The sequence below is a fragment of the Bidens hawaiensis genome, unplaced genomic scaffold (assembly GCF_021521415.1).
Source record: "Bidens hawaiensis isolate Kalapana, Puna unplaced genomic scaffold, B.hawaiensis_p1.1 tig00005808_1, whole genome shotgun sequence".
In the NCBI taxonomy this organism is placed as follows: Eukaryota; Viridiplantae; Streptophyta; class Magnoliopsida; order Asterales; family Asteraceae; genus Bidens; species Bidens hawaiensis.
The window spans coordinates 1066944-1139032 of NW_027491383.1; the positions used below are offsets into that span (position 1 = coordinate 1066944).

At 36.6% G+C, this 72089-nt stretch overlaps 1 protein-coding gene across 1 annotated transcript; it reads left to right on the forward strand.

Annotated features, from left to right (window-relative positions):
- Positions 1 to 19055: 19055 nt before the first annotated feature.
- Positions 19056 to 20290, forward strand: LOC143630766 (BAG family molecular chaperone regulator 8, chloroplastic-like). Its single transcript, XM_077099688.1, has 2 exons — positions 19056 to 19589; positions 19655 to 20290. Exons 1-2 carry the CDS (start codon positions 19056 to 19058, stop codon positions 20234 to 20236), a joined length of 1116 nt encoding a protein of 371 aa, XP_076955803.1. The 3' UTR covers positions 20237 to 20290.
- Positions 20291 to 72089: the final 51799 nt, after the last annotated feature.

Below are 72089 nucleotides of genomic sequence, written 5' to 3' on the forward strand. Positions count from 1 at the left end.
TTCCATAGCCGTACATTATGACTATGAGATATGGCAAATGGATGTCAAAACCGCTTTTCTAAATGGGGATCTTGAGGAAGATGTCTATATGGTTCAACCTAAAGGTTTTGTCGATCCACATCATCCTAATAAAGTATGCAAGTTAAAGAAATCAATCTATGAATTGAAACAAGCATCTAGAAGTTGGAATCACCGTTTTAATGAAGAAGTTAAGAAATTTGGATTCATCAACAATGGTGATGAAGCTTGTGTGTATAAGAAAGCTAGTGGGAGCATCATCACTTTCTTAGTATTGTATGTTGATGACATACTACTATTTGGAAATGACATTCCAACCATGTAAGGTGTAAAAGCATGGCTTGGAAGTTGTTTTTCCATCAAAGATCTTGGTGAAGCCGCCTACATTTTGGGAATAAAGGTCTATAGGGATAGATCAAGGCGGTTGATAGGTTTAAACCAAAGTGCATACATTGACAAAATCTTGAAAAGGTTCAAGATGGAGAACTCTTAAAGAGGTTTGGTACCTATTCAAAGAGGAACGATATTGAGTTCATCTCAATGTCCAAGCTCAAAGGAAGAGCAAGATAAAATGAATGGAATCCCATACGCATCGGCTATTGGATCCATCATGTATGCAATGATATGCATTAGACCGGATGTGTCATGCGCTTTAAGCATGACAAGTAGATACCAACAAAATCTGGGAAGTAGCCATTGGATGGCGGTTAAGAGTATATTGAAATACCTTAGAAGGACTAAGGACATGTTTCTAATATACGGTTCGGGTGAGGAGGAACTCGTTGTAAAGGGTTACACGGATGCTAGTTTCCAAACCGATCGAGATGATTCTCGATCACAATTGGGATATGTTTTCATCATGAATGGTGGGGCAGTCTCTTGGAAGAGCTCAAAACAAGACGTGGTAGCCTTATCCACCACGGAATCGGAATACATTGCCGCCTCATTGGCAGCTCAAGAAGCTATGTGGATAAGGAAATTTATTGCCGACCTAGGGGTAGTCCATACCATTCAGGACCCTCTAGAGATCTTTTGTGACAACGAGGGTGCGATTGCTCAAACCAAGGAACCTCGTGCACATCAAAAGAGAAGGCACATTGAGCGGAGATTCAACTACATAAGGGATGAAGTTGAAAAGGGAAAGATATGTATTCGCAAAGTTCACACCGATCAAAACATTGCGGATCCACTCACGAAGCTCCTTGAAAGGGCAAAGCATGAAGGTCACACTTGTGCCTTAGGACTTCGATATTCCAGTAATTGGATATGATCTATTTTGTCTTTGGATATCGGAACAATTGTTATTTTCGCTCATTCATATGATTATGGTTTATGATTATGACTTTTGTGTTATATTCCATTTTAGCATGTTTAAATCCACGAATAAGCTAATTATTCTAAATGTCCGTAGTCGCTCATATTTGTGGGAACAAGTATGAAGGTAAGACTATTATAAACTTGGATTGGTGGATATTCATAAGGTATGAATATAGAGCAAAAGGTTGCTGCCAAGGTCCATAGATATTTATGGGATATAAATATTGGACTGACCCACTCTCAAATGTTACTACATGGAATCTATATGATTGACCATAAGTAAATTTGTGGAAAGGCGAATATCATAGTATCCTCTGACCTGAGATATATATTGGGTCTTGATATTCACCAAGTATTATGCTTTGACTTAGTTCTTCGCTGCTCTGAAACATGACGGTACATAAGGCTAAGATCAGGTATGGTACAAGGTGATTGTGAAAGACATATATAGTCAAAAGGGGTTTTGTCCCTCTTATTCGTTGAGAGTAAGATGTCGAAGGCCTGCTAAGTTAAATCAACAGGGAATGATCACTCTATGTCTCTGGATTTGAGATGACATCTGAGACCAAAGGATAAATGATAGATTCACCTAAATCATTTCAAGTAATGGACTTGAAGGGGATGATGTTATTGAATGGCACTACGTCATGTGTATTAGGGGTAGTAAACCGTAGTTAGGCGGTATTTGCTACTTGCATAAATCTTCTATGTATCTTGTGCAAGTGGTAGATTGATGGACTCAGCCTGCCCAAATTGATGTGGCTAGTACGTTATGATCCAAGTCGGGTCATACCCAATAACAAGCTAGACAAACACCAATTATATTTGTTGATATATGATATGATCAAAAGTAAATAAATATTGGCACTTAAGTTATTTGGAAAGGGTTTCTAAATACAATGTGCTTGTGAAATGAATAAATCATATAGATGATTTGTACTTTGAGAAAGAGAGCATTCCATAGTGTTACTTAAGATGGTTAAGTAACAATATGAGAAAAATTATTACCTAGCATGTTGCATGTAATGTGTTATATTTATAACAATATAAGTTATAACACATATGTATATATATGGAAACCTTGAAAATAATAAAAATAAGAAAGGAAGGAAAAGCCCCCCCCCCCTTCTCTATCTCTCCCTATTATTTTATATTATTATTATTTCAAAGTGGAGACATTCAAATGTTTTGATTGGATTAATGTGTGGTGCAATAATACATCAACTAACTCTCTCTCTCTCTTTCATAACACAAGACACAAAATACTTTCTTCCTCTCTTCCTCTCTTCTTTGATTTCGGCCAAACAAGAAGGAATAAGAAGAAGAAATTTCAAGAGCAAATCCTAGATAAACAAGGTGTTTGTTGGAAAGCTTGGGGTATACAAGCTTGAGAAACTCCTCCTTTGAAGTTCTAGCCTACCATTCATCATCTCCTTCTCTTTTCCTTGGTTTTGAAAGGTAGTCTTAACATGCATGGACTCATAGTGACATGCATGTGTTGTTAGTATGTATTTCATATATGGATCCAGGATTGGGTTTTGCATATACAAAATTGGTTTTATACATCTCAAATTAACAAGATTTAAAACTTTATTCCACTGCGTTTTTCAGAAAAATGGTATTTTATGACTTTGATAATCTTGTTAAAACCTAACATTTAATTGTTTACATTTTCATAAGTGTTGTAATGCTCACCATTTACATATGAATTGTGATTTACCTATATATATATATATATATACACAACTAAAACTTATGTATTCTCACCAACATTCATGTTGACAAACTCTATTTTTATACATGTTACAGGTTCAAGTATTTGATATATTCAAGATCGAAGATAGTTAGTTGACCTTAGGATATTTATTATAAATTCAAAATATGATGTATTTACTTATTGAATTTGTGTACTTGTTTAATGTTAATGATATTAAATAATGATTGTCGCTTTAATTAGTGTCTTCTGAGCTACTGTCCAATCAATACGTTACGCCCCGGCATGTTCCGCCTTTGGTCGGGGTGTGACACAACCGAACGCCCTTTGCCGAATTTCGAATAATAATATATTATTGATAAATAATAATAATAATAATAATAATAATAATAATAATAATAATAATCATAAATAACAATAATAATAACAAAAGAAAAGAAAAGAAATTAGAAAAAAATATAATAAGACAAAACTGGTGGGTTTTTCTAGAAAAACCCACCAACATAACTATCACCCGTTTGATATAATATAATATAATAATAATAAAATATAATAATAATAATATTATATTATATTATATTATATTATATTATATTATATTATATTATATTATATTATATTATATTATATTATATTATATTATATTATATTATATTATATTATATTATATTATACACTTTAAGAACGTACCTCCGAACGTATTGTGTCGGCGCCTGACACCCTCATCTGAATCTCGGGCGTACATCAGGTATCTAATGATAATAATATTTTAATACTAACAATAATATTTTAATAAAAACAATAATAATATTTTAATAATAATAATATTTAAATAAATACAATAATAATATTTTATTAACAATAATATATTAATAAAAAATATTATTATTATTAATATTTTAATAGCAATACTATAATAAAAAATTTAACTTAATTTAACTATTTGTTTAAACCGATTCGAGAACGTAATTCGGATATTTTCAATTATTTAAGACTTGTATTTATTGGTATTTAACTTAATTTAACTAATTTTACAATTTCATAACTTTCAATTATGCCAAATAGCCCTTAGAAACCTTTAAAATCGTTTAAAACGGCTAAAAATCGCATTTTCGGGATTTACAGGGACTAATTTTGCCAATTCTTTCCTATTTTTGATTAAATTAACGGAACTTAAGCTCCAAGATATGTCAACTAATTTTATAAAACATTCAAATTTCATTTTATTGCTGTTCAAACCAAAATCTTTAAGTTATTATACCCGATTTTGACATTAATTAATTATTCGGTTTCCTAAAATAGTTATTTCCTAATAAACAAGTCTTAACCTTTAATATTTAAACAAGGCATATCCTAAAACCCTAATATAATCTAGAAATTCATCCTCCAACTCTAAAAAAATTTGTTCATGATGGTTCATGGCGTTTACTTCAAGAACTTTCATCTTCCAGTTTGACTCTCAAGCTTCAAGACCCTTTAACCTCAATTATCTCTTGTTCCATTAATTGTTAGGGTAAGTTGTCTTCTTCAATATTGTAGATTTTTATCTCTAAAACAAAATCCCTCAATCAACTTTTTCCGATTGAGGGAGTCTCGGTGGTCAATTGGACTCAATCCCGTTTAAGGGCATAATAGTTAACAAGTTTGACTATCCGTTTTCTTATACTTCTGGTCGGATTCAACGTTCGGTTCAGAATACTTTTATTCTTGAAACGAAATTTTAAGACTACTGACCAAAACCCGACTCCCAACCCGCTGTTCGGATTCTGGTCAGTACCAGCTCGCTTAAATCTTAAATATAACATAACTTGAGTTTTAAACGCCCGTTTGGATTGATTCTAGCGGCCACGAGTTCGGTTTTAATTGTATTATCATATCTCACATATTCATATTTTGATCATTTATAACATTTGACCTTTAGTGGATGACTCGCTTATTCCATAGCTCGTTTAATCTCATTTATTGATCATTTATCATTGATTTAAGGCGAGTTTGATCATTCCCCTTTTTATACACTATTTTCAAATGTTTTGGGGACATATGCGTACTTATTCATATTTTCTATCGTATATATATCTCAAACAAATCGCAAACATGATCATTGTGTGTTGTATCAATTAAATGCTATTTGCTAATTGCTATTTGTTTAAGTGTGTTTGTTTTCTGTCAAGTCTTGGATTCTCATTAGTATGATCATACGACCGTCTTAGTAACCGGAGCCCGATTCGCTTGGCAAAGGTAAAACGACAATTTTAGTCATTGTAATCAATGCCCGATTCGCTTGGCAACGATTCATTGGCACACTAGCACGATTTGGTTATGTTCATGGTTGATATATGTTTTGTTATGATTTGATTGATTACTATCACATGGTTGGTTTGCGCATTTATCAATTATCTTTCATATATATATATATGTATTATTATTTGTTGTGTCAAAATTGGTGATCATCTCACTCAACATGTGTTGTTGACAAACTTCATTTTCTATGCGTATGCAGGTTGCTTAAATTGAAGTATGGATATTTAGTCAAGACCATAGGTTATAATGAAGACGATCGTTAAATCATGTTTATAATCATTTATTTGAATTGTTTTGTAATGTTTGTAAACGTGTGTGTATATTTGAATTAAAATAATTAATTAGATATTGTCACTTTTACATTATGATAGTATCTTCGAGCTGTGAGCAATTGGATCACGCCCCGACAATTCCGCCTTAGGTTGGGGTGTGACAGATTGGTATCAGATCCGAAGGTTATAAGATAGGTCGTTATAAATGGTCCTAGACATTTGTTAGGAACCCTATACGTGCTTATCTAAACTCTTAGTTCGACTCCAAAAACAAATGGTTGAACCACGACATTACATATACCAAAATATGTGTTGTTGTGTTGTTGGTTGAATGAAGATGGTGAGGGTGAGAGTGAGGGTGAGGGTGATGTAAAAAAAAAGAAAAGAGAAAGGATGATGAGGGAGGGGAGCCGAGCTCCAATAATATAAAAAACCCAATACGCCGCGTATAGGGGCTGTAGGCGGCGTAGTAGGGTACGATATGACAACCGAGCCCAGCTTTTGCAAGCTAGGACGTCAAATCATACCCTAATACGCCGCGTATAGCCCTATACGCTGTGTATTGGGTGCGTGTTGTAACAACTCGGGTTTTCCGCATACAAATTTACACCTACTATCCTACCGTTTATGTTCGGGAAATTTTAACAACCAAAAGTAAGCACATTTATCGAGACATAAATATAAAATTTATAGTTGTTTATATACTTATTTAATATATGTTTAACTTTAAAAAATGCTCGTTTTTAACCCGAAACTAAAACTTTAACCCTTATTGTATCCACATCAATTCTCTAAGGACTAAAATGCAACTTTTAATTATGATCTTCCTAACCCCTTTACCAGATCCGAAACCCGTATCCGTAACCAAAATCCGTGACCCGCTTAAATTACTTGAGCACAATTATCGTTCTAAATTAAGAATTGGATTGTGATTGCGATCTTCCGTATCATTATCGGCCCAACCTTTTAATTAAGAAACAGGATCTAAATTAATACGTATTGATTCTTTTGTTAAACCGTCCTAACTTAGGATTTAAGTATATAACTTAGGCTTAACTATAACACAATTCCTCATTTCTGCACGTTCCTAATATCAGCGCGAAACAAACCCCTAAACTTAGTTGTAGCAGTTTTGGCCGTCCACCCCTGTTTGTCGTCTTTTATGCCGGCACTGATATGATTCAATTAAGCCATGTATAATCCTCCGAATAGGTAATAAATTATATTTACAGGTTCGTTTTGATATGCTGATCAATAGCCCTAATATTAATTTAACTAACGATTAACAGATTGAGCGATTGCATGATCTAGGGTTCATGAACAAACTGATTATAATTACTTGCTGCATATATTAAACAATTTAGAAGCTTTAATCAACTAACACCCTAGCGCGGATGGCTAGGGTGTGTGTGTTCAGCTCTTCAAGCCGGCCACGGCGCGGGCTCGAGTCCTGGCCAGCCCATTATTTTTGGATAATTTGATTTTCATTGTTTTTTTAATATATTTTAAATAGCTATAATATATATTATAATTAATATTAAATGTTAAATAAACAATATTTTTGTTAAGCCAACGTCATAAAAGTTAAGCGTTTCGTGTCGGCTAGTTTCGATACAAGTTTTCGTGTGTGTATATATATATGTATTATAAGTGTATATTTATTTATTAAATCATCCCTATTTTATTAAAACCCGACACTAAAAATTGATGTTCTCATTGTAAAAACGTCTTTATAAATTCTCTCATAGTTATTATATATATATATATATATATATATATATATGTATGTATTATTTATTTTAAACAAAATCCTAATAAATGTATTTAACATGATAAAACGTATTAAATATATTTTTACCACCGGCTTTCGTTAAGAGGTCCCAGATATAAATTTATGATGATTATATATTTAAACGGTTATTATTATAATATATTTCAACTTATATCTATTCAAAAACTAATTAATTGTAAGTTCGATTATACTTTAAACAATGATTTTATAATTAAACGATAACAATAATCTGTAGAGATCAATCGTTCAATCCATAACTACCAATCAAAATTGTAACTCACATCACATCAAAATCCTAAATTCATTATACGTATTACATCATTTATAATTCACTCATAACATTATTTAATTAGAATTCTTGTCGATAATTCTCAAGGAGTGTGATTATCGTTCTTATCGTAAACATTCCGTTTGGCTTATTCGATCAGGTGAGTTTGATCATTCCCACGTTTTGGGGACATATGCGTACTTACTCATATTTTCTATTATATATATATATACTCAAAATCGCAAACATAATTATTGTGTGAATATCAGTTGAATGCTATTTGCTAACTGCTACATGTTTAATTGTTTAATTGATAACTTTCTGAGAGGTTCAACATATCCCCTTGTATAGGGTTCTCATTTGTATGATCATATGATCGTCTTAGTAACCAGAGCCTGATTCGCTTGGTAAAGGTAAACCGACAATCTAGTAATTGTAATCAATGCCCGATTCGCTTGGCAACGATTCATTGGCACACGAGTACAACTTGGTTTTGGTTTATTAAGGTTTGATTGATTATTACCACATAGATTGGTTTGCGCATTTAACACTTATCGTTTATTATTTATTTATTATATAACTATTTGTTGTGTCAAAATTAGTGATCATCTCACTCAACATGTTTGTTGACAAAACTCCATTTTCTACGGATATGCAGGTTGCCTGAGTTGAAGGATGGAAATTAAAAAGACCTTAGGATTATAACGAAGACATACGTGGATTTAGACTTGTTGTATTTAGTTATTTGAATTGTTTGGTTGTATTTGATTATTGTGTGTATTATTTAAACAAAATAATTAATTAGATATTGTCATTTATATTTATGATAGTATCTTCGAGCTGTGAGCAATCAGATCATTATCGGATTGTGATTGCGATCTTCCGTATCATTATCAGCCTAAACCAACCTTTTAATTAAGAATCAGGATCTAAATTAATACGCATTGATTCGTTTGTTAAACCGTCCTAACTTAGGATTTGAGAATATAACTTAGGCTTAACTATAACACAATTCCTCGTTTTTGCACGTTCCTAATATCAGCGCGAACCAAACCCCTAAACTTAATTGTAGCAGTTTTGGCTGTCCACCCCTGTTCGTCGTCTTTTATGCTGGCACTGATGTTATTCAATTAAGCCGTGTATAATCCTCCAAATAGGTAATAAATTATATGTACAGGTTCGTTTTGATATGCTGATCAATAGCCCTAATATTAATTTAACTAACGATTAACAGATTGAGCGATTGCATGATCTAGGGTTCATGAACAAACTGATTATAATTACTTACTGCATATATTAAACAATTTAGAAGCTTTAATCAACTAACACCCTAGCGCGGATGGCTAGGGTGTGTGTGTTCAGCTCTTCAACCCGGCCATGGCGCGGGCTCAAGTCCCGGCCAGCCCATTATTTTTGGATAATTTGATTTTCATTGTTTTTCTAATATATTTTAAATAGTTATAATATATATTATAATTAATATTAAATGTTAAATAAACAATATTTTTGTTAAGCCAACATCATAAAAGTTAAGCGTTTCGTGTCGGCTAGTTTCGATACAAGTTTTCGTGTGTGTGTGTGTATATATATATATGTATTATCAGTGTATATTTATTTATTAAATCATCCCTATTTTATTAAAACCCGATACTAAAAATTGATGTTCTCGTTGTAAAAACGCCTTTATAAATTCGCTCATAATTATTAGATATTATATATATATATATATATATATATATATATATATATGTATGTATTATTTATTTTAAACAAAATCCTAATAAACGTATTTAACATGATAAAACGTATTAAATATATTTTTACCACCGACTTTCGTTAAGAGGTCCCAGATATAAATTTACGATGATTATATATTTAAACGGTTATTATTATAATATATTTCAACTTATATCTATTCAAAAACTAATTAATTGTAAGTTCGATTATACTTTAAACAATGATTTTATAATTAAACGATAACAATAATCTGTAGAGATCAATCGTTCAATCCATAACTACCAATCAAAATTGTAACTCACATCACATCAAAATCCTAAATTCATTATACGTATTACATCATTTATAATTCACTCATAACATTATTTAATTAGGATTCTTGTCGGTAATTCTCAAGGAGTGTGATTATCGTTCTTGTCGTAAACATTCCCGTTTGGCTTATTCGATCAGATGAGTTTGATCATTCCCCTATTTATACACTGTTTTCTAATGTTTTGGGGACATATGCGTACTTACTCATATTTTCTATTCTATATATATACTCAAAATCGCAAACATAATTATTGTGTGAATATCAGTTGATTGCTATTTGCTAACTGCTACATGTTTAATTGTTTAATTGATAACTTTCGGAGAGGTCCAACTATCCCCTTGTATAGGGTTCTTATTAGTATGATCATACGACCATCTTAGTAACCGGAGCCCAATTCGCTTGGTAAAGGTAAACCGACAATCTAGTCATTGTAATCAATGCCCGATTCTCTTGGCAACGATTCATTGGCACACGAGTACAACTTGGTTTTGGTTTGTTAAGGTTTGGTTGATTATTACCACATAGATTGGTTTGCGTATTTAACACTTATCAATTATTATTTATTTATTATATAACTATTTGTTGTGTCAAAATTGGTGATCATCTCACTTAACATGTTTGTTGACAAAACTCCATTTTCTACGCATATGCAGGTTGCCTGAGTTGAAGGATGCACACTTTGAAAGACCTTAGGATTATAATGAAGACATACATGGATTTAAACTTGTTGTATTTAGTTATTTGAATTGTTTGGTTGTATTTGATTATTGTGTGTATTATTAAAACAAAATAATTAATTAGATATTGTCATTTATATTTATGATAGTATCTTCGAGCTGTGAGCAATCGGATCACGCCCCGGCATTTCCGCCTTAGGTTGGGTTGTGACAGATTGGTATCAGAGACGAAAGTTATAAGATAGGTCATTAGAAATGGTACTAGACATATGTTAGGAACCCTATACGTGCTTATCTAAACTGTCTTATGTGCTATTTAATAAATTGTTTACAGCTTGCTTAGATTAATTATTTAAATTGTATTTATCTTGTTTATTTGTTGCACACACACACAAATTCTGAGGTTATGACTCTACTTTCAAAATATTTTTAAATCCTCTTAATTTTTGGTAGATTATCTTTTATTGTGGGAAATTCCTTAAGAATTCCCGTGTTTTGCTCTTTCACCTTGAAGCGTGGGAGTATGACAAATCTGGCATAACCACATAACTTCAAGTGGTACCCGTAATCGGCTAATCGGTTACATGGTAAACATTACCGGCTAGACGGTTATACTTCAAAATTTTGTTTTAAATTATTTTAAATGCTTAGTTGGGTGAAAAATCCATGGAAAATCCATGGGCACTCAAACTATTCATTTCTTAAATAGTTTTTGATTTGATTTTTTTGTTGGAACGTATTGTCCGGGGTGGTTCTCGAGATACACCAACTACTTATATTTGATTCGTTGATTCGATATTTAGTTGAGTCGGTTAAATACCATGTAACGCTCATGGTCCGAACAACTCCATTGATTCGATAATTCGTTAATTAGTTGGGTCAGTTAAATGCCATGTACACGCTCATGGGCTGAACAACTTAATTGTTTATTACACGTGATTTGAATTGGGCCATCAAAATGCAATGGGATGCTCATGGAAGGCCAATTCACAAACTTTATGTTGTTTATTTAGTTGGGCCATTCAAATTTCCATGGAAAGCTCATGGGAGGTCAACTCGTTTGATATGCTTGGTTATTTTATTTTTGGAAAATTTTATAAAACATTTTTTACTTAAATGCTCTAAACTCATACATATTATTCTAATTCTTGACTCGTCCTTGAGTTTTCACTAATACTAATACATATACATACGCATCCCCATTATTTCATATCAACTCATTCCCACAACTTACCCATCATTTCTTTAAAATTTCATCCTTGGTCCTCGTAGAATGTCTTCCTTAAGGAATCATCGTAATCAACGCTGTTCACCTGCTTCTCGTGATTGCTGTTCGACTACTAGAATCGACAAAGAGTTTGCTGCTGTATTCCGTTAACCAAACGACCGCCAACCTCGACAAAACTAAAATATACCGAACAAGAAATCTTATACTAACTTATATCCGTTAAAATATTATTTAAACTATATTTTCTTAATTATATCCATATCCTCAAACTATAAATTTTTAAGTACATTTAAATCCTTATTCTCAACATTAAACTAAAAATATTTTATTATCTCTTGTTTTTCTTAATATCATGATGGTTTTGACAATTTATTTTCCACTCTATAAATCTTTAAAATTCAATTATTGTAAATTTTATTATTATTAAACTAAATTATGTATTCTCAAAATTTAAATTCCATTTTTAAATTTAAAAAAAAAAAGTTTCCATTAATTAATTTAACTTTTATTATTAAATTGACCTTTTGATTGAACATTCATCGTTAATATTTCAACTCCCTACTTTGAGTTTTTGAAAATTCTGAACGTCTTAAATGATAATTTCGTAGTTGTTAGAATAGTCATGCTGGTTCATGCATACCTAGCCTCGTATTTATCTCAATTTCTTATATGCTTCACTTTAATTTAGAATTTATTATTTACTCAAATTTCCATTTTTGATAATTCAAATTACTTACTTCCTAATATTTATAACAATTTTATGAAAAAGGAAAAATCCACGAATTCCCAATTTAATCTAATTTTATTACCTACTTTATATTTTATCTAATTCTAAAGGTTTAATTGAAATAGGACTATCTAAGTGATTCGGGAATATCCGCTTCCTAATTTAACCTAATAACGATTTATTCAAGTACGTATATTTTCGCATTTTCATTAATAATTAAATTATTAAACTACTAATTTTTATAATATTTTAGAATATCTTAATCAAATTAATCTAAATCTCAAAATCACAAACTTGAAAAGCTACGACTTTGTATTAATTTCTCTTTACACTCATAAGTACTTAAATTAACTAAACTCGACTCGCCAAATAAACTTATATTTTCGATCTTAAGAACTTCATTCCTAAAGAATACGATCTTTAAGGACTCCGCATGCAATTAACTATTTGTTATAAATTAAACCTTCACGTAATTCATCTACTGAGTAAAATTCCCTTATCGAAGTTAATCTATTAGGATCTTGTATTTCCATCTCATTTCCTTAATCTCGATTATCACGATAATATCTGTTTCACTAAATCTATTTTCTTCAATTTTATTTTTTAAAGCAAAAGAGGTTTTTGAAATCTCACGGTTTTATTAATTCAACTCGAACATTTATTGATTATCATCTGAAACTATATTTAGAATTATTAAAAATAATTATGTTCTCTTAAGATTTTATTGTCAATGTTTTATAACACACATGATGAAACGAGTTATGTGGACCATCCGACGTTAAAAGTAATTATGGTCCGAAACATAATTATTTAATTCCTCGCATGAAAATCATAACACGTAAAATTGTGTGTCATGATTTAGAACCGAAAGTAATTTGGGTAACGGTACGAATGATGAAATTATAAGGACATTGTGGATACGCCGATGGTACATCCTATATATAAGTGCCCTTATTGGATTGTCATTTGAAGAGTTGCTTCGGTTATTATAAGTTCTAAGTTATGATATTTCATATAAAGTTTAATTTGTTTTCAAAACGATGATGTTTTGGTTTTCCTTAATTTCCGGACGAAATTCCCTAAAGTAGGGGAGACTGTAACAACTCGGGTTTTCCGCATACAAATTTACACCTACTATCCGACCGTTTTATGTTCGGGAAATTTTAACAACAAAAAGTAAGCACGTATATCGAGACATTAATATAAAATTTATAATTGTTTATATACTTATTTAATATATGTTTAACTTTTAAAAAATGCTCGTTTTTAACCCGAAACTAAAACTTTAACCCTTATTGTATCCACATCAATTCTCTAGGGACTAAAAAGCAACTTTTAATTATTATCTTCCTAACCCCTTTACCAGATCCGAAACCCGTATCCGTAACCCAAATCCATGACCCGTTTAAATTACTTGAGCACAACTATCGTTCTAAATTAAGAATTGGATTGTGATTGCGATCTTCCGTATCATTATCGGCCTAAACCAACCTTTTAATTAAGAAACATGATCCAAATTAATACGTATTGATTTGTTTGTTAAACCGTCCTAATTTAGGATTTGAGTATATAAATTAGGCTTAACTATAACACAGTTCCTCGTTTCTGCACGTTCCTAATATCAGCGCGAACCAAACCCCTAAACTTAATTGTAGCAGTTTTGGCCGTCCACCCCTGTTCGTCGTCTTTTATGTCGGCACTGATGTGATTCAATTAAGCCGTGTATAATCCTCCAAATAGGTAATAAATTATATGTACAGGTTCGTTTTGATATGCTGATCAATAGCCCTAATATTAATTTAACTAACGACTAACAGATTGAGCGATTGCATGATCTAGGGTTCATGAACAAACTGATTATAATTACTTGCTGCATATATTAAACAATTTAGAAGCTTTAATCAACTAACACCCTAGCGCGGATGGCTAGGGTGTGTGTGTTCAGCTCTTCAAGCCGGCCACGGCGCGGGCTCGAGTCCTGGCCAGCCCATTATTTTTGGATAATTTGATTTTCATTGTTTTTTTAATATATTTTAAATAGCTATAATATATATTATAATTAATATTAAATGTTAAATAAACAATATTTTTGTTAAGCCAACGTCATAAAAGTTAAGCGTTTCGTGTCGGCTAGTTTCGATACAAGTTTTCGTGTGTGTATATATATATATGTATTATAAGTGTATATTTATTTATTAAATCATCCCTATTTTATTAAAACCCGACACTAAAAATTGATGTTCTCATTGTAAAAACGTCTTTATAAATTCTCTCATAGTTATTATATATATATATATATATATATATGTATGTATTATTTATTTTAAATAAAATCCTAATAAACGTATTTAACATGATAAAACGTATTAAATATTTTTACCATCGGCTTTCGTTAAGAAGTCCCAGATATAAATTTATGATGATAATATATTTAAACGGTTATTATTATAATAGATTTCATCTTATATCTATTCAAAAACTAATTAATTGTAAGTTCGATTATACGTAAAACAATGATTTTATAATTAAACGATAACAATAATCTGTAGAGATCAACGTTCAATCCATAACTACCAATCATAATTGTAACTCAAATCACATCGAAATCCTAAATTCATTTTACGTATTACATCATTTATAATTCACTCATAACATTATTTAATTAGGATTCTTGTCGGTAATTCTCGAGGAGTGTGATTATCGTTCTTGTCGTAAACATTCCCGCTTGGCTTATTCGATCAGGTGAGTTTGATCATTCCCCTTTTTATACACTGTTTTCTAACGTTTTGGGGACATATGCGTACTTACTCATATTTTCTATTCTATATATATACTCAAAATCGCTAACATAATTATTTTGTGAATATCAGTTGAATACTATTTGCTAACTGCTACATGTTTAATTGTTTAATTGATAACTTTTGGAGAGGTCCAATATATCCCCTTGTATTGGGTTCTCATTAGTATGATCATACGACCGTCTTAGTAACCAGAGCCCGATTCGCTTGGTAAAGGTAAACCGACAATTTAGTCATTGTAATCAATGCCCGATTCGCTTGGCAACGATTCATTGGCATACGAGTACAACTTGGTTTTGGTTTGTTATGGTTTGATTGATTATTACCTCAAAGATTGGTTTGCCATTTAACACTTATCATTTATTATTTATTTATTATATAACTATTTGTTGTGTCAAAATTGGTGATCATCTCACTCAACATGTTTGTTGACAAAACTCCATTTTCTACGCATATGCAGGTTGCCTGAGTTGAAGGATGCACACTTAGAAAGACCTTAGGATTATAATGAAGACATACATGGATTTAGACTTGTTGTATTTAGTTATTTGAATTTTTTGGTTGTATTTGATTATCGTGTGTATTATTTGAACAAAATAATTAATTAGATATTGTTATTTATATTTATGATAGTATCTTCGAGCTGTGAGCAATCTGATCACGCCCCGGCATTTCCGCCTTAGGTTGGGGTGTGACAAGTGTGGTGGGTGTCGCTAGTAGTACCCTATCCTAATCCTCCTCTTATTCTTTCCTATTCTAGCAACTTCAATTTAGGGTTAGCGTTTATAATTTCCAAATTGAATACAATTCAAAATTCAAAATCGGAAACCCTCTCCGTTCATTCTCTTAAATCTTGATCTTGAACCATGAATCAAGATCAAGAACAAAAGTGTTATATTTCCAGATTCTGTAAACAGAATGGCAAAAAGCTTGGAGGCAACATGAGGCGTCATATAGCGCTAATTACAGCCTGTAAAACAGAGGGTTTTCAAGAAACCATTAATGGCGAAAAGGGTTTTGATCTCTTTAACAATGCTGATAAGAAAACAGAGTGTTCAAGAAAACGATCAATTGGTCAACAAAAGTCAACAAGAACCTGCTTTGAGACAGAATCCGAAACCCTCTTGGAGGGTTTGTTCTTCGAGCGATGATTATGATCTGAATTCTGTGAAAGTTTCAATGAAGATGAAGAACAGCGTGTGCAGTAAATGTGGTAAGGGTTTTGAATCAGTGAGGGCTTTGTACGGTCATATGAGGTGTCATTCCATCAAAAGATCTCCATCGTTGGATGAACACGACGGAGTACAAAGTCAAGGTCAAATGGTTATGGGTCCGTCAAGGGAGTACAAGTCAAAAAAGAAACAAAGGTCATGTTATTAAGATCTGGAGATAGATAGATATGTATAGACTATGACATTTTACCATGTCTCCTTTATGTTTGCACTTGGTACTAATCTAGTTCGTCTTAAACTAAGTTGTTTAAGACCAGACATTTCTACTATAATTATATATGGTTCGAGTTATTCTACAAAGGAAGACAAAAATGAGAAGGATTTATAGGCACACAAAAAACCCTTTAAAAAATTAAAAATAAATAAATAATCATAACTCAAAATTTATTAAAAAACAAAAAAAAGTAAAAACACAAAAATGTTTCCACCGTCTTTCTCGTTCTTAAAAAAAAACTCGACAAAGACACAATGTTGAGTGAAAAAGACCATTATGTCTTTTTTGTTTATCATTATGTTTTGTGTTTATTTTCGTCATTGATTGTGTCTTTTTTCTTTAACATTGTGTTTTTTTTCTTGATATTGTGTTATACCAGTCAACATTGTGTTATATTTTGTTTGGCATTGTGTTATATTTTGCGATTTATTGTGTCTTTTTTTAGTTATAATTGTGTCTTTTGTTCATTTTCGTCATTGTGTTTTTGTCTCTACATTGTGTCTTTTCGTTTTTTTTGAACGAGAATGATGAAGGAAACATTTTTGTTTTTTTTTTAATTTTTTAATTTTTTTATTTATGTTTTGAGTTATGATTTTTTTTATTCATTTTTTGGAATTTTTTTTGAAGGGTTTTTTGTGTGGCCACAAATCCTTCTCACCCTTCTCATTTTTGTCTCTTTTTGTATTTTAAGTTTTCCCAAATATACATAGCCGGAATGCGTATTTTTTCATGAAACGATACGTATATCAAGGTGGTATACAAACATATTTAATCTGCATCAATGCGTAGGATGATATATTACTATGAACACAATTATTTTTACTTGATGATGAGGCATACACATGATTATGTAGAGCAAAAGACTGAATTTACAATTGATGACTCATAGATATTTATTTGTTTGTGCTGTATCGATGTTATCATGTGCAAATGAAAAATGTTACTTAATACACCCATGGCACAACATGCTATGCTGATTACACACATAGAGTACGTAGACAAGAGTAACACATCAAATATAAGTCGCTCGGGTTCTATTAACACGTATTAAACTATCATAATATAGTAATACGGCATAACTGAGATAAATTGACAACCATCAAAAGTTTTGTAAACCACCATTGCAACTGTGGCTTTGCCTTGAAGTTGTCATGGTCGAGAAAACAACTATGAATGTCGCTGACATTTCCATTACCCAATCACTATTATGGAAATTTGTGAGTAGTTGATGCTAGCTTACTTGCTTTTAGTCTTTACACATTTTCTATCATCTCTATAAATTCAAAATTTGGATAGACTTGTTGGTCTCTCCATGCATGCAAATGACTTGAATAGATGAATATCATGTGCAGTTAGATAGATATAGAGTAATAATAAGTGAAATCGTTTTCTTGTTATAATCCATCTCTTTCTGTAGCTCAATGATCTCCTCTTTGATCATCGCTTTTATGGCAGCTTTCACATCATTCCATCTTCTCTAAACTCAGTTCCTAAACATCTAACAATTGGAGGAAAACGACTTAACTTTCAAGTTTAGTGATTCGTTTCAATGTCACCAACTCTTTTATCTAAGGATAAATTCAAATCCTAAGACATGTCTACTTGTTGAGTTTCTTCTTAAATACAATTCTCTCCCCCCCCCCCCCCCCCACTAGCGGCTTTAGCAACACTCACAACTAAATTTTTGCCCGTCTCAGCCGTCATATCTTAATGATCGACCCAACTCTATACCCTTGTCACAAAGTGGACTTGATTTTCAACATATGCTTTATGATGCATTTATGCTCACACCATTAATGGGCAAACTTAAATCTACTATCTAACAATTCCCACAAACTCACAAATATATGTAACATAAGTCCCTACAAATCTTACTTGATAAGTTCTCTTCTCTTATAAATAGCATAGGTTTGTTTGATTTCACCATGTTACGTCGTGCATCTCATTACTAAAATCATTGTCAGAATCGAATGAAAGGTAGTATTTACTCAACTTATTACACATTTATGCGGCGAACTTGAGCTTGACACCGTGACATTATTCATGATATAATTTTCTTTTTCTTTACCACATTATTTGAAAAAAATTAATAATTTTCTATTTTTATTATACATGTAGCATGCCACATTCTTTTATCTTTCAAACGTCGTATTTTTCTTTCAAAGTCTTGGTAAAAAATAACGAAATAAGTTTGATGGGTCTTCCCAATTTGTCATCTTAAACAAAAAGCAAGAAGAAGACAAAATTCCTTCCTAATATACTATACTATACTATACTATACTAACTATACTATATACTATACTATACTATACTATACTAACTATACTATATACTATACTATACTATACTATATACTATACTAGCAGTCAGAATAAAACCTACACTCCACTCTCTTTCTTTTTCCAAACTCGTTTAATTTCCCCCAATTATTCAGATTCCGATCATCGATGGCCACTAACCACCAATGCCACTGCCACCACACCACCACCACCACCACCACCACCTGCCAGTACCACTGCACCATGTGTTACTCCACCACCCACTGCCCAATAATCCACTCTGTTTCAACCCAACACCCTCCTCCTCAAATACACCAATACCCACTATTCCACTCTGTTTCAACCCAACAGCCTCCTCAAATCCACCAATACCCACCACCCCAAACCCATCAAAATTACCCCCACCAACAAGCAAACCCAGCCACCGTTTCCTCCCTCATCCACCGCATCTCCGCCCTGGAGTCCACCCTCCTCCGCCGCCGCAGCAAACAACCTCCATCCCTCCGTGACGCCGCCGCCCGCACCATCCAAACTCACTTCCGAGCCTACCTCGTCCGAAGATCCGCAACCCTCCGTCGCCTTCAACACCTCGCACTCATCAAATCAGCTCTCAATCGCCTCAAATCATCCAAACCCCGCTTCCATCCTCACACCATTTCTCGCGAATCCATGGGCTTGCTCATCAAACTCGATTCTATTCAGGTATTTAATAAGCCACCACTCACTAACTACTTCTTTTTATTTTTAATTAGGGTTTTTGAGTTCAGGGGAGTGATCCGATGATCAGAGACGGTAAACGATCAATCAGTCGAGAATTGATTCGATTCATGGAGTTAATTGATGCGGAAAAACAAGTGTTTTCGGTCAAAAATGTCAACAGTTCTAAGAAAGAATTTGGGTATCAAGAAAGAAAATTTCTTGATAATTTGAGAAATGCGAGAAAATGCGTTAATCGAGTTGATGAAAATGGGTCCGGTGTTTCTCAAATTAGAAAAGGGGATTTGGGGAAAACTCAACCAACAGTGAAGAAAAATGTGACCTTTGATGAAAATGAGAATGTTTGTAGGTTGTTTAAAAGTGGTTATGGCCGTGTTTCGAGTGACAATGGTAACGATGATGATGATGATGAAGTTGAAGTTGAGGAAATCGGTGTTTCTTTGAAAGATACGGAAGTTGAAGAAGACGAGTCTTCGGAAATGAGTGGAAATGATATGGATCTAAGAAAGAATTTGAGAACAAGAGCTCATCATAGAATAAAAAAGAATCAGCCTGATCAAGAAGAAGATGATGATGATGAAGGTGATACTTTTGTGTTCTCTGCTCCATTGCCAGCAAAAATGGAGTACTGAGTTGACTCAGTGAGCTAGACTTGGAAGGGCTATTATGTGGAAAGGTATTTCTTTTTTTTTCCTTGTAGTTTTTATTGTTTTGCCATTTTTCTAGGTGTTTGTTATTTTGTTTTGAGGTTGTTAGTATGTGTTCTAACTGAGTTATGTTTATGGCTTGATTCGAGCTCTCATATAGAACTCAAAGATGTTTTTGTGTGGATTTTGTATTGATTAGTCAGATGCTTCAACTGTTTATCCATTTGCGTATCTTATTGTTCCGTCTTGTTAAATCGGTCATATGTTCAAAAATGCTCTTCCATATGTTCAAAAATGAATGTAAGAGCACGAACCGAGGTTCCTAACCGATGGAGACGAATCTCAGAGGGTGGTTGGTGCAGTGGTAGGCACATGAATACCCTTTAGGATGGTTTTCATTCCGAATCTTGTTTCCATTGGTTTTCTATCATAACTTCCTGAAGGTTAATTATCATTCTGGGGTTCCATGAGTTTAACGTGAATGGTTCTGATGGATAAAAGAAAATAAACGGCTGTAGGGATTAGTCACTCGACATTGTCCATCACGCGTCTATGACTTCTTCATGCCGGTTCCTGGCAACCATGAAAAAACTTACAAACCAATAAAAGGAAGGTAAAACGAACATCCTAATATGGTCAAGATTATTCACAATCAGTGACAACTGACAAATAATTTTAGTGGCCTCTTTCTTCTCCCTTCAAGCGTCAAAAGTGTGGAACCAACTCTTTCTTCTTTCTCGAAGCGCCAAAACCGCAAAAACCACCATTGAAAGGCTCTATTTCGTGGCCTCCCGTTCGATCCCTGATAAATTCAATCGACATCAGTAGCATCATTCTCGGAAGTTCCAGATTGCGACTTTCCAGCCAATTTTCGCATCGATTGTTAGGGTCTCCATCAAATTCCTTGAAGATTATTTTATACCTACATTTTTATTCTAATCAAATGAACAATTGAACACGACACACATCATACCAATCCAACATCAAGCAGACGATGCACAAACCCTTTTCCGATTCTCCCTCTCTGGATCCTTGAGTTGCAGAAGTGCCACCGGCCACTGAACGACTGAACCCTTCTAAGCAGGTTGTTAAATATGTGTTTCAAACAGCTCTTATCATGTCTTATCATGTATACCTGGTATTAACATGTTCGTGTTCGGGTTTGGGATACAGATACACGATAAGTTTTCGTGTCGTGTACAGGTATACATGTTTCATGTTAGTGTTTTATCGTATGCGAGTATACACGATACGCCAGCTCTACTACAAATATTAGAAAGAAAATTATGGGCTGGAGAGTTGAATACTTACATTCGTGTACGTGGTTTTGGTGAGTTAGTGGTTTTAAGCTATTTGGATCCCAAGGTTATACTATATAGGTTGGTTTCATCTAGGTAACTGAATTGATCATGTAGCACTAATATTATTCAAAATAAAGTATTTAATATTTTCTTAATTCATATTTTCAAAACCAGACTTGATGGTCAGGTCTCCAGCCCCTTAAACTAGAAACCGTTAGTGTTGGTGGTTCAGTTACAAATTAATAGGTCAAGAATGAACAAATCAGCCATTTTGATGGTGTCAAAAGAAAACAAAAGCAAAACATGTGGAAGCCATGATGTCTAGGGTTGAAATCATGTTTGGTTGTCTATTTAGTATGTTTAATTGATGAACCCAAACACGATCTATATATTTATTGGTGTCAAATGTATTAAACATAACCCAAACACGCTTAAAACAATAGAATCTAAACACCACTTGAGTGATCTATTTAACTAAACGAGTTAAACGGGTGGCAAACGGTTCACAATATTATAGTCAAGTCGTAAATGGATAATGGTAAGCAAGTTGTAAGACTATGTAAATAGGTCCAACAAGTTGATGGATTTATCTTATAATATGCACTTAATTTTAAACATGTCTAATTAAAATTAGGGGTGACAATCTTGACCCAAACCATTTTTTAAAAATTAAATGGGTTGGTTTAGGTAATAGATTTTATTAAATGGGTTAAAAGGGGTCATTTGAAATTTCATCTTGTTATTTCGGGTCAAAATGGGTCGACATATTCAAAGAAATGGGCCGATGTGGGTTAGTGTCCTAAGGAAATGTGGCAGGTTTCAGATCGGAACAAGTTTCCGCACGATACAGGTTTCGACACGAAACGGTTTTGAGATTGGAACGGGTTCGGTTCGGTTTCAAGCCAACACAAGTTTTCACACAGGACGGGTTGTGTTTTGGTTTCTTTCTGGTCGATTCCAGACTCGTTTTTGGTTTTTTGTTTCATTTTGGTCCTCCTTTTAGTTTCGTTTTTGTTTGGTTTCAAATTTTTTAGTTTCGTTTTGATCGATTTTTTTTATTTCGATTGATTTGGTTCGGTTTTGGCTTTTGGTTTCATTTCCGTCGATTTTTCGGTTTCGGTTCAATTTCTTGGTGGTTTTTTTTTTATTTTCTATTATGAAACGAGGACAACGGAGGAAACGTTTTAGTTTTTTTATTTTTTTTATCTTTATTTATATTTTGAGTTATGATTTTTTTATTATTATGTTTGAATATTTTTTGAGGGGATTTTTATCTTAATAGAAAACCCTTTAGAAAAAAATTCAAAAAAAAAATAAAAAAAATTATAACTCAAAATATAAATAAAAAACAAAAAATTTAAAAATACTAAAATGCTTCTTTCGCTATTCTCGTTCAAAAAAAAAGATAATAAAAATAAAAAACTTTAAACCCGTTCTAACTTGTTCCAACCATAACTAATTCTAATCCAAACCAAAACAACCATTTTTTTAGTTGATTCAAACTCGTTTCGACTCAAACCCATTTCGACCCATGACCCGTTCGACCCGACCCATTTGCCACCTCTAATTAAAATGTTTGTATCTGAATTGAGACACATTCTTTACACAATCAATTTTATGTTAAGAATCGCAAAACCACTTGTGCCTAGTGCATTGATAATTTAATGAGATAGTAGGTAGACGGTTACATAACTTATTTTCATATCTCATTAAAAACAAAAGGTACAACTCCATCATCCGATTCACAGTTTTTTGGTTTTAATTTGGACACCTCCCTGTTAAATTTATATAATTGTTTGTTTACAACTTAGTGTATAACAGGGGTACAAACGGTAGTGGCGGATGCTGCTCACAACTAGGGGTAGCATTCATTACCTCTCAACTTTTCGTTACTTGTGTAATTTTTTTTCTTTTTGGGTTAGTTTTCGTATTTCGTTACCCCTGAAAAATATTACGTTACCTGTTTAAAGCCCAACCGTTTTAAAAGTTCAAATCATATAAAGCCCAAACAAAGTTTATAGCCAAAAGCAAATAAAAATTATTAACTTTTTTTTTCTTTGTTTGAACGAGAAACATCAACTTAAACAGGCTCAAACAGAAATAGGTTCAGCAAAATCATCATTTTTTTAAAAAGTTCAAATCAAGTAAAGCCTAAAAAATGTTTGTAGCTCAAAGCAAATAAAAACCGTTAGCCTTTTTTCTCTTTTGTTTAAACGAGAAACATCAAACAGAAACTTGTTCAATAGAATTATCATTTTGAGGTTGAAGTTTTTAATACGGTCTTGGATATGCGAAGTCAAAAACATGGAAATAGATTCAATGAGGTCTCAACTAGTTTGTTAGAAAATGTGTCTAGTTTAAATCTATGAGATTCGTTTTCCAAGTTTAACATATCTAAAATAGTGACATTTTCATAGATGTATTCGTATGATTTTAGTAAGACAAAATGGCAAAAGACTTCCTTTACGTTTGATCGTTTTTTCAATGAACATCCTTTAGCAAAACTAATGGCAGAAAACATATTTGATGTTTCAAATCCCTGTCACGTTACGTCCTTTGTCAATAATTGAGTTAAGTTTTCTAGTTAAATATGGCCATATGCAAGGCACATGAGGGTATATTTGTAACTTCACATTTTATTTAATAACTAAAAAAATTATATAACAATTACACTCTCTATCCCCATCTCTTTCTCTCACTCTATCTCTCCTAGCCACCATCACATCCACATGCCACCGTCACTAACAGCACCACCATCAGGGCAGCCACAAAACCGGTACATAGTAACGTGGTTTGGGCATCACGAGGATGGTGGTTTGCGACGACAGCAGAGGGTGCAACCCTTCTCGTTTTCCGGCGACCAGAAGAAGCCCCCTTTTGCAACGATTGGTGGTGATTGAAGCCTTAGACGATGGTTAGAAGTTCAATCGGACTAGCGGTAAAATGAATAAAGGCACGGTAAGTGTACCAAAACCTCGATTAGGGTTCCGCCGGAAACCCTAATTTCAGATCTTAACGGCGTTATGGTTGTTTTTCGCCGGAAACCCTAATTTCATACCTGATAAGCTATGGTGTTATTATCGTTGTTTGGTGGTGTGGTGTGCAGGTGGTTGCTTCGATTATGTTGAATTATTGTTGTAGGTTAATTAGGTTTTGTGGTTTGGTGAATTTGGGTTCTAGGGTCAAGTTACAAATCCGGCAATGGTGGCAGTGGTTACTTAAGGTGGATGCGATGGTGGTGGACAATGGTGGAGTGGGTGGCAAGTGAGGACGGTGATGGTGAAGATGTGGTGGTGAACATCCAAAGCCTCTTTTATATTTCGGCTACTTCGTTTTTCCGGTGAGGCGGTATGGCGGAAAATAGAGGACGATGGTGACCGGAAAACCGATCAACATGGTGGTGGAGAATTGATGGACGGCTGGAGGATGATGTGGGGCTTATGGGACCCCTCGCCGGAAAACCGGTTTTTGTGGTGATGGGTTGAATGGTAGTGACTGGTGATGAATCTGGGGAGGGGATGGTGATGATGAAGATAACCCACTTTATATATTTTTTTATTTTATTGAAAAATAAATTTATTGTTTCAAAATGTCAAATGTTTAGTTTAATTACACAAATATTCCTTAAAAGGGTAAATGACCACACTGCCCTCATGTGCAAGGCACATGACCAGATTTAACAAGAAAAATTAACTGGGTTAGTGACAAAGGACGTAACGTAAAACAAATTTGAAACATGAGTTAATGCTTTTGCTATTTCTTTCATTAAGGGACGTCTAATGAAAATCAGGTCAAACATAAAGGATGTCTTTTGCCATTTTGTCTTTTAGTAATGAAGAAAGATGGTGTATTTTAGGTGATCGTACAACCTTTTATCATACTTTAAAAGAAGATGATACATTTGCAAAATTTGATAGAATGTGTGACATTGCTCGTGTAATGGTGGAAACCGAAAAGCACACCACTTTTCCTTTGGTTTATCGAATATTGAAGCTAGCGTTGGAAAATGAAGCTTATCGATACGGGTTTGTGCAAGCGAATGGGTGATGAGTATTTGAACAATGCTTTAATTTGTGCGGTCGAAAGAGAAACGTTTGATAAAATAAAAGAAGGTATAATGAATAATGACTAGATTACAAACTTTCAAAAACAGAAGGGGAGAAATTTTCACCGATGTGTTTCTTTTATTTATTATCGTGTTTCTACTTTTGTTTCGTTTACATTATATGAAATACGGTAAAAAAAATTTTGAACGCTACCCCTGAAATTTATGTTTGGATATGCCACTGACAAACGGGCTGCCCGCTCGTAAGCTACTCGAGATCGGATTGATATACAACTTGAAACGAGCCGAACCGAGGCTCAAATAAAGCTCGTTTAGTTGTCGAGACCGAGCTCAAGCTCAAGTCTTGATTATATTTAGGTTTTAACTCTTTTGGATTTTTATGTATTAATTTTAAGACAAAATGACAAAAGACGTCCTTTATGTTTGAACGTTTTTTCAGTAGACGTCCTTTAGCAAAAGAAATAGCAGAAAACATACATTATGTTTCAAATCCTTATTATGCTACGCCCTTTGACACTAACCCTGTTAATTTTTCTCATTAAATTCAGTCATGTGCAAGGTTCATGAGGGTAGTTTTGTAATTTCTTATATATATATTTAATAATTAAAACTAAAATAAATAAAAAGTTTACAAAAATAAATAATAACCTCTTTCATTCATCTATCAATCTATCATTCATCACCACTCACCCTGTCCTATCTTACTTCTCCTCTCTCTCTATAATATCCACCATCACCTCCCGTCACCACCACCCGCAACACCATCACAGCCGCTGTAGCACACCACCACCGGCTCTGCCTCCACCTGCAACCACCGCCGGATCCGCCTCCACCTGCAACCACCGCCGGATCCGCCACCACCTGCAACCATCGCCAGCTCCGCCTCAACCTGTAACCACCGCCGGCTCCGCCTCAACCTGCAACCACCGCTAGAACCACCTCAAACTACAACCACCGCCGGCTCCGCCTTAACCTCCAGCCACCGCCGGCTCCGGATCTGCCTGCAACCACCACTGGATTTGCCACCACATGCAACCACCGTCGGCTACGCCTCCACCTGCAACCACCGCTGGCTACGCCTCAACCTCCAACCACAGCAGCTGCTGTCGATTTAATAGGGTTTCACTTGTGGTGGAGTTTGGTTTGTTCTAACACAGATCTAGGGTTTCGATTGTGGTATGGTTAGGCTTCGATGAGGGGGAAGAAGAGGGGAATGAGAATGAGAAGGGGATACAGTTAAATCGATGAAGATTACTATGGTGGCCGACAATGGTGGCAGGATACAGTTGGTGCGATGTGTTGTTGGTGGCGGTCGGATGCAGTGGGTGTGGTTGCGCACCGGAAGAGTTGAGAATGAGAATGGGGATGAAGATTAGGGATAAAAATTGTTTTATATTTATTTATTCAAAGACCAAATTTTTAAGCTAATTACAGAAATAACCCCTCAAGAGGTAAAATGACTAAGTTGCCCTCATGTGAGGCACAAATGACTGGATTTAACGAAAAAAATTAACGGGGTTAGTGTCAAAGGACGTAACATGATAAGGATTTGAAACATAATGTATGTTTTCTGCTATTACTTTTATTAAAGGACGTCTACTGAAAAAACGTTCAAACATAAAGGACGTCTTTTGCTATTTTGTCTAATTTTAAACTGCACACTTAAGTTCAAGTCAAACTTTAATGCACACTAGGTTATTGACCCGTATACTATATAGGCAGAAAAAAATCTTCAACAAATATAATTTTAAATAACAAGATAATTTTTAATATGTTTGTTGAGACGGAAACAAATTTTATAGTTGAAAGTGTTAATGCAACTGTAAAAATTAAAGCATGTTTTTTCAGTAACGTATTACTATGCTAAGTTGACTATCGTGCATTAATTTGTTGCTTAATTTTTGTATAAATAATTAAATATTGTTAAAGTGTATTATATGTTTTTTAATATTTGTATTATATTGATATATCATATATCTTAAGGTTTTATAGAAGTATATTAGTTTGAAGGGACATGACAAACATGACGATTTTCACGAGCTTCTAATGCGATTTTTCATTTGATATAGAGCATCCGGCCCATTATGTCGGCCTTGCCCACAAGTTTGTTTTATTTATAAATAAGGTTGTTAGGTTTTTTGTTTAGTTAGTTGATTGATTTTAATAAAGAATCTGTAAGTTTTAAGCTTTGTTAACCGAATCATCAGTTCGAATCGTTTGAATGGAATCATTGAGTCTCTTGAGCCATTGATCGCTTCAAAACTGCATCAGTTGGATGCAGGAGCATTCGGTCCATTATATTGGCCTGGCCCACAAGTTTGTTTTATTTATAAATAAGGTTGTTAGGTCTTTTGTTTAGTTAGTTGATTGATTTTAATAAAGAATCTGTAAACTTTAAGCTTTGTTAACCGAATCATTCGGTTCGAATCGTTTGAATGGAATCACTTGTTGGCCCAGAAGGATCAAACAATCAGATCAAACAAACAAACATGCAAACGAACACGAGATATTGGGGTGACAACCCTCGACTCTTTTCATATAACCAAACGAACTTATCAAACGAACATAACTTCATGAACATACAAGGAGAAGAGACTTCTCTTTACTCTCACTAATAATCTAGACCCTATTTATAATCTACTAAACTTGCTCTCCAAGCCAAATCCAACTTGGGAAACAAGGCAAACTTATTCTAGAATAATCCATAATATTCTTACCATACTAAAGAAATATTAATATAAAACTTAACAAAACAAACCCCGAACTTTAATCACTTAACAAATCAAGATTAAATCTTCATTCACCCCCTTAATCTTGAATTTGCACCACCAAGATCTTGAATCCCTAATAGCACTCTCAGCTCTTCAATTTCAATCAAGGGTTCATCTTCACCCTTTCTTTTCAGTTGTTTGTAACAAACCTGTTTAAGCAGTTCTTCACACTTATCGTTCAAACCATCCGCATTGATCTCATATACAACTTCATTCTCCACGTTCTTCTTTCTCACTTTTCTTTTCTTTCTTTCTTTCTTTATCAAACCATGTTGGCCTTTCATTCTGACAATACTTATGAACCTTTCATTTGATTCTAACTTTTCATCAACAAATGCTCGATTGTTGGCATTCACAAACTGTTCTAAATGTGTAGATTTCTTAACTGCATCCTTTCTCTCATCATCATGATCAGAAGCAAATTTCTTGCTTCGATTCCGCTCACTTATCTTAACAGTTTTCTCATCTTCAAGGTTGTTTAAGTCCGAAAAACATACATGAAGATTCACAATCTTCTCTTCTTCTTATTCTTCCGAAGAAATTCTCTCATTTTCATTATTCAATTTTTTTTTCCTTCACTTCTCAAAACAGCTTACAAAGCTTCTTCATTCTCTACAGCTTCCTGAGCTTCTTTCTTACGCGCTTGTTCTTCTTGAACAATCACATCCAATCTTTCTTTCTCAGTAGCTTCTTGAGCTGCCTTTTCATCTTCTACCTTTCGTACATAATCAATTCCAAGAAATCTAATCTTCAAAGCACGCCATACTTCATTAGCATTCATGAGTATGCCAACTTGTACCAAGATGTCTTTCGGTAGGGTTTAACATATGAACCCTAACGCTGTGTACATCTCCCTTCATCTACAACTACGCCGACTGTAGGTTCAACAACTTCTCAAAAGCCATAGTCTTTCAAAAATCCCTCCATCTTGGTGGACCATACTTTGTAGTTCGATTTTGTCAATACTGGAAGTCCTCCAATCATTAATGTGTCTTTCCTATCGTTACGTTCTTTTCTGGTTTGCTCTTTAAGTTGGATTTGATTCCTGATCCCAAAACCAATCTCCACTAAATATCCACTAAATAATCAAACACCAAAAACTTTTCTTTTCTTAATACTCAAAATCACACATTACAATTACCCTTTGATTTTCTCAAATCCAAACTCAACCACGGCTTTCACAAACCTCTTTTCCAACCACCAAAACAAAAGAAGAGATATAAGAAAATCTATTATTTTGCCACAACAAAAGCTATTGCACTTACTTTGAACTCAAAATAGAATTAATATGTTATTAGTTTCCTATACCAACCAAGAGACAGTGATTAACTTTTAAATTTGTTTTCTAACCTCAATTCTATGCTCACAAAGCCACGATTTAAATCCAATCAACCAAACATGGTTAATTGCTAAAACCGATACAACACAAATATGTTGGCGACTCTAAGGAAAATCCAAAGGCAAAACATTAAGATTTAAAAGTAAAAAATAATCTGCTTGTTTTCTTAATGACGACTAACGACAAAACAAAGAATCCGTGAGAAACCTTTTCTTAGCTTCCTAGCGATCAAAACCTTCAAAGAGAAATAATACGAAACTTTACTTGAATTCGAGCCGTAGCTTTGATACCAATTGTTGGCCCAGACGGATCAAACAATCAGATCAAACAAACAAACCAGCAAACGAATACGAGATATTGGGGTGACAACCCTCGACACTTTTCATATAACCAAACGAACTTATCAAACGAACATAACTTCATGAACATACAAGGAGAAGAGACTTCTCTTTACTCTCACTAATAATCTAGACCCTATTTATAGATCTACTAAACTTGCTCTCCAAGCCAAATCCAACTTCGGAAACAAGGCAAACTTATTCTAGAATAATCCATAATATTCTTACCATACTAAAGAAATATTAATATAAAACTTAACAAAACAAACCCCGAACTTTAATCACTTAACAAATCAAGATTAAATCTTCATTCACCCCCTTAATCTTGAATTTGTACCACCAAGATCTTGAATCCCTAAAAGCACTCTCAGCTCTTCAATTTCAATCAAGGGTTCATCTTTACCCTTTCTTTTCAGTTGTTTGTAACAAACCTGTTTAAGCAGTTCTTCACACTTATCGTTCAAACCATCCGCATTGATCTCATATACAACTTCGTTCTCCACATTCTTCTTTCTCACTTTTCTTTTCTTTCTTTCTTTCTTTATCAAACCATGTTGGGCCTTTCATTCTGACAATACTTCTGAACCTTTCATTCGATTCTAACTTTTCATCAACACACTGCTCTAAATGTGTAGATTTCTTAACTGCATCCTTTCTCTCATCATTATGATCAGAAGCAAATTTCTTACTTCGATTCCGCTCACTTATCTTAACAGTTTTCTCATCTTCAAGGTTGTTTAAGTCCGAAAAACATACATGAAGATTCACAATCTTCTCTTCTTCTTTTCTTCCGAAGAAATTCTCTCATTTTTCTTTATTCAAATTTTCTTTTCCTTCACTTCTCAAAACAGCTTGCAAAGTTTCTTCACTCTCTATAGCTTCCTGAGCTTCTTTCTTACGCGCTTGTTCTTCTTGAACAATCACATCCAATCTTTCTTTCTCAATAGCTTCTTGAGCTGCCTTTTCATCTTATACCTTTCGTACATAATCAATTCCAAGAAATCTAATCTTTAAAGCACGCCATACTTCATTAGCATTCATGAGTATGCCAACTTGTACCAATATGTCTTTCGATAGGGTTTGACATATGAACCCTAACGCTGTGTACATCTTCCTTTCATCTACAGCTATGCCGACTGTAGGTTCAACAACTTCCCAAAAGCCATAGTCTTTCTAAAATCCCTCCATCTTGATGGACCATACTTTGTAGTTTGATTTTGTCAATACTGGAAGTCCTCCATCATCATCTTGTGAATTGCTCTTTAAGTTGGAATTGATTCCTGATCCCAAAACCAATCTCCACTAAATATCCACTAAATAATCAAACACCACAAACTTTTCTTTTCTTAATACTCAAAATCACACATTACAATTACCCTTTGATTTTCTCAAATCCAAACTCAACCACGGCTTTCACAAACCTCTTTTCCAACCTCCAAACAAAAGAAGAGATATAACAAAATCTCTTATTTTGCAACAACAAAAGCTATCGCACTTACTTTGAACTCAAAATAGAATTAATATGTTATTATTTTCCTATACCAACCAAGAAACAGTAATTAACTTTTAAATTTGTTTTCTAACCTCAATTTTGTGCTCAGAAAGCCTCATAAAACGAACATAACTTCATGAACATACAAGGAGACGAGACTTCTCTTTACTCTCTCAATTAAAACTAATAATTTTGACCCTATTTATAGATCTACTAAACTTGCTCTCTAGCAAATCCAACTTGGGAAATAAGGGAAATTTATTCTAGAATAATCCATAATATTTTTACCATACTAAACAAATATTAATATAAAACTTAACTAAACAAACCCCGAACTTTAATCACTTAACAAATCAAGATTAAATCTTCATCATTGTGTTCTTGAGCCATTTGATTGCTAGTCGAAACTGCATCAGTTGGTATCAAAGCTCATGGTTGTTCAAATGGCTCTACGTGAAAGCGAGTGTTTTCTTGGTCGAAGAGTTGTCGACCGAGGCATCGACAAGAGCATTGGTGGTTCACATGCCCGTGGAGAAGATCAGCGCCCTACTCGCAGAATCGCCAACCGAGGCAGCGACGGAGTCTATTCCGACCCACGGGATCTTATGATGATCAAACGACTCTGAAAACGAGTCCGAGATCTTGAAATACAACAATAGATCACGCAGCTCCGACAAAGGATCCGAGATCTTGAGTTGAAAGGGGAGATGCGCAAGACGGAAACCGAGTCGAGCACTACCATTGGGGACGAAGGTGACGACGGAGAAGAGCATCCGTTTTATTGTCACCCACCTTGGTTCTACGAACCAATCCAGCGTGTATATCGAAAGATGGACCGAGGTTTGATGACGAACCCAATTTCGATGAAGACGAGACTGATTACAATGAAGATGAGTGTTTATTTGTGAAACACGCTCTTAGTGGAGTTATCGGTGATGAATCAATTTGCAAGATTTGTAATATTGAAGAAGATGAAGATGGTGGTGGTGATGAGCGGCCCTTGAAAACTCAAGTAATTCTGCTAGAAAGATCGGAAGGTTCAATTTTGAAATCTCAAATTGATTTGAATGATTTTGATAGGGTTGTTGAAATTGTGGAACTACTTTTCGGGAATTCAAATAATATTCCATATGAGGAACAAATTAATATGAAGACTCAAGATGGCGGGGCCAATCAAATTAATGGAATTATTGAGACACCGCAAGATTTGGAGCAAACTGATTTTTTTTAATAACTCTCTTGATCGCGTGATTATTTTAGAGGAACATAAATGCATTGGTGAATTACTTGGATCGGTTGAAAATCAAATGTATGCTACAATTCTAGCAATAAATAAAGTTGAGGGAATTTGTAACTCTAGTGAGCTGTATGCAGTGCAACAAATTTTTGAGAGGGTCAAATTCATAGTGAACGAGAATGCGCCCTTTGACCCGGGTGGTACAAGTAAAGAATCAGGTGAATCGACTTGTGAGGGCGAACCTTTTAGTCAGGTCATGATAATAATAAATGAGAAGCGGGTTGATGTTCCATTCGACCCCGGTGGCTTGGTCAAGAGGCAAAACTCGAGGACGAGTTTTTTTCAAGAGAGGGAGTATGATGTAGGAGCATCCGGTCCATTATGTCCGCCTGGCCCACAAGTTTGTTTTATTTATAAATAAGGTTGTTAGGTCTTTTGTTTAGTTAGTATATTGATTTTAATAAAGAATCTGTAAGCTTTAAGCTTTGTTAACCGAATCATTCGGTTTGAATCGTTTGAATGGAATCATTGTGTTCTTGAGCCATTTGATTGCTAGTCAAAACTGTATCTTCATTCTTCAGCCATATCCATCTATGGATATTAAGATTATTTAATTGATTATTTACTTTGAAAGTAAAAACATCCGAAAAAATTAAGTTCGATACAGTTTCTTGTTTTGGACCAGAATTTTGTTCAAAATAATTCAAAATAGCTTAGAGAGTAACTCAATGAAAATTAGTTGATACAGATTAGAGCATTCAAATCATATCCCTCATTTTTTTGACAAAGGTTTTTATAATGTAGGGAGTGGTTTAAGGTGTTGTGAGTGAATGAGGGAGAAATGCAGTGATTTTTCTGTATATTTGAAAAACCACTGTGAACCCCCTATAATTTTTTAATATTTGTTGAAAGTGGTTGTGAGTGAAGGAAAAGAAAAATGTAATGATAAAGGTACAGAAAAGTATTATTTAATTGAATAGTAGAGAGAAATATAGTGATTTTTAATGTAATTTAAGATTTAAAAATAGAGAAATGAATGAGAATGCTCTTATGACGATACATAATGTTTAATAAAAATATATGACAAGAAAAACATATAGTATCATAACGGACAATTGTTTATTATAATGAATTCAAAGGAAACACAAACATAAAACACCTATTAAAATTCATAATCCATCACTTGAAATAAACCAAACAGAAAATCAACAAATTATCTAATAAACAAAACCCAAAAAAAAAAAAAAAACGGGAAGCAATTATCTTCTTCAAAGCTTCCATTTAATATTGTCTTTTAGATAGTTGAGAAACAATCCCTTTTCAACCATCTGTGTAAGAAGAATAACCCCTTCATCACCATCCAACTTGGCTTTTCCGTCTTCACTCTTGCTTTTTTGTAGTCAACATACTTTCAGTGGAAGATCTACACCCATATCCTGAGAGATGGAAATAGGATTGACCTCGTCCCTGGTAGACTGGTAAGAGTTTAGAATCTTATTATAAGATAATAAATTGTAATGCCCGCAAATTTTCGTTAAAAGGATCTATGTGTTGTAGAGTTTGTATTTTTACTGAGACTCGATCTGGCCTTCTTCGGGGACCTCTTTGTCTTTCTTGTAAGCCTATTTATTTAACGTTTAATCCAAGATATCGTAATTTACAAGATGGGGGACTAAAGTGTAAATATATTATAACAAAAACCCTAGCTTTTTCCCCTCCCTTCTTTGGTCCGATCGGCAGCCTCACCTCACCACCACCATCGAATTTTTCAAGGATTCCAGCCATAACCCAACCATATTCGTCTAATTCCAGGTTAGTATTGTTCGATTGAATGTCTTTTTCACCATTAAAGCCTTTATTGAACCCTAGAGATGTCATAAACATGTTAGGGTTTGAGTTTTGATTTTAACAAGTTCTGACAGATTCGTACTCGTTTATTGTAGGGCCTGTAACTTGATGATAATCCATTGTTTTTGATCGATTCTTGTTTCCATGATGTTCTACTTTGAGTCTAGTTTCCAGAAAGGTATAATACGTAATTTTTGGACGAGATTTGAATACTTTTTATGATTTTATAAAATCGAGTGTCAAAGCTGATGCGGGATGACAGATTCTGGTCTGTCTTCCCGACATCATAACCCTTTTTCGACAAGTCTAAATTGGTTGGTTCCACTTCTGGAAGTTAATACTTTGAGTTAGGAACCAAACCCAATTGGAATCGTTTAATTTGGCTGGGTAATGAATTTTATAAAAATAAAACAATTTTGTTACGCACTGAAATAGCTGCACATACCTTTCTGTGTTGGAGAAAGTTTTATGATTTTTGTGTCCACTAGAAAAATATAATAAAAATATTTTTATAAACTTAAGATATTTATGAAACTCTGGTAAAAATTTAATAATTTAATTCCATGGTTTTCCTATGTATTAAATTGCATCTTTGCATACTAAAATCTGTATGTTATATTCGTTATTGACCGATAAGTTCGTTTTAGGCTTAACCGGTGGCTGCCCTTTCTCGCATCTTTCGGGGCTGTTATAATTGAAGTTCATGCTCCGTCATATTCTTAGGTATGTCTAGTGTTATACACTTTAGTATCATGAGTTTTGGCATTCGTTAGATTGGTCAACTGTTGATGAAGGGAAAACTAGGTTTCGGTTGTCTAGTTTGTCAATTGTTGCGTCTAGCGCGTTGTTTGAGGGAATTAACAACCAATTCGGATGTTGTAGCCTCGGTAGGATTTGTTGGCTGTGAAAAACTACATTTTTATGTTATTGGGGCTGAATTGGTTGTCGGTTACTCAAACGGGTCGGTACGGCGCAAATTCGCGTTTATTGGTAATTTGTGCATCGTGCTTGCGAATTACCGACCCATCCAACTCGTGTAGCGTCATGTGGACTTGTTGGCTGTGATTTAACTAAATTTGGTCCACACGGGGCTGAGTCGGTATCTAAGTGCATAAACAACCCGTTAACGCGCCTATTCGCTAAAGTCAACAACTTTCGGGGGTAAATTAGGAACCCTTTGTCCCAAGGATTAACTAAGGGTGGTTTTGGTAAATACATGGCCTCGGGGGCTGATGTAATTGAATTTGGTAATGTCAAGGCTTTAGGTCAATCAAATCATGTTAGAACGTCTCGTAGGATAAACGAGTCGGCACGTTTAGTTAGTAATCTTTGTGTGCAATCCGACAGGCTTGTAAACTATGGATTGGCTTTGAAGTTCTCAAACTCTTTGGTGTTTGTGTGGCTCGTTTCAGGTGAGTTCATGATGCCCTTTTTACTCTTTTCAAGTTTTGGGCTAGCATGCACACCGTAATACAATTTTACACGATTTTACTCGTTACAATTATTTGGATGGTATTACATAGCCTTATTCATATTTGTGCATTTACAAAAGTATTTGTGAACTATATTTTATGCCTTAGGATATTGTAGACTCGTTTATGGTCTTATATTCCTTAAGGTTATACATATTACTTGTGGTCTAGGCTCGAGGTTGCTATTAGGCCTAGTATTAATTCCTAGTATTAAACGATTTTTCCTGATGAAATGTTTAAACTATTTTATATAGGCTTGCTAGTATATAGTTGGCATTGGAATGTTATAGTATGTATATATATATATAAAAAAATTATTGTATGGCCTATATTTGGCGATGTTGTAGTCGTTATCGACTACAGAATGTTACGTATGCCTCATTCGGGTTTGCATGCGTTGAATGGAATGTTACGTGTTGGGGTTGTACGTTTTCTCGGCTCTGAATGTTAATATTGTTCGGATGGATGGTGGTCTTGGCTGGGCCAAACTATACGACTCAGGTTCTTAAATCCTGTGGTGGGCCCTGAAAAGCCCGTGAGGGGGGAGGCTCGTGTGGCATGATCATCATCGGATTTTACGTGTTGGGGTTGTACGTTTTCTCGGCCCTGAATGTTATTATTGTACGGATGGATGGTGGTCTTGGCCGGGCCAAACTATACGACTCAGGTTCTTAAATCCTGTGGCGGGCCCTGAAAAGCCCGTGAGGGGGGAGGCTCGTGTGGCATGATCATCATCGGATGTTACATGTTTGGGTTGTACGTGTGCTCGAACCTTAATGTTATATGTGGATGTTATATATATATTGTTATATATATAGAGATGTTACGTGTTTGGGTTGTACGTGTGCTTGACCCTGATGTTATTATTTGGATGGTATTTATAGGGATATAAATAAATGGATGTACATTGATGTCTAAGTACGAATACTTAGTGTTGATGATGGCCTAACTGTTCGTATTCCGTATTATATTTTAGACTCTTGGAATGTTTTATAATCTCGTTTTTATATTTAAACCCTTGGAATGATTTATTTAAATGTCTATTATTAAAACTTGAACTCACTCAGCTCAAGCTGACTTTGTGTGTATTTTAGTGTGAGTTTCAGGTTTAGAGGAGGATGCTCACCGCTTGGACGTGCTCGAGACTACTTGGACGGTTGAAGGCATAACTAGTCGGAGATTAATACCCAAACTGTTTTCTTTTCATTTATTACTTTAAACATTTAAATTATGGTTTTGGGAACTTGGTGTTAGTACTTGTGATTTTCCGTTGTTTATTACTCTGAAACGATTTTAATAAGATGAAATGGTTTAACTTTAAATTTTTGAGAATTTGTGGACGTGATTACCAACTGTGGGGTTCTCGGGGTTCAGGGCCTTACATAAATCTTACAACTCTATTAAAGCAATACAATGTTTTCACATAGCATTCAACTATTAACTCATCAATTTTCCGTTCATATAATTTTTATATGTTAACCATTAAATTTTAAGCTAAAAATCTATTTTCCTTGTAGAATCTATCCTAAAAAAGACGGACCCATATGCAAATTGGTAACCCGATTTGGACATTTTAATTCTATCCTTCTTCCTCTTCGACGCTCTCAATGGCAATTCTTGACCTAAATATTCTTCATTCATGGGTATTGCTTCATGAATCGTTTCTTCCAAGAATCAGTGTCATCTGTTCCATATTCCCTAACCCTAATCGAAAGCTTTGCTGATTCCTATCTATCAATTCTATTTCATTGGAAGATCTAGGGTTAAGAATTGAAGACGAAGATTGATAGAAGCTGATTTTGATTTATAGTGATTTTTTCACATTGAATCGTCTGATGCTTTACTTTTAAACGTGACGGTTGTATTTGCCATTGGGCGTTTCTATCCTTGGAACAAAGAAGATGCATTAGTGCCGATGCAATGTGTTTTTTCAATTGCTTCTCATTTGATTATGCTATTCATGGTGACTGTATAAGTTCTTTTTTGCTTGACATGTGTTCATACTCTATACAAAAACAAGTGGCAAGACACATGATTAATAGTTGAATTTTCAATATGTTATGAACAATTCACTTTAGTTTAGTTTAGTTTAGGTTTTTCTTTCTTCTCTTCACATTCCATATTTAGTGATGACGCAAATTGGTTTGTGAAATACATGTGTTCATGGCTTCTATCTAGCATTTTGATTACCTTGAATATCAAAAATTGTTTTGTTTATTATGTATTGGTGTAGAATGGATTAGTTGTATACCTGCCACCTATCCAAGTGGTTGTTTCTTCACTAATTTTGAAGGTATATATTTAGTATTGGTTTTAGGCAAATTTTCACACACACACTCACATTCACATTGGTACTTTGTACGGCATCATGGTTTGTGACAATTACAAGTGCAATTTTTTTATAAAAGAATATTGTTAGCACTTAAAAACTATAGTGGTTTCATGGTCTTTCTGTATTATTTATCACATGCTTATGCGTATTGGAGTAGGTGCTAAAAGGTGCTATTTTATTGTCTACAACCATCAATATGAGCCAAATTTTGTATGTCGTTTCTCAGTTACAATGTTACTAAGCCTTATTTTGGCCTTTCTTTTAGCTTACTTTGCACCACACTGTTTGAATTCGGCTCAGTATAACTAATGCAAGATATCTCCTTATTTGAATTCGGATTTTTAATATCTTTTATTTTTATGTTTTTCTAGTTTCCATGTTTATCTTTTTCATATTTAGTATAAATAGGGTTATCATTGTTTAGTTTTATTAGTTTTTTATTAAGTTTAATTAAAAGACCATTGTTCTTGGAACCAATGGATCAATTTATCGGTCTTTGATTAACTAAAGTGTCATGAGCCATTTAAATGCTTCCGTTCCGGCATCATTTGGTATCAAAGCTTTTGGTTCTCAAATGGCTCAACGTGAAGATGAATACTTGCTTGCTCGTAGATTCGCCGCCAGAGGCAACGACATAAGTGTTTTCTACTCATGTGCTTGTGGAGAAGATCGACATCCTATTCGCAGATTCGACGCCCGAGGCAGCGATGGAGTCTATCCTAACCCACGGGATCTTGAAGAGATCAAACGACTCTGACAATGAGTCCGCGATCTTGAGGAGATCAAACGATTCTAAAAACGAGTCCGCGATCTCAAGTTGCAACGGGAGATGTGCAAAACGGAAACCGAGTCGAGCACCGTCGTCGTGGACGAAGGTGGCGACTGAGAGGAGTGATGTGCTTGAAGTAGTTTAATAATTATTAACTACATTAACTAAATATAAACACTAAGCAATACTCTAGACTCTCTAAAACTCGACTAAACTACTAACCGACAAGTGAACCGATCGACTCTAGTAAAGCTAAGTAAGTTCGGATATCGAACCCACGAGACTCTCTAAATTACGTTTATCAGATAATTAGACTTGACTACAAAACACGACTTATTAATTATATTTGTTTGGGTGGTTTTTATTTAAAATACTAATTTAAGACTATTATTAAAAACTAATTAAGAAAACAAGTAATTTAAACAAAAGCAAAAGTTTGTTAATTAAAATAAGATGATAATAAGAAACTACCTAGGCTAGAATCCCCTAGATTTCAGTAATGAATTAACCCGGGAAAGTATTTAGTTATGGACTGGGATCGTAAAATAGACACTTAAAAGAAAACCCGAGCAGGACCCTTGACCCTCCTTCCCAGGAGACACCTACGGGTTTCTATCAAGTTTTAACGCACACCAGTATTAAAAATCAAGTTCCCTTACGGTCACCTAATTATTTATGATCTATTTTCTTTATATGAAATCCAACCTTACAGCGTGGAAATCAAAGGCAATTCACAATATTTAATTGATTCAATAGACAATAATAAATAATCAACCCTAGACGGACTTCTTACGAAGAACTAAATCTAGCAAGATTAAATAATAAAGATTTATCAATAACCTAGCACTTTACAGATTTTAGGTTAGCAGCACACTTAGGTTTATTCGACAATATTATTCCTATGACATTATCATGAAATCAATCATAAAACAATCAAGAACACAAAGTAATTGATCTAATAGAACCCTATCATATGACAAACAATAATCAAGGAAAGCTATGGAATAAAACTCATCAAACAACAAAGTATTCATATGCATCAATTAATTATAAATAAATCTTTTACTAAACCATAAAAACCATAATGATAAACAATCCCAAAAGTCAAATCAAAACATCAAAGTAGGTTCATCATAAGACTAAGTAGTTCATGCAATTTAGCCATCTCAAATTTAAACAAAACAAACAATGAAGATTTCATGGAGGTAAATAAACGAAAACGAAAGAAACAAATGATAAAACCCGTGTTCTTTGTCTTCAACTAATACGCGCACCACCGGATGGTTCTTCAACTCCAAAGCTGCCAAAAACTCGTCTCGTAAGCCTCGGAAATCCCCAAAATCGGCTGGAACATCAGGATATCAATAAGGTTGAGATTAGGGGGCTTTATATAGGCAAAATACCATAAATCCATAGAACATTCTGGAATTTGAGCCCATAGCGCGTCGCGGCGGGCCTTGGCGTCCCCACCGCGCGGCGCTCCAGCATATGGAAGGGGGGGGGGGGGGCTAACCGATTCGGTTCTCTTCCAGGTCTGGTCCGGTTCGTTTCCTGATGCTCCGGTTCTCCGGTTCAGCTTCTTTTCGTTCATTTTTCGCCCTCTTTTCACCATAATTAAAACCCGGGACCTACATTATTCAAATGTGTTAGTAGTTTACAAATTCTAACAAAAACCAAAGATAACTAATAAAATAATAAATAAAATGTATACCGGATTAATGTATATTAAACGTTATATCAAATATCCCCACACTTATTCTTTTTTCGTCCCTCAAAAAGTCTCTTTGCAATGGGATCAGAATCGGAGAAATACAGTCTTAAAAACATATAGGTTATCTTAAAATTTAGAACAACTCAAAAACTGCGATTACTGATATTGTTGTCCAATTAAACCCATGCCTTAGTCTTTATCGGGACAAGTAAGATCCAACTATTATTATTATTATTATTATTATTATTATTATTTTGTATATAATCTAGTGGAACCCACAATCAAGACCCGTTTTATTTAAGATTTTACCGGATCAAACCACCCAACTTGACTTAAACCTCATAAATAGCAGATTAAAACATTGTTGCACATTTTCCATGAATAGCTACGACGATCAAGGATATTGTTTATCCACCTAAGTTTAAGCATCATGTTGAAATACGTATGCCCGAGACACATGCTTATATTAATGTGGCTAACTGTGTTTGATCCAAGTCGGGTCATACCCAATAACAAGCTAGACAACACCAAATGTATTCTTTTAATGATTTGATCATTTAAACGAATACCGAACACTAAGTATTTAGAAAATTGGTTTTCTAAACAAACACACTTGAGGATTTAAATAAATTATCTAGATAATTTGTTTATATAAATTAATTATTTAATTGGTTAAATAATTATATAAATGTATGTACATTTTATAAAAATGAGTTTTATAAAATGAATGGAGATGTTTTAATGGTTAAAACAAAACAAAAAAAAAAATAATAATAATAATAATAATAACCGTCCACCCCATGTGGGTGGAGGTTTTTGGTCCAATCAAAAGCCTTGTCTTCTTAAGTTGACCACTTGATAAACCTCCATTCACAACACATGCATTTGTGTCTTGTTTTTGAATCCTTTTAAGTGTATTCAAGCTTCAAAAATCTCTCTCTTCCTCTCTAATAAACTCACGGCAGCAGCAGCAGAAAAAAGAGAGCTTGGTGAGCTTGTTTTGTGTTCATAAATCCTAGCAAAACAACTTGGTGTTGTCACAAATAGCTTGGGGTATCATACTCTTGAGGTCTTCTTCTTTGGAGGCTTGTCATTCATCCACCATCCCCTTCAACAACCCACTTGTTCTTCTAAAGGTAGAAGAAGGTACAATTTACATTTTGTGAGCATCTTGTTCTTGTAATTTTGATCCTTGGCTTCGGGTTTTTAGTTTTAACATAATGGTATGTTCATAACAAGTTTTATAACACGAGCTTCCGTTGCGTTTTCTAGTTAAATATGGTTAACTTAGACTTTGATAAACTTGCATAAAACCCAACAATGGCATCAAGAGCCGGTTACAAGGACTTATGCTTCTTTTGTGTTCATACATTTCGGATTTTTCATGGGTGAAAAGGGAGGTCCGAAATTTTTTTTTGGTGGATTTGACCCCTCATGGTTTTGTAAGATCTTGACATGCATGAAAAGATCTTAGGAAACCATTTAACTTTTGGATGTTGAAATTTAAAAAATTGTATTTTTTTTGGGGGGGGGGGGTGGCCGTAGCCTCTTTGGGGGGGGGGGGGGCACCTTATGGTTTTGTAATTTTGGGCAATGGTTGCTTAGGTTGCATGCTTAGAACATTTGGTATGTTTGGATGTGTCATAACCGAAACCTAGACCTTGGATGTGTTGATTGTTGTTTTGTGTATGTTGATTATGTTTATTATTCAATATGGTTGTAATAATTCATAATCTTAGGCTTATGTAATTTATTTATTCATAAGATGGTATGTAATAAGTAGATTAGTTGCATTTTCTTTTTTTAGAAAAATATGTATTAGGATACATTTTGTAAAAATTACAAGATGCAAGATTTGGTGAAATTGGTTGGGCCGAAATTTTGGGCTTGTTGGGCCTCACCGGCCCATCATGGGATTCAAGCCCATTAGGCCCATAAATTTCACTCTTGGGTCCAAGAAGACTTTTGGAAGTTTGGAGCCCATTAACAAGCCCATAAGAACACAACAACTTGGAGAGGATACTTGAAGCATTTGGATGCAAGGTCAAGTGGGAGTCAACATTCCATCCTTGTGTCATGTTTTGTCCCTTAGGTGTGACTTATGACCTACACTTGTTTCGGCTAACAAGTATGGTCAAATTTAGTGGTTTTCGGTTATGACTATATTTTGCATGTGTATGCTTGGTTGTTTGTTTTACTTAATGTAATGTGTGGTTGATAGATATTAGGATATCCAAACCGTCACATAGGAACGACAACAAGCATAAAACGGGTTCTAATATATATTTGGTAATATCGCGTCATTTAGTTTAATTAAATGGGTTTACTAAAACTAAGCGATCACTCACTTATAATAAAATTGGTTTTATTATAACTAGAACCTTGAAAATTGGTTTTCAAAATCGCCATATTACTAAATGCATGTTAGGATATGGCATAATGTTTTTCAACTAAGAATATTTGAAAATTTAAATCCCTTTTAAAATTACCAAGGAAACAAGTCTAACACCATCCTTTTTGTATGACACTTAACGTATTAGGGAACTTTAAATGGGATAAAGGTCACCTAACCATTTTGAGCAAACTAATATACTTAGGGTAATATTAACATATTTGTGGGATAAAGGTCACCTAACCACTTGTATGTTAATCTTACATGTTTATACAAGTAGGACGACTTGAATTGGAAACCATGTGATAAAGGTCACCTAAGCATGGGATCCAATGGTGTTGATGGGATAAACATGCCAACACGAAATAAGGATTTCGAATGGTCCCATACCTCTAGAAGTTGCAAAGGGTTGCAATTGTCAAGGTTGACTACCTTGTTAAATCAAATAACGGGATAAAGGTCACCTAACCGAAATTTGATTTATCGTTGGATTCTAGAATTTAATTATTATTTTAAAATCTGAAAAAAAAAGGGTATTAATAATTAAATTGATTATAATACTAAATAGAACTTTGTTAAATTTTGTAGATGGCCGCTAACAATGCAAACACCTCTACCCATAACACCCGTAACCTATCCTTAAGAACCATCCTTGAAAAGGATCGTCTAAACCATAATAACTTTATGGATTGGTATCGCAACTTGAGAATAGTTCTCAAACAAGAAGAGATATCATATGTCTTAGACGATCCCATTCCCGATGAGCCTAACGTGGAAGATGAGGAGGCTTATAACTATTGGGTCAAGTACACCAAAGATTCGGTGCAAGCCTCTTGCCTCATGTTAGGGACTATGATTCCCGAAATCCAAAAGGATTTCGAGCATCATGGGGCATACGACATGATAACTCAATTGAAGGAAATGTTCCTTCAACAAGCTAGAGCGGAACGTTTCGAAACGGTTCGAGCGTTTCATGCATGTCGTATGGAGGAAACCCAAAGCGTCTCATCTTATGTCCTAAAGATGAAAAGCTACATCGAAAAGCTTCGTAGATTGAATTGTCCCGTATCTAATGAGTTGGCTACGGATTTGATCCTCAACTCTTTGACCAAAAGGTTTGAAACCTTTGTCATGAATTATAACATGAATGGATGGGACAAAAGCATTGGTGAGCTTCACGCAATGCTAAGAACGGCCGAAGCGGGAATGGGTAAAAAGGTTTTACCCGTTCTAACAATCAATGAAGGAAAAAGGGGACATAACTCCAACCCCAAAGCAAGTGTTGCTAAGGGCAAGGGCCACGTCCAAGGAAAGGGAAAGAGGAAAGCCATCACGCCCACCAAACCGAAGGAAAAGAAGCAAAAGGTTGCGGCGCAAGATCCATGCTTTGAGTGTGGAGAGATAGGTCATTGGAAAAGGAATTGTCCGACCTATCTCAATGCGTTAAAAGATAAGAGGGATGCGGGGCATACCTCAGGTATTATCTTTACTATACATATTGAACTAAATGTTATTTCTTCAAATACATGGGTACTTGATACCGGATGTGGAACTCACATTTGCAATTTGTTGCAGGGGTTCAAAAGAAGTAAACAACTCAACAAAGGGGACATTAGTCTCTTTATGGGCAATGGAGCAAGAGTTGAAGTCCAAGCCCAAGGAGACTACTTGTTAAAGCTTCCAAGTGGTTTGGAAGTAATTTTGAAGAATGTTTTGTATGCTCCTAAGTTAAGGAGAAACATTATTTCCGTGTCCCTTTTAAAACAATGTGGCTTTGATCTTAAATTTATAGATTATGATATTCATGTTTTGATGAATGGCATGTTTTATTTTAAAGCTATACCCATGAATGGTATATATGAAATAGATCAAAGTGGTATGTCACATAGTAGTTCAATGTACAATGTCAGCACCAAGAAACTCAAGAAGGACTTGGGTGATTCCTATCTTTGGCATTGTCGCCTTGGACATATAAGCAAGAATCGCATGCAAACTCTTCGCAAGAGTGGTATTCTAGAAACAAATGAGTATGATTCATTTGATGTATGTGAATCTTGTTTACAAGGCAAAATGACAAAGCAACCCTTTAATAAAACTTTTGAAAGGTCAAAAGAATTATTGGGTATCATACATTCGGATGTATGTGGTCCTTTTAGACCAATAACTAGGAATGGTGAAAGATACTTCATTACCTTTATTGACGATTATAGTCGATATGGTTATGTGTACTTAATGAAACACAAAGATGAAGCTTTTGAAATGTTCAAAGACTTCAAAACTGAAGTAGAAAGACAACTCAAGACCACAATCAAAGTACTTCGTAGTGATAGAGGAGGTGAATACCTAAGTGGTGTTTTTCAAGATCATCTTAAGAGTTGTGGAATTATTTCACAACTTACTCCACCCGGAACACCACAACATAATGGTGTGTCTGAAAGGAGAAATCGTACCCTATTAGATATGGTTCGATCGATGATGGCTAGAAGCACTTTACCTCTATCATTTTGGGGCTATGCTTTACTTTCCGCTGTTCGCATATTGAATATGGCTCCAACCAAGAAAGTGGAGAAGACACCTTTTGAAATATGGCATGGAAGGGTTCCATCGCTATCATTCTTAAAAGTTTGGGGTTGTGAAGCTTATGTAAAGCAATACACCCCAAACAAATTAGAAGTCCGATCCACTAAGTGTATCTTTATAGGTTATCCTAAAGATGATTTAGGATATTACTTTTACGACCCTAGTGAGCAAAAGGTTATTATTGCTCGAAAGGGTAAGTTCTTGGAAACTAAGTTCCTTAAGGAAGGAACTAATAGTAGAACAGTGAAATTTGATGAGGATCAAGAATCACAAGATGATACACAATTGGTTGATACTAGCACTCAACAAGAGGTTGTTGAAAGTGATCAAGTGGTTGATCAAAACACACAAAACGTTCGCAGATCTGGTAGAGTTAGCAATCCACCCGAAAGATATGGATTTTTTGTAGAAGGTTGCTACGTGGTAGATTCGGATGAACCAACCACATACCGTGATGCAATGTCCAAGAATTATTGTGACAAATGGCTTGAAGCCATGAACGTTGAGATGCAATCCATGTATGACAACCAAGTTTGGGAATTGGTTGAACCACCACTCAATTCCAAAGCTGTTGGAAGTAAGTGGGTTTTCAAAAGAAAAAGTGATATGCATGGAAACTTGGATACTTATAAAGCAAGACTTGTAGCTAAAGGTTTCACTCAAACTCAAGGGGTTGATTATGATGAAACTTTTTCGCCTGTGGCAATGCTAAAGTCTATTAGGATATTATTTGCCATAGCTGCACATTATGATTATGAAATTTGGCAAATGGATGTCAAGACTGCTTTCCTAAATGGATATCTTAAGGAAGATGTCTATATGGTTCAGCCTGAAGGTTTTGTCGATCCAAAACATCCTAATAAAGTATGCAAGTTAAAGAAATCAATCTATGGATTGAAACAAGCATCTAGAACTTGGAATCATCGTTTTGATGAAGAAATCAAAAATTTTGGATTCATCAAGAACGCTGATGAGGCTTGTGTGTATAAGAAAGCTAGTGGGAGTATAATTACCTTCTTAGTATTGTATGTCGATGACATTCTACTATTTGGAAATGACGTTCCAACCATGGAAAGCGTTAAGGCTTGGCTTGGAAGTAGATTTTTCATCAAGGATCTTGGTGAAGCTGCCTATATTTTGGGAATAAAGATCTATAGGGATAGGTCAAGGCGCTTGATAGGTTTGAACCAAAGTACATACATTGATAAAATCTTGAAAAGGTTCAAGATGGAAAACTCCAAGAAAGGTTTGGTACCTATTCAAAGAGGGACTATATTGAGTTCAGCTCAATGTCCAAGCTCAAAGGGTGAGCAAGAGATAATGAAACAAATCCCATATGCTTCTGCTATAGGATCCATCATGTATGCGATGATATGTACTAGACCGGATGTGTCATGCGCTTTGAGCATGACAAGCAGATACCAACAGAATCCAGGAAACAGTCATTGGATGGCTGTTAAGAGCATATTGAAATACCTTAGGAGAACTAAGGATATGTTTCTAATATATGGATCTGGTGAGGAGGAACTCGCTATAAAAGGTTACACGGATGCGAGCTTCCAAACTGATCGAGATGATTCTCGATCACAATCTGGGTATGTGTTCACTCTTAATGGAGGAGCTGTCTCTTGGAAGAGCTCAAAACAGGAAGTGGTAGCATTATCCACTACAGAATCAGAATACATCGCCGCTTCATTGGCAGCTCAGGAAGCTGCATGGTTGAAAAAATTCATTACTGATCTAGGGGTGGTCTCTACCATTCAAGACCCCCTAGAAATCTTTTGTGACAACGAGGGTGCGATTGCTCAAATCAAGGAACCTCGTTCGCACCAAAAGACAAGGCACATAGAGCGGAGATTCAACTACATAAGGGATGAAGTTGAAAAAGGAAAGATATGTATTCGCAAAGTTGGAACTGATCAAAATCTTGCGGATCCATTCACGAAGCTCCTAGAAAGACCGAAACATGAGCGTCATGCGAGTGGCTTAGGACTTCGATATTCTAGTAATTGGATTTGATCTATTTTGTATTTACGTTTAAAAGACTTTTGTAATTTAACTTTTATATGATTATGGAATCTTGAGTTAAATTCTAATTTTGCATGTTTAATCCATGAATAAGTTATCTTATTCTAAAAGTCCGTAGTCGATCACATTTGTGGGAACAAATATGAAGCAAGACTATTATGAACTAGGATTGGTGGATATTCATAAGGAATGAATATGGAGCATAGGTTTGCTGCCAAGGTTCATAGATATTTGCGGGATACAAATATTGGACTGACCCGCTCTCAATATTACTACATGGAGTCGATGGACCTGATCATTAGTAATTTTGAGTAAAGGAGAATTTCATATTATCCTTAGACCTGAGATGTATACTGGGCCTTGATTTTCACCGAGTATTACACTTTGACTCTCCCCTTCGCTATTCGTAAAAGATGGTACATAAGGATGAGCTCGGGTGGAGTATAAAGTGATAGTGAGAGGCATATACAGTCAAGACGGAATTTGTTCCTCTTATGTGTTGAGAGTTTAGATGTCTAAGGCCTGATAAAGTTGAATTGTAAAGAGAATGATCGCCTATGTCTCTTAGATCCAACATGACATCTAGTAACAAAGGGATATAATGATAGATTCACCTAAATCATATCAAGTAAGGGACTTGAAGGGATGATGTTATTGAATGGCACTTCGTCAAACACATTAGGGGTGGTGAACTGTTGTTAGGCGGTATTCACCACTTGCATTAATTTTCTATGTATCTCGTGCAAGTGGGAGATTGTTGAAATACGTATGCCCGAGACACATGCTTATATTAATGTGGCTAACTGTGTTTGATCCAAGTCGGGTCATACCCAATAACAAGCTAGACAACACCAAATGTATTCTTTTAATGATTTGATCATTTAAACGAATACCGAACACTAAGTATTTAGAAAATTGGTTTTCTAAACAAACACACTTGAGGATTTAAATAAATTATCTAGATAATTTGTTTATATAAATTAATTATTTAATTGGTTAAATAATTATATAAATGTATGTACATTTTATAAAAATGAGTTTTATAAAATGAATGGAGATGTTTTAATGGTTAAAACAAAACAAAAAAAAATAATAATAATAATAATAATAATAACCGTCCACCCCATGTGGGTGGAGGTTTTTGGTCCAATCAAAAGCCTTGTCTTCTTAAGTTGACCACTTGATAAACCTCCATTCACAACACATGCATTTGTGTCTTGTTTTTGAATCCTTTTAAGTGTATTCAAGCTTCAAAAATCTCTCTCTTCCTCTCTAATAAACTCACGGCAGCAGCAGCAGAAAAAAGAGAGCTTGGTGAGCTTGTTTTGTGTTCATAAATCCTAGCAAAACAACTTGGTGTTGTCACAAATAGCTTGGGGTATCATACTCTTGAGGTCTTCTTCTTTGGAGGCTTGTCATTCATCCACCATCCCCTTCAACAACCCACTTGTTCTTCTAAAGGTAGAAGAAGGTACAATTTACATTTTGTGAGCATCTTGTTCTTGTAATTTTGATCCTTGGCTTCGGGTTTTTAGTTTTAACATAATGGTATGTTCATAACAAGTTTTATAACACGAGCTTCCGTTGCGTTTTCTAGTTAAATATGGTTAACTTAGACTTTGATAAACTTGCATAAAACCCAACACATCAAAGTCTACCAAGCAGCCATTAGATACGATTAAGGTTCAATTATTCAAGTTACTAGCTAGTGTTCCCCAATACATGACATACCCCAGCTATCAAGCAACACCCCAAAGTCCATCTCCATAGGTGAGTATGCACGAATTCATCTGTAGGGATTACATATGACGTGTCCCGTGTGGTCCGTTTCTTAATGGTAATGAGATGCAAGCACGGGGACCCCATATGAGTAACAGCGTGTATGATCAAGTCAGTAGTGAAATTGTACTTTTAAGCACTTTGTGATCATGTTTAATGACTTATAATTTGGCAGATAAACTGCGGGTTTTCTCTTTTAGGCTTTTTGAAATATCCATAAATCCACTTAGGAAATATGAATACCAGATGAATAACTGCATACAGACCCATGGTCTCCGAACCCCGAAGCATCCCATCAATACAGGATTTAAGGCCATAAAACCATACGCCTATGAAGTGTTAAACATTAAAACTAGAAGTGCAAGTTTTTAAGTTTATATCACCGGCTACACGGCATACTCTAACGTTAAACTTACCCAAGCATCGTATGATAACGTATTCAGATTTTTATAAAGTTCATAATTTTCTACAATCAAAATAAAAATGAGGCTTGAGTATGGCCGACCTTTCATCTCGTATTTTATACAGACTCAACATGTGACATTTGAGCCAAAACAAGGTACACCTCAGTACGTATTTACTGATTAAGCAAATAAACGCTTTTTGCGTAACAAACGAACGATTAACCGAACGGGTCGGGTTATGACCCAGATATCTCGATGGGCCATTTATAAGTGATATACGATCTATACAAGCTAAAATATTAGAAATATGGTCTTAGTTTGATAGCAAATAAGTTAAACGAAAACATGCTCGTTTAACCACCCGCTATAGATTTAAACGCGAAAGATAGTTACAAACCAAGCATTGTATCATCCGTTAAGCCGAAAAAGACTTACCAAACACTTATTTGAAATGTTTTAAGCGATCTGTGAAAATATTTTTGATTTTTACAAACATATAGTATGTTTTTATAATTTTACACAAAACTAGCCGAAAAACACTCGTTTTCGCGCTGTTTGTCGCACCCGATAAGTTTTTCGCGCCAAAAACCGAACCCGAACTAAATTTGGACCGGGCTTTTTGTATTTGGGCTTGAGAAATCAGAAACTTGGGCCAAAATGGGCCCAAAAATGGGCCCATGGATTCCGGTCGCAGCCGCCACCCCACCCCCTTCATTTCCTTTTCACATATAAACTAGATCCAAGCCATTTTTCCACATAATTTCTTGAAAACTCTGGATACAACTCTGCTCCAGCCAAAAACAGCAAGAAAACCTAAGGTAAGGAGCTTAAATAAGTAGCTTTTTACTTGTTTAATACCATAAAAACATGTCTTGGTTACTAAAAATCATTCCTAACCGTGTAAAAATCCTAAAAATGGTCCATAAACATGTTTTGATCATACACATGGTAAGGAACCTGTTTTGATAATTTTTTTTGGCCATAAACACGGATTAAAGGGTTGAAACGACGTTTTTACGGTTCAAAAGTTCGTTTTTGTGCACTAGCCGAAACCCTAACTTACGGGCTGTTATGTTGATGAAATATTGCTTGGTTTGTGATATAGGACTTTTACCTAGCTTTCTTAGAAGCACAAGAATCTGAAAACTTGATTAAAAGGTCGGAAACGAGCCAAACCCGCTAAGGTAATGCCGAAACACTCGCTTACGGGCTATTTAGGTTAAGGTTGTGATGTGCATATTTTTAGGACTTGAAATTTTTCAGGGACATCAGGGATCATGTCAGTGATTCCCTGTTTAAATTTGGTAATTTTTCGACCATCCGAGAATATTTGGTGAATTTATTACCAAATTGGGATGTTTATTTGGGAAAAATAGCTAAAATACTTCAAAAATTATGATATTTTTCTGGGAACTCAGATTTGATGTATTTTGATCACATATGAATTTTGGGATCATTTGGAGAAGTTTAAAGGTGTTTTGTTTATTTGCGTTCGTTTAAATTTTTATAGCCGAATTTGGGCTGAAAAGAATATTGCACGAGCTTTTTACATTCTGGAATTGATAGAGGTTATTTTGGGGCATGAATTGAGTATTCAGGAATTTTTGGTGAATTTTTGGAAATTGTTTGGGGTAAACGGACGATTTTCAGACGAAATATAGCTGATAAAATGAATTTTTATAAATTAATAAACCAGTAAATAAATTCTAGAAATATTTTTATAAAAATCTACATATTGTAATTGATAAGTGGTTAAATTTTCATAATTTAATGATTAACGATTAATTAATTATGCTAATCTGAATATTAAACAAATTCAGTTTTCATAAAAACCGGCAAGTTCGCGACTAGTGAACCTTAGTCCTGAGATGTATACTGGGTCTTGATTTTCACCAAGTATTACACTTTGACTCTCCCCTTCGCTATTCGTAAAAGATGGTACATAAGGATGAGCTCAGGTGGAGTATAAAGTGATAGTGAGAGGCGTATACAGTCAAGATGGAATTTGTTCCTCTTATGTGTTGAGAGTTTAGATGTCTAAGGCCTGATAAAGTTGAATTGTAAAGAGAATGATCGCCTATGTCTCTTAGATCCAACATGACATCTAGTAACAAAGGGATATAATGATTGATTCACCTAAATCATTTTCAAGTAGGGTACTTGGAGAGGATGATGTTATTGAATGACACTTCGTCAAACACATTAGGGGTGGTGGACCGAGTTAGGCGGGATTCACCACTAGCATTAATTGTCTACGTATCTCGTTCAAGTGGGAGATTGTTGGAATTTCGTATGCCCGAGACACTTATTTAGATTAATGTGGCTAACTGTGCTTGATCCAAGTCGGGTCATACCCAATAACGAGCTAGATAGACACCGGATTGTATTTGTTTAAGATATGATCTTTAAACGAATACCGAACACAAAGTTTAGGAAATCGGTTTTCTAAAAAAATTGCACTTGAAAGATTAAAATAAATAATTTGGATTATTTATTTATTTAATTATTTAATTGGTTAAATAATTAAGAAAAGATTATAAAATAGTTTTATAATAGTGTAGGCTAGTTTTATATATATATATATATATATATATATATATAAATGAAATCAAAAAAAAAAAAAAAAAAAAACAAGAGAGGGTGTGGCCGGTTGGGTGGGACCCACCACCACCCCAACAAACCAATATTGTGTTGTGACTCTTGGACATTTTTCTTTGATATAAACACCCACTAGCTACACATGCAAAAGTGTCTTGTCTTTCAAATTTAAGTGCAATAAAAAAAAACTCTCCTCTCTCCCTCTCCCTAAGGTTCGGCCGAAACAAGGAAAGGAAGGAGGGCTCGGGTGGTCGGTTTCTCGTGTTCTCGTCCTAACACTCGTCCGGTGTTGCTCGTGGGTATCACCTCTTGAGGCATCCTACTCTTGGAGGCTAGCCCATCTTCCTCTTCATATCATCCTACTCTTTTGAGGTAAAAGAGTTATTATATTTTTACATATTGTTAGCCTATTGTTCTTGTAGATTGATCCTATTTCGGGTTTTAGCCTTGTTACATATTGGTATGTTTCATAAAATTAACAATAGGTTGTAAATATTATCATGCTTCCGTTGCTAGATTAGTGAAAATGTTTCAACTAATACTCTAAAATAGATGCTAAAACCCAACAATGTAGTGTTAGACATAGCTACCGGGGCATGTTGTGGGCGGAAGGGGAGCCACAGTGGTTGATTGAGCGTGGGAAATGGAGGCACGCAGCACGAACAGTCCAGGCTTCACTGTAGCTTAGCATAATTACATCACATACATCATTTACATACATACATACTTATTTCATAATTACAAGTGTTGACTTGTGAACACTCATTACTGTTTTCTTGAAACTCGTGAAACTCACCAACTCTAGTAGTTGACCCGTTTTAAACTGCTTTTCAGGGTTACCGAAGTTGGAAAATCCGTGACTGTGTGCTACCTGTTACTAAATGTGATCGATGCAGTGTGAATAGAGGCAAGGCTACCAGTATGGCTAGAGTAGCTTATGAGTATATCTTGGTGTAACACCTAGTTTGTAATAAAAGATAGACCAATGTAATATAATATAAATTAGTTGTAATGTTTCTTTATAAACAATGTTGTTGATACAAGAGGTGTCTGTTACATTCCCGTTTTACGCTTCCGCATTATGCTAGTCGGGTTGTGACACAACATGTTTCCCACGAAAAATCATATTATATTGTTTAAACCAACTATCAAACTGCCCTTTCATTCTCAAGGCTGAGCCTACCGACACATCCCAAGTTAAGTGCGTGTTCTTTAATTATATCTTATTATTAGTAGTTTGAAAAATCGATTCCCGATAAGTATCCTCATTTCCGATTTATATGCAAAAAGAAACAAATTCAAGGGACATTTTTCAAAACTTTTTTAACTACGACTCAAATAACTACTTGAAAAAAGGCTTTTAACGACATGCACACAATGACACGCAGCAATTTATGACACGCAAATGCGCGTGTCATTAGAAAAACGTCATATTTTTAAAAAGTTAGTGGATTTATGACATTTATTTTTGTGCGTCATTGAATCAATGTCACAATTTCAAAACATTACTATGCGTGTCATATTTAATTGTCTTCTTGTAATCCAAATAAAAATTTTAAACCCCTTATATCCTCAGTCTTTCCTCTTCTTGGTCCTTTACACCAGATGATAATGAATCTGAAGGTTCGACCAACCATATGAATCTTCATATGCAGATTTTAGGGTTTGTTGCCAAGGTAATCAATAAATCTATTTGTTATTTTATTTAATATATTTCGTGATGTTTAAGCTTTCTCTTCAACTATATGCTGCCATAATATCTACTTTGTAGAGAATGATGTTCAAATGTTTATTCCTTTAGTCTATTGAATACCGGATTTTCTAGGGACATCGCCCCAATTGCTAAAACACCGACCTATACGCCGCATATAGACCTATACACGGCGTATGAATCGGTGTTTCTAGAAAACACCACCAATTTTGTCTTATTATGTTTTTATTTTATTTTATTTTTTTTCTTTGTTTAGTTTGTTATTATTATCATTATATATTAATTATTTATTTAATATTTAATATTATTTCGGTAAAAAACAGTTAACACATATATATACCAAAAATCATTATTATATTGATAATCTGTACAAATGAAAGAAAATACGACAACAGAACATAAAAATCTACAGGAAGTCCTCTATGTTCATGCCCATGCCGTCGTCGTGGTTCCCGAGGCCCCGGAACGAGTCGCCAACGTCGGCATCGTCCTCTCCCCTGCGCCAGACAGCTCCGCCAACCAACTACTAACAAGCCTGTCGATCTGGCGCAACATCTGCCTCATCCCCAACTCAAGGGCCTACAACCTAGCGTCGGTGGCGGGACCCAGACGCACCGCACGATACGTGCGTGGAACGTGTTGCGTCGGCCCCTGACAAAAAAAACAACAAAAATACGTTTAATACGAAGAGGAATTAAAAGAAACGATATAACGATGATATATTAAAACGTACCTGAGATGCACCCAGATCCTCATGTCTGTCACCACCATCGTCCGAATCCCCGCCGGCCCCCTCCCCCGCGTCGATAGGCTCATGGACAAGCTCCACCTCCGGTGCCGCGACCGGGGTGGCTCGACTAAAGGCATCTTGACGTAAGGCACACGTGCCCCTGCCCCGGACACCATTCGGTCGTACGGGCCGTTGGGCCCAGGGAACGAACGCACAATGTGCATGCGGCCGCAACGGATGTGGTCCAACTCGCTCGGAGGGGTCGGAGCGATACGCAGGCCGTCCCCTAGGTCTCCATGGCCTAGAGATATCGCAAGCTGGGTGATGTACCCGCCACCCATCAAGGACCCTAGTCCCTGCCTGAACTGGTAGTCGGCAAAATAGTCTGCAAACCCCCTAGCGAGGTTGCAATGCGTGTGAGTCAGCAGACACCTAAAAAAAACCAGGTCACGCAGGCTGCAGTGCTCCGCGCCCTGGTTGCGACCCGCGATGGACATCGCAATCAGCCTGTGTAGGTACCTGTATAATATAAGATAATGTAATTTATTAACAATAATATAATATAATATAATATAATATAATATAATATAATATAATATAATATAATATAATATAATATAATATAATATAATATAATATAATATAATATAATATAATATAATATAATATAATATAATATAATATACATGTGCAGCGGGTCCCTAATAGCTGAGACCTTAGACTTGGTGTGTAAGGGACTATCCCTGAAGTCGTGATCGCTGATGGCCCTCCACCATACTCGCAGGTCGTCCTCCGGCATCTGGTGGATGCTCACTATGTATATCGGGCTGCATACCTCCTACGCGGTGTATAAGCCCAGAGCAACCGCGAACTCTTCCATGGAGAGATGGACGTCCTGCCCGAACATGCGTAAGTAAACCTCCGGCTGTGTCGTATTGGCGCCTAGCACCCTCATCTGAATCTCTGGCGTACCAGACGCTCGGGCCTGCAATAATATAATATAATATGATATAATATAATATAATATAATATAATATAATATAATATAATATAATATAATATAATATAATATAATATAATATAATATAATATAATATAATATAATATAATATATTTAAAACATAACAACGTGGAGTAAACTTACATAACGCGTATCGTGGAGTAAACCTTCAGTGTCAGCTCCCGGTGGGCTGATAGTGGCATAGTGAAGCATCGAATCCAGGGCGTATCATGTCCGATGTACTCAGTCGCCCGCTGGTGAGCGTCGAAGGACTTAAAAAACGACCAGGATATAATCGTGCAGGGAAATGGGTGCATCTGGCATAGGTGAATGTATCGTGTGTGGGCGTTAGAACCCTCAGAGAACTGCAAATAAGGGTAGGTGACCAACACGTCGTCACCCTGTGGAGGTCCGCGGCCTCGTCCACGGCCCCGCCCCTGGCCCCGGCCACGGACCCGGCCCCGGCCCCGGCCCCGGCCCCGCCCATCTACTGCTCGTACTCCTGCTCGAGCTCCTCCTCAATCTCGTCCCCGAACTATAATAATAACAAATAATAGTAATTATTATAACAATAACAATTACAATAATAACAATAATAATAATAACAACAACAATAATAATAATAATATTATTATTATTATTAATATTAATAACTATAATAATTATATTAATAAATACTAATAATAAATATTAATAATAATATTTATAATAAAATAGACAGTGTTAATAATAACAATACTAATAATAAAAAATATATATATATCAGAGGCGGCGTATAGGGCTATACGCCGTTGCTGATAGTCCCTTCAAACCGATGGCCGGACTCCGGCCATATTACGGCCGGACTCCGGCCGACGGTTTTATCCATCCACACCACAGCATCATCATCACATCATCAACAATACATCATCATCATCATCTTCGTCATCTAAACGTAATCATCATCAACATAATATTAAAAAATTACCTCCATGTCGTGTCGGGTCAAATCTCCTCGGCTCGTGTCGTATTCCGGTCGGTGTCGGTCTAATATAGACTCGTGTGTGGGTGCTCGGATGCTCGGTTGCTCGGGCAGGAGTTTTGAAATTTGAAATAAAGTGGAAGTTGAGCAGTCGGCCAGAAATATAAGGGGCACAAATTCGCCGCGTATAGACCTATACGCGGCGTATTTTGCCTATTTTTTTATTTATTATTATTATTTATTAGTTATTAATATTAATATTAATTGGGTATTTAATTATTAATATTTAGTTATTAATATTAATATTAATATTAATTTGTTATTTTTATTATTTTTATTTTATATTATTTAGTTATTATTCATATTTTTATTATTTACTATTATTATTTGTTATTAGGTATTAATATTAATATTAATTTGTTATTTAATTATTGTTATTTATTATTAATATTATTAGTATTTATTATTATTATTTTTATTTATTATTATTATTTATTATTATTAATATTATTATTTATTATTATTATTTATTATTAATACTATTATTATTTATTATTTATTATTATTATTATTATAGACTTTTCATCCATTGATACATTGTCTTCTATAAGCTGTCTAGATCTACGTTGGAGGGTTCCCTTCGCCAACCCTTGCGTATCTGTCCGTACTCCTTCATACGTTGTCCGTACATTGTTTTCCATTCGAGGGCCGCCAGTACGGCGCTTCTTTCCCAATTAAGGTGCGGCGTAGGCATTGGGAAATCTCCTACTAGTTTGATATATATCCAGTGATCACCTCCCCAGTTAGCGATGCCTATAACCACTGGATCCGGAATCAAGTCAGGACCGATTCTCAATGAGAAGTAAGATTCCGTTTGATTGCCAGCTAGGTTGACTAACACACACGTGTATGTCTGAGCAGCCACATGCCCATGACCGGGTACGCTAAACTAACGACTTGGCGGCGCCGGTTTGACCGTGTTGGAGTATGGAATGCTGGAATGAACCCAGCCGTACAATCTGTCATCCTCTTTCTTGAACATCGCCCTCCACCACCCTTCGTTCGTTTCCAGCTCGTTCTGCATAGCCCGCCTAATATCTGGCCAGTGTTTCTCATGTATCCCCAAACCCACGGCGATTGATCGAAAACCACAGTTACCGTCTGGGCGTACGTTTTTGATGTCTGCGACGAACGGCTGGGCCCAGGTAGGAATGACGCTCCTAAACATTTCTATCGCTGGTACTTGCGCTGGCGAAACCATTAAAGGAAACCCGAGGTGAGCTCCCGTAGGTTTCGATGTCTTAGGTCGTCCCCGAGGAGTTTTAAACCGCGACGCTAACTGGGACAACGAACGAGTCAGCGAGGATGGGGTGGGGTTTCTTGGCTGGGCCCCTGTGACGAGGATGGGTTGTAGGAGCTGTGTCTGGGGAGATCTGGAGCGGGGGTGTATGAGCTGTGCCTTGGGGTATTTGGAGCGGGGGTGTATGAGCTGTGCCTCGGGGGATCTGCTTTTTTGGAATGCCCCCGAGGATCCTCTCTTTTTTCTGGTGACTTCTTTTTAGATCTCCCTGGAAGAGCAGATATGAGCTTCGCGAAAAAACTATTCTTTTGATTAGGGTCATCTATGGACGATAGCGTATGTGTGATGTCCCAAAGACCCGCTTCGTAGTCTGGGTCTTCGTTCGGCGGATTGGTTGGATCAAAATTAAGCCTCCTCCAGAATGAGTCAACATCCTTTATTGGGATACACGTGTCGTTAACTATGTATCCCTCAATCCGACAAGCACATGGCAGCCCTGAAGACGAATACAAATGGTGGTCGCATGAAGCTCCGCCGTCACGCATCTTGTGTATCAACTCATACTCGTTCACAAGTAGACCCAGAGCGTGAATCGACACCCTGTTTATTAACTTCTTCAACCAGACGTGCTGTCGATGTCCTTCCATGACCTTGGAACGGGAGTTGTGAAAAGATTTATCGATCTCTTTCATCTGTGAGTCGACAATTTTAAGGATGTGCCTGGCAATTGTGTCGAGCGAGTTGTTGCTTCCATTGAGGTACCATTTCAGATTTGCATGCTAGCTCTCAACTCGGTTCATCATAGTTTCGGCGTTCGTCGATCCAGCATGCTACAAACTTGTGTCTGTATGGATCCAGCTAGCTGTTGCGAATGTATTGCCAGACCTCTGAAAAATAAAGGGAAACGTTATTAAGACGTATGTTTAGGCTAAAAACTGTCATCCGGTTCGAAGGACTCACCTGCTCTATCGTCCTGTACCAAATGACGCTCCATGTTGATGCAACGGTTGTCGTAGTCCTGTATCATCGCTGACTGATACAGGACCTTCCACCAGTACGCAAAGTCTGTCCCCATATCCGTCCTATATAGGCCCTTAAATTTTCTGGCATTAGGGAAGATCGCGTCGCAGGCGTTCATTAGGGCCTGGTCCGCATAAGTCAGGATCACACGTGGCTCCATGCAGTCATCGAGCATTTATTTAAGTTTCTCCAGAGCCCAGGTGAAGTTCCTCTGTCGTTCCCTGATAACAAACGCGGTGGCGATACAAAATGACTTTGATGTCGACGTCACACCGATAAACTGAACCAACGGCCAGTCGTACATGTTGGTGTTGTATGTCGTGTCAATCATTAACACCTCGGGGAACGCACGCCACATCTTATGCGACTTATTATGACAGAAGAAAATCGTCCTGTCGTCGGTATCACTCTCCTGGGTATAGAACGTGAAATCGTTGCCTGCGAGAAAGTTTTCCAGTGCCTGCATTGGATGAAATAAAACTGTAGTGAATATTCCAAGTACGGCAAGTACACATTAAAACTACAAATATTTTGAACAACCTACATAGGGGTGTCGCCTAGTAGCCCATCCCTACTAATCTTGGCAGTGTGGTTGTATATATCTTTTATTACAGATTGCACACCGGGAAACTTTTCGCGGAGGGCTGCTTTGATTTGTTGCCGCTTAACGCCGGTCCTGTGTAAACTCTTAACCATATCCAGCCGGTCGTTGTTCATTTTTCTAAAAGACGGACGCCCCTCCTCGAATTCAACGGGATCGTGGTTGTAAGTCTCGTTTACCACTTGAACCCTCCAACAGGCACCCCTAGAGTCGTACCTGCCTAGGATCTTAAACGGAAAACATTTTTTTATGCTGCCGGTACGTCTTATCGTCGCCTTTATTTTGGGTTCGCCCTCACGATTGCATGCAAGGTCCACAGCGTTTTTCCTTGATCGCTGGACCACAACAACAAACCCATGCTCCCGTCCTCTAATTTTTACCTATTTCTCCAGCTCCTCGCGGCTCTCAAAAATCTGAAACAGTTTTACGCTATTTATTAGGCTGTTTATTAAATAACATAACAAATAAATAATATTAACCTAAACAAAACACACGGTGTCTTACAGCATCTGTTTTATACGAAACCTTCACTTCGCGTATGTAGCCGTCATTGTACTAATCTTCGTTATTTGGGTTTGGCCCAGCATGATCGTTTCGCCCGTGGTGCGATGAAGACTCGGTTCCATAAAAAGGATAATTTGTTATGGTGGCTGGTACGATGCCAAAGCCTGACCTCCATAATCTGACCAGGCGATAGGTGACGGGTACGCCGGCTGAATACCGTAATCCGACACGAAGTACTTCTACAATACATAAATTAGAAATTCAAACAACAATGCTAGTGATAATAATAAATAATAATAACAGCTATAAAGAAACCTGGTTCAAGTTTGGCAAGCCGGCGAGCCAGTGCTACCATAAAACTGTTCGGGCTGACAATAAGGTTGTTGGGACTGGGTATCATACCCGACATACTCCTGACAAAACGTAATGTAGCATGTGTTAGTAAAAAAAACTACCAAATTCATACTAAATAAATATATAACGAAACCTGGTTCAAGTCGGGTAACCACGACGTGCCAAGCTGATCGTTAGCGGCGTAACCCGGCTCTTCCTTTTGGAAATAAATGCTTAAACCATGAAATTCTGGACACATATAGTATAAATGTTATATTGTTTTTTGGTTGAATATCGAGACCAACACGCATGCTTTATAATAGAGAAAGGAAAAACGGGAAGGGAGGGGAGCCGGGCTCTAATAATTCAGCAAAAGAAATATGCTGCGTATAGATCTATACACGGCGTATAAGGTACGAGTTGACAACCTAGCCCAGCTTTTGCAGGGCAGGTTGTAATCAAACTAATACGCCGCGTATAGGTCTATGCCGCTCGGCGTATTAGGGGCTTTTCTAGAAAAACCGACCATTTTGTTTTTTATGTTTATTGTTTTTTTTTCTTTTTTTTTGTTATTTATTGTTATTTATAATTAGTTTTATTAATATTATTTTATTTATAAATAACATATTACCATTCGGAATTCGGCAAAGGGCGCTCAGTAGCAGGACTAATCTGGGAAAATTGACATTGCGAGGTGACTTTCCAATTTATTGGCTGATGCCGCTATGGACAACTTGATAAGTTACAGCGACTACCATGGGAAAGACTAACAGTGTCAAACGAACCCTTTCTTGGACGCTTTCGTATCGGCATCTCAAATCCAGCTCTTCGATGTCTTCAAACTCCAGCTGTCTTGACCTTCGGCCACCACCGACAACGGTAGTTGTGTTCACTCAACGCATATCAGTCGTCACTAAGCTTAAGCTTTGGCTTCTTATTACTTTAATGTTTAGTTGTGGGTATTGTAAGTTGATCATCTTGAGTATGCTAAAAGATTTATCGGCTTATATATACACAGACATATATATAGTAGACGTGCGATATAAGAATTCATTGCTCCGACATAACCAGCACCAGATCGAGATATTGGTTTGATGAGTTTAAATCTCTCGGATCCGCGATATCTGCTAACGGCAGGGATAACCGAGCCCATACTTTGGACAGAGAAGTGGAAATTCGGTCATTGCTCCAACATAACAAGCAACGGATTGAGATATTATCTCGGACTTACCTGCACCGGTTTACACGTATTGTAACATCCAACTTTTGTTAAATAGTAAATAACAGAAAGTTTCATGATTATCTGTGTGTCGTTAAATTAGTCGTGTGATAAGTGTGGATTGTGAATGAGATTTGGGCTTGGGAATGGGTTTTGGGCCGTAGGGCCCATGAAACCCCTATAAATACCCAACCACTTCCCCAGTTTCTTTCTTTTCCTTTCCAAGTATACACACACACACACTAGAACACACACTTTCTCTCTAGCACCCACATCCGAATCCAAGCAAAAAGGAAGGAAGAACCTCATGTGTGAATGTCATCAACACCAAGAATCACGTCCAGATCCTCGAGTTGTTTTAGATCTTGACCGAACCCGACAGCAAAATGTGAGTTGGTTAAAAAGGTTAAGTCTTGAGGTCGGATTCGACATGCAACTTGTTATACTAGTAGATCGGGTCGTAGGAAGTTAGAAAAACATAAACTTGGTGAGTTATAACCTCACGAGTGTGTTATTGAACAAAAAGGTGATGTTTGGACTAAGTAAAACACGGGTATACAAAGTTGGTACAACTCGAAACCCATAAAAAGGGTTCAGATGAGTTTTAAGGAAGGGTCTCGGGATAAGATGGCTCTAAAATGACAAACTAAGGTAATCGGGTCTTAATTGCATGAAAAAAAGCTTCGCATCACATGCCATGCGAAATCCAAGAATTTCGCATCGCACGCCATGCGAAGCGAAATGGTCATGCAAAGCGAAATGACCATGCGAAGCGAAATTCCATGCGAAATTTCCATGAGAAATTCCATGTGAATTTCCATGCGAAATTCCACGCGACTCAACCCCAGCCAGGGGCTCTGCCCCTTGGACCCTGCTAGGGGCTGCCGCCCCTAGACCCCGCTACCAAGGGGCGCTGCCCCCGGACCCCCGTTAGTTGAGGGTTTCATTAACTTAGATGTAGGAAGTAGTAGTATTGGATAATTGACACGCGTAATGTATTGTACAGTTAGCTGTGCACAACTAAGGAAGGGCATTACCATTAACGGCGAGAGAAACCGACTCCATAGCCCCCTTTATCTGTTTTGTTTCGGGGCTGTGTGCATACTCCTATGTGATAGATAATACACTTACTTGATTGGCAAGTGTATGATACGTGTATGGTGGTGTATTTAATTTATTAATATAATAATTGTATGAACGAGTACGTATGTATTTATAACTAGAAGATATGTAAAGTATGCACGTATGATAAATGTATGGTTATTCGAGACAGAAGGGATCAGACCCTTATAATATCTGAGATGATAGGGACCCGACCCTCATAATATCTAAGATGATTGGGACCAGACCCTCATAATATCTGAGATGTTAGGGACAAGACCCTTACAATATCTGAGATGTTAGGGACCAGACCCTTATAATATCTGTGATGTATAGGATAGAATAGCTTATGGTATACCATAGGGTTTATGAAAGAAAGTATGTAAGTACGTATGCATGTATATAAAGTATGTATGAAAGAGGTAATAACGTATGAATACGTATCTTCGGACACGTATGAGTAAGGATATGAATGTAATATATGTTAATTGATTAATTAGAACTCACTCAGCGTAGCTGACTTTTAGTATGCATGCAGGCAAATAGATTGAGGCAGCTGGCTTGAGGAGGGACACATGGCATGAGCTAAAGAGACTGGCATATATGATGAAATGTCATGACTGTTTTATGTTAATGTTTATTAAAAGACAACTTGTATGTTAAGACATGATTTGATGTTATGTAATGAAATGCATGAAGTTTTAATTATTCCGCGAAAGTTTTAATTAACTCTGATTTTAGGACTGTGTTTATGAGTAAATCCAACGCCAAAGTGGGGTTACCGAGAACGGGGCCTTACACGTATGATGACGTTGATTTAGGTTCGGTGTTGACACTGACATTAACACGTTTGCTTACGGCTTTCGTTATCGCCGGCATAATACACAATGAAAGCACAAACTCAAACAACAATCCATACAACAACAATGCTATTGTATGGATTGTTATTGTATGGATTGTTGTTTGAGTTTGTGCCTTCATTGTGTATTATGCCGGAGATAACGAAAGCTTTAAGCAAACGTGTTAATGTCATCGTCAACACCGAACCTAAACCCACGCCAGCATACGTGTAACACCCCGACCAAAGGCGGATTATACATCGGGGCGCCACATATTGTTTCATTACTCGTGACACTATTGGGTGTCAATATTTAATAAATACATTCATTCGCGCACGCGCAAAGTAAACACAATAACATAAATCATCATAAATCAATATATTATAAATCATAATATTAGAACAGCAAAAACTTGTCTTGATACATTTTAATCTAGGTCCAAAATAAAGAAAACTTCCTATGTGTCCACAAGCTCCAAAACAACTACTGCAAACCTGAACATGTGTTAAAATAAAACGTCAAACACTTGCGTGTTGGTGAGAAATCAAGTTTAATACAATACATAGATAACAATAAATCTGCGCGCAACACGTGTATGTCTGGTGTTTAACAAGGGTGCAATCAGATTGTGATCAAGCCTAAATAGATCATAGCTCATAGTTCATAGTTCAATCCGTGCTCCCAATTGAGCACAAAAACGAGAAAACATCTGTGCAAGTGTAAACAAAGAAAACCGTAAACGATAGGTCTCCCGTGTTCATCTAATGGATCCATGAAAACTGCGGAATAGGCCGAACAAAGCGGTTAATGATACACACATACAAATAAACAGCCAAGTAAACGTCCTCAACACATGGGATACTGCGCGACTAAAGTTCATAAACAAGTTTGACTCTAAGTTTGTACGAACACATGAACATCCCAAAACGTTAAAAATAAAAAGGGATTAGGTACGAGATTACTCACATGATAAACGATGCGGTGTAAGATAAAGCAAGAACCAACTTTAAACAAGCACAAGTTAACCTATAAATAAGATTATTGTTTTAATGATTTGTTTTAAGTCTTGATATAAGTTAGCATAATTAATAAGTAAGTTATTATATATAATATATATTACCGGAAAAGCAGGACAGAACAGGGAGGAAGACGGAGGCAGAGAGGGAGGCGGCAGAGAGAGCAAGGAGGAGGACAGGAGAGATTAAGTGTTTTGTGTGTGATGTGTTAGGAAAATAATATTATTATTATAGAGAAACCCTAGGGAACACAATCCCTAGAAAAGGGGAAAAGATCTCAAAAAGCAAAAGATTCCAAAAGCAAAAGATATCAAAAGATATGGTAGCAGGGAAAAAGAGAAAAAGCTGACAGGTAACAGTAAAAAGGCATGGGCGGATCAGATAAAGGTACTGGTCAAATCATGGAAAAAGCAGATTTCCAAAGATAATGTCAGTCACTTTTTCTGCCAACCAATGGGGTTGGTGCGCATGCTGCGCCAAAAGTGGCTTTACAGAAGAAAACTCAAAAGCAAACGGCTAGATTAAACAGAAGAAAACTCAAAGGGTTTAGCGCGAGAAGGCTCGAGCGCGAAGGCAGACACAGAAGGTCAAGAGAGCGCGAGCGCGAAGGCAGGCAGAACCAACCTTAACGCTTCGCGGAAAGAACTACATTTCTAAGCGTGCCGCGGGAAGAATCACATTTCTTAGCGCGCCGCGGGAGGAACTAAAATTCCTAGCGCGCCGCGGGAAGAACTATAATTCTTCGCGCGTCGAGGGATGAACTACGATTCTTAGCGCGCTGCGAGAAGAACTACAAATCCTTAGCGCGTCGCGGGAAGAACTACCGTTCTTAGCGCGCTGCGAGAAGAGTTCGTCTCGCGTATCGCTGTAACAGGTGGTCTTCACGCAGGATTCCTTGTAAGGGGTCTGGCGCGTGGAGCTGCGCAGACAACCTTAGGCGGGAAGGAACAAAGGACAAGCAAAGAGTTAGAAGAAAAAGAGGGAAACAAGGCGTAAGGGCGGGACGGCGACAAGAGGGAAAAGAAGGCGGAAAGAGAGAAGGAAGAGGGACGGGACGGCGGAAAGAAAGAGAGAGAGAGGCGGGAAGGAAAATATATTATTATTATTAAAAATAAAGTATAATTATAAATAAATATTAAATCATAAAAGAAAGAGATCGGGTCAGAGAAACGGGTACCTGGGTCGGGTCGGATCGGGGCAGATGTCCCAGTCTCCCCTACTTTAAGAAATTTCGTCCCGAAATTTATCTCGAAGTAGGTTGCGCAGAGAACAGGTGCGGGTACTTGATCTTCATTTGATCTTCCCTTTCCCATGTAAACTCGGCTCCGCGCTTGGACTCCCAGCGAACTTTCACGATAGGGATACGACTACGCTTGGTTTGCTTAACCTCGCGATCCATAATCTCAACAGGCTTCTCAACGAAATGCATAGATTCATCAACTTGAACTTCATCAAGTGGAATGAAGAGAACAGGTTGATCTTCATTTGATCTTCCCTTTCCCATGTAAACTCGGCTCCGCGCTTGGACTCCCAGCGAACTTTCACGATAGGGATACGACTGCGCTTGGTTTGCTTAACCTCGCGATCCATAATCTCAACAGGCTTCTCAACGAAATGCATAGATTCATCAACTTGAACTTCATCAAGTGGAATGTGAAGGTTCTCGTCAGCTAAACACTTCTTGAGATTGGATACATGGAACGTTGGATGCACATTACTGAGCGCGGGCGGCAGGTCTAGTCTGTAGGCAACTTTTCCTACACGCGCGAGAATCTTGAATGGACCAACATAACGAGGAGCTAGCTTACCTTTCTTCCCAAAGCGGACAACACCCTTCCAGGGCGACACTTTGAGGAGAACAAGATCACCAACTTGAAATTCGAGAGGCTTCCGCCTACGATCTGCGTAACTCTTCTGTCGGCTTCGGGCAGTCAGCAGATGATCACGGATCTTGGCGATTTTATCGGTTGTCTCTTGAACAAGTTCGGGTCCTGTGATTTGAGCTTCACCCACTTCGCTCCAACAGATCGGGGAGCGGCACTTACGACCGTAAAGTGCTTCAAATGGGGCCATACCGATACTGGAATGATAGCTGTTATTATAAGAGAACTCAATCAAAGGCAGGTGTGAATCCCAATTACCTCCAAAATCAAGAACACAAGATCGGAGCATATCCTCAAGAGTTTGAATAGTTCGCTCAGACTGACCGTCAGTCTGAGGATGATATGCCGTACTCATGTCCAAGCGAGTTCCTAGCGCAGATTGGAGAGATTTCCAAAAGCGAGATATAAAACGGCCATCGCGATCGGATATGATGCTCAAAGGAGTACCATGGCGGCAGACAATTTCCTTGACATAAAGCTGCGCGAGTTGCTCAACACGGTAGTTTTCACGAATGGGCAGGAAGTGAGCAGACTTAGTCAAACGATCCACTATTACCCAAATGCTATCATGTTTGCTTGTTGTCAAAGGTAACTTGGTAATAAAGTCCATCGCTATACTTTCCCATTTCCACGTAGGAATTTCTGGTTGTTCGAGCAAACCAGATGGGCGTTGGTGTTCAGCTTTTACCTTAGAACAAGTCAGGCATTTAGCTACGAACACAGCAATATCCTTCTTCATATCGGGCCACCAATAAGTAATGCGCAAATCCTTGTACATCTTATCAGCGCCAGGATGAATAGAATACCGAGATTTGTGCGCTTCACTCAGGATATCAGCGCGAAGATTCTCATCAAAGGGAATCCAGATGCGATTGAGATAGCAGAGAATTCCACTCAGATTAGGCACAAAATGCGCTTCCGCGCCACACGCTAACTCGGCGCGAAGGTTACCATTACTGATGGATGCGCGCTGCGCGTCACGAATACGCGATTCAAGGTTGCTTTGGATCGGCGCGAAGTGAAGCTGGGTGCGCGGCAAGATACAGTTAAGTTGGCAGGGTTTTCGGCTGAGCGCATCGGCTACCACATTAGCCTTACCAGGATGATACCGGATCTCACAATCGTAATCGCTGATGAGTTCGTTCCATCGGCGTTGCCTCATGTTAAGTTCCTTCTGATCAAAGATATGCTGAAGGCTTTTATGGTCAGTGTAGAGGATACACTTAGTACCATAAAGGTAGTGTCTCCAGATTTTCAAGGCAAAAACAACTGCACCAAGTTCGAGGTCGTGAGTTGTATAATTCTTTTCGTGAACCTTAAGTTGCCTTGATGCGTAAGCGATAACCTTGCCTCGTTGCATAAGAACACAACCGAGACCTTGGTTGGAGGCATCGCAGTACACGACAAAATCATCATTACCCTCAGGTAGCGCAAGAACAGGAGCTTCACACAACAATCGCTTGAGCGTTAGAAAGGCTTCTTCTTGCTTTCGAGCCCCAAATATATGGTTTACCTTTGTGCGTTAGAGCTGTTAAAGGCAAAGCGATTTTCGAGAAGTTCGAAATGAAGCGCCGGTAATAACCAGCTAAGCCCAGAAAGGAACGGATCTCAGAAGGAGTGGTCGGCGTAATCCAGTTCTTGATTGCTTCAATCTTGGATGGGTCGACATGAATACCCATCTTGTTTACAACATGACCAAGAAACTGTACTTCATCAGACCAGAATTCACACTTGGAAAGCTTAGCATAGAGCTGCTCGGTTCTAAGCTTTTGCAATACCAATCGGAGATGTTGCTCATGCTCGGCCTTGGTCTTAGAATAAATCAGAACGTCATCGATAAACACAATCACGAATTTATCCAAGAAAGGCCTACACACCCGATTCATTAGATCCATGAAAACGGCGGGTGCATTGGTTAAACCGAAGGACATGACCAAGAATTCAAAATGGCCATAATGAGTTCGAAAAGCTGTCTTCGGAACATCTTCATCGCGGATGCGCAACTGGTGATAGCCAGAGCGGATATCGATCTTCGAGAAACAAGAGGCACCTTGGAGTTGATCAAAGAGGTCGTCAATACGCGGTAAGGGATACCGGTTCTTAATGGTGAGTTTGTTCAACTCGCGGTAATCAATACACATGCGAAACGATCCATCTTTCTTTTTAACGAACAACACCGGAGCACCCCAGGGCGAAGAGCTAGGGTGAATGAATCCTTTAGCAGTCAACTCTTGAAGTTGGCTTGCCAATTCTTGCATCTCAGCGGGCGCAAGACGGTAAGGAGATTTAGCTACGGGGGAAGCACCAGGGACAAGATCAATACGGAACTCGACTTCACGAGCGGGAGGGATACCAGGAAGATCATCAGGAAAAACTTCAGGAAAATCACGCACAACAGGGATATCGCGAAGCTTCTTCTTTTCTTCAGCAGGTTTAACCACATGGGCTAAGAATGCAATACACCTTTTCCGCATGAGCCTTCGGGCTTCGGCGCAAGACATAAGTTTAAGACCGCGGGAGGGTTTTTCGCCGTAGATATGAAGATCACCATTTTCTCGAGGTATGCGAATCATCTTCTTGGCGCAAATAACTTCGGCGCGATTATTCGAGAGCCAGTCCATACCAATGATAACATCAAAACTTCCAAGGGCATGGGGATGAGGTCGATTAGAAAATCGTTTTCGTTAAGGTTAAGCGTGCAATCTTTAATCACAGAGTTAATTAAAACAGTTTCGCCATTAGCCAATTCAACTGAAAAATTTTCTTTTAAGTTATCGCGCGGTCGCGCAAGCTTCTGCTCAAACGCGCGAGAAATAAAACTTCGATCGGCGCCAGTATCAAAAAGTACAGACGCATAAAATCCGTTAAGCAAAAATGTACCATTAACTACGTCATTATTCGCTTGCGCTTGGTGCGCGGTTATGTTAAAAGCTCGTCCGCGTGTCACTTGGTTCGAAATCTGGTTAACTGGGTTCGCTTGCATAATCTGAACTTGTAGCCTTGGGCACGCGTTCCGGAAATGACTGGGATCACCGCAGTTATAGCACGACCTGGGTCGTGGGTTTTGGTAGGTTGGTTGTGGGTTCTGCGGGTAGACTGGTGGTGTTGGCGCAATTGGGTTGGCGAGAGGGACTCTACAGTATTCGGCAGAGTGACCAACGCGGCCACATCGGTTGCATTGTCGACACGGGGTTTGTGTAACACCCCGACCAAAGGCGGATTATACATCGGGGCGCCACATATTGCTTCATTACTCGCGACACTATTGGTGTCAATATTTATTAATACACATTTTATCGCGCACGCGCAGCGGGGAAAATAAAGAACATAAATCAAACATAAATCAATATATTATAAATTATAACATTCAAACAACATTAACTTGTCTTGATACATTTTAATTCTAGGTCCAAAAGTAAAAACTTCCTACGTGTCCACAAGCTCCAAAACAGCTACTGCAAACCTGAACATGTGTTAAAATAAACGTCAAACACTTGCGTGTTGGTGAGAAATCAAGTTTAATACAATACATAGATAATCATAAATCTGCGCGCAACATGTGTATGTCTAGAGTTTAACAAGGGTGTAATCAGATTGTGATCAAGCCTAAGATAGTTCATAGATCATAGTTCAATCCATGCTCCCAATTGAGCATAAAAACGAGAAAACATCTGTGCAAGTGTAAACCAAGAAAACCGTAAACGATAGGTCTCCCGTGTTCAACTAATGGTACCAACGGAACTGCGGAATAGGCCGAACAAAGCGGTTAATGATACACACATACAAATAAACAGCCAAGTAAACGTCCTCAACACATGGGATACTGCGCGACTAAAGTTCATAAACAAGTTTAAGACTCAAGTTTTGTATGAACACATGAACATCCCAAAGCATTTAAAATAAAAAGGGATTAGATACGAGATAACTCACTTGATAAACGATGCGGTGATAGATAAAGCAAGAACCAACTTTAAACAAGCACAAGTTAACCTATAAATAAGATTATTGTTTTAACGATTGGTTTTAAGTCTTGATTATAAGTTAGCATAATTAATAAGTAAATTATAATATATATTACCGGAAAAGCAGGAAGAACAAGGAGGAAGACGGAGGCAGAGAGGAAGACGGCAGAGAGAGCAAGGGGCAAGAGAACAGGAGAGATTAAGTGTTTTGTGTGTGATGTGTTATGAAATTACTACTATTATTTATAGAAAAACCCTAGGAGACATAATCCCTAGAAAAGGGGAAAAGATCTCAAAAAGCAAAAGATTCCAAAAGCAAAAGATATCAAAAGATATGGCAGCTGCAGGGGGCAAGATAAAGCTGTCAGGGAACAGTAAAAAGCATGGGCGGATCAGATAAAGGTACTGGTCAAGCATGGCAAAAGCAGATCTCAAAAGATAATGTCAGTCACTTTTTCTACCAACCAATGGGGGTTGGTACGCATGCTGCGCCGAAAGTAACTATTCAGACATTAGATAGGTTAGGTCAACAGCACAGAAGATAAGACAACACAAAAGCATACAGGCTGGAATAAACAGAAGATACAAGGGTTAAGCGCGGGAAGGCTGAGTGCGCGAGCGCGAAGGCTGGCACAACAATCCTTAGCGCACTGCGGGAAGAATCACAAATCCTTAGCGTGCTGCGTGAAGAGCAAGAATTCTAAGCGCATCGCGGGAAGAACATACATTCTTAGCGCATTGCGGGAAGAACATACATTCTTAGCGCATTGCGGGAAGAACATGCATTCTTAGCGCGCTGCGAGAAGAGTTCTCTTCACGCATCGCAGGAACAAGATGTCTTCACGCAGGCTTCCATATAAGGAGTCTGGCGCGTGGAGCTGCAGACATCCTTAGGCGGGAAGAACCAAAGGACAAGCCGGAGGGAAACAAGGCGTAAGGGCGGGACGGCGACAAGAGGGAAAAGAAGGCGGAAAGAGAGAAGGAAGAGGGACGGGACGGCGGAAAGAAAGAGAGAGAGAGAGGCGGGAAAGAATATATAGTATTATTAAAAGTAAAATATAAGTATAAATATTAAATAATAAAAGAGAGATCGGGTACCTGGGTCGGGTCGGATCGGGGCAGATGTCACAGTCTCCCCTACTTTAAGAAATTTCGTCCCGAAATTTATCTCGAAGTAGGTTGCGCAGAGAACAGGTGCGGG

Coding starts and splice junctions, on each gene's coding strand:
- LOC143630766 (XM_077099688.1), top strand. CDS start 19,056: ATGGCCACTAACCACCAATGCCACTGCCACCACACCACCACCACCACC. Junction 19,590..19,654: donor TCAAACTCGATTCTATTCAG/GTATTTAATAAG, acceptor TTTTGAGTTCAG/GGGAGTGATCCGATGATCAG.